This window comes from Dreissena polymorpha, chromosome 11 (genome assembly GCF_020536995.1).
Source record: "Dreissena polymorpha isolate Duluth1 chromosome 11, UMN_Dpol_1.0, whole genome shotgun sequence".
NCBI lineage: Eukaryota > Metazoa > Mollusca > Bivalvia > Myida > Dreissenidae > Dreissena > Dreissena polymorpha.
In genome coordinates, this window is record NC_068365.1 from 83,554,182 (window position 1) to 83,626,270 (window position 72,089).

Here is a 72,089-nt window from a genome sequence, read left to right on the forward strand (position 1 = left end):
AACATCGATCACATTGCACCAACAAGACCTTTATATAATGAAATGACAACACAACACTTTTTACTCATCATCATCATCATCATCATTTATTGGCGAATCGGCATATTTGCCTTTGGCCATTTACAATCTTTTTGAGTTAAATTATGGCCAAGACATAAAGGAATACAACATTTAAGCGTACAATACAATACAATACAATAATAACAACTATAGCATTGGATTATAACAGCGCAAGTGAAATCAGTTGTAGAGCATATTTGCCAGATAAAACGGAAAAAATAGAGTAATTGTAATAGGAAGCAGCATACACAATCGAAGGAATAGGTACTTCCTAGAAGTCAATGCATATCATATTCACTAATGGGTTATGTTTCCTCTGGAATTAGCGCCTAATGCGAAAACGAAAATTAGGAGCTAACAAAGGACAATAGAAGCGAAACTTGACTGGAAAAAAATAGAGAAGAGAAAAAATAATAATAACAAAATAAATAAATTAAGTAAAGAAAAAAAAAATAGAATTGAACGTAATCAATTTACAAAGAACATCCTAGAAGTCAAAGCATACAATATTATCAAATGAGTTATGTTTCCCCTGTAATTAGCGCCTAGTGCGAAAACGAAAATTAGGAGCTAACAAAGGACAGTTGAAGCAAAACTAAACGGGAAAAATTAAAGAATAAAAACATAAAATAAACAAGATAATTGAATAAAAATAAATAAAATGGAACATATACAATGAGCACAGAACTCAACAAATGAACCTTTCGAGTAACGTCAACATATATTGAAGGTAGAACGGATAATCATTTTAATATGAGCAATACAGTACGTAGATGTATACGCGAGGCGAGTACGTATGCAATAAAAAGATAAATTACACAACATATGATATAATTTCTTAATAAGATAAAAAAAAACATTAAGATTCTAATTTGTTTTTTCTTAGTTTCATAGCATTGTATATGTATTTTGCTGTATTTCGTACTTTACTTTCTTTCTTTTCAGACATAATGTATTTGAATTTCGTAATATTTGGCCAGTTCGATGAAATGTTATAATCTTTTCTCAGATCTGAATAGGCTGTACAACATAATAAAAAGTGGTATTCCGATTCAACAACATTTTGCGTACAAAGTTTACATATTCTGTTTGACCTTTCTATATTGTTATATCTACCAGTTTCAATCTCAAGGGAATGTGATGAAAGCCTGAAACGGGTTAGTTCCTTACGATGTTTTTCATTTTTTATATTTACTAGATAATGTTCAAACTCGAAATCTTCTTTAAATTTACAATAGTATTCCATTTTAGGTTGTACTGATAGTGTTTCGTGCCACGACTGAATGTATTGGTCTTTTAGTCTTTGGGAAAACATAGGAAGTAAATAATCGCTCATAGTAAAATCTATAAGATTACCAAAACCAAGCTTGTTAAGCAAAGTTGATAGGGAAGAAAACCACAAACTATTCAAATCATTAATACGATTATCATGAGCAAACTGAATTTGTTTCATCAAAGTTTCATGCATTAAAGAGTTTGGTGAGTTGATAATCTTTAGCCAGTATTTAATTGATTTTTCTTTACAAACGGTTGTTAACGGAAATCTTCCAAGCTCACCAAATACAGCAGCATTTGAGGTTTGTTGTTTTACGCCTAGAACATGTTTACAGAATTTGATATGCAGTTTGTCCAAGTCAGTAAAAGTGTATATTCCCCAAACTTCAGCTCCATATAACAAGATAGGGACTACAAGTGCATCAAAAAGTGAAAGTTTTGTTTTAATATCTAAGGAAACTTTACTAAAAATCGACAGCAAGTGGTTGTACGCCTTCAATGCCTGATCATTCAACATTTTTACTGCATGATTAAATTTACCATTTGACGAGAAATTAATGCCTAGATAGCAGAAGTTATCGACCACTTCAAGAATCTCATTGTTAATAGTCCATCGAAAGTTACAAATGCTTTTCCTTTTTTCGAAGATGCATATTTTTGTTTTGCTTGAATTAATCTTTAAACCCCATTTACATGAATATTGATATAGAGAATTGAGTTGATTTTGTAGACTGCCAGGATCAGTGGTAAATAAGGCAATGTCGTCCGCAAATAATAACATAAAAACCGATAAGATATCTAAGTCATTCTGCGTTAGGTTATTATATTCAATTATCTCTGTGACGTCATTAATGAACAGAATAAACAGAAGAGGAGATAATGGCTCTCCTTGTTTGACACCGAGTGAGATTTAAAAAAAATTTGAATACGACATATCAGAAGAGTTTTTAATACACGCTTTTACATTACTATAAATAGATTTGATCATATTAATCATCTTAGAACTTATTCCTGATTGTATTAACTTTACCCATAATGCATCATGGATTACTGTATCGAAAGCCTTTTCATAGTCAACAAATGCACAGAATAACTTATGTTTTTTTAAAAGTGTAATTTGTATGAGTGAATGAAGTATATAAATACAGTCAGCCGTGCTGCGATTTGTTCTAAATCCATACTGAGCTGTGTTAAATGTCTGATTATTTTCGCACCATTTATCAATCCTGTTTCTAAGAGCAAGAGAGAAAATTTTTGCAACTATATTTATAAGAGTGATTCCCCTATAATTTGCTGGGTTAGTAATATCTCCTTTTTTAAAAATCGGTAATTGCCCCCTTGCACCAAGATTCTGGATATACACCTTTTCCAAATATAAAATTAAAAATGTGAGTAAGATAAGGAGCAATAAACGTATTTGAATCGATAAAAAAATCGGCAACAATATGTGGTAAATCACTACTTTTATTACGTTTGAGACTTGAAATGACTTTACTTATCTCGTCCACTGAAAAATCGCGATCGAGTTCATCGATCCTTATATTGGCGTCGCCAAGTGAGAAATCATTTGCATCAAAATTGCTAAGATTTTGTGTATTAGATAAATTTTTGAAATGGCGAATGAACTCGTCGACATCAATATTGTTAGGTTTTGCTGTTGTGTTATTTTTAAATTTGTTGATGTATTTCCAGAATTTACGGGTATCTGTTTTACTTATCCTAGATAATGTTTGTTTTTCTTTTGCAAAATAATCTCGCTTTGCTTTATTTTTAATATTTGAATAATCGTTTCTGGCTTTCAAAAATAGAGCCCTATTTTCATTTGTATTGTTATTGATTAAACGCCGTTTACAACAATAGAATTCGTTTTTGTAATATTTGCATGTATTATCGAACCATGGTATTTGTTTTCTCGCGTTGGGAGGTTTTGGGCATTTATTACCAGACACGGTGATATGTTTACCGTTTACCTCGAAAGAAATATCATAAATTAATGAGGATAGTCTTTCAATGCATGAGTTAATATCTGTTGTATCATTAAGCAAATCGTCTACAATTATGTCAAAGTTAGTTTTGTTTACATTTAATGTTGATAAAAATAGCTCATTTTTTGTACTGTCCCAAATAATTTTGTCGAATGAGTAATCAGTTTTAGTGTTTTTCATCGATTTGAATTCCAATGAAAACTTTACTGGGCAATGATCAGAAAATTCGTTAATATCGAGTATTTCGAAATAACTGATTTATTCAAAGATATTGAAATTCACGATAACGTAGTCAACTACGCTAGCAGCTATTTTACTACTTGTATTATTGAAACAAGTGAATTTACCCTGCTCATTGCGACCGTTAACAATAAAAACGCCGTTTTCTTTACATAACGTTAATAGTCTATTACCAAAAGCATTACAGTGACTGTCATATGAGGATCTTATTGGCAAATTATCCACGGGAACCTCGCACAACGGCATATCAATATAACGGTCTAGATTAATATTTTGAATAATATCAAGTTTATTGGCTGTTCTTGAGTTTAAATCACCGGTAATAAGGACCTCGCCAAATTGACTATAGTATCGTGTATCGGACGATAGTTGTTCAAAAAAGTCATAATCAAATAAAGGGGAATTCGGTTGTTTATATACTGTCGAGTCCTCGGGCGGAATGTAACAGCTACATATAAATATATATCATTTTCGTACCCCAAAAAAGACTTGTTTAGTTTAATCCAAATAATGCCTTTATCATTTAATTTCTCAAGCGTTATATTCCCAAAAAACTTTTCTTTATAATATACACAGACACCCCCACTATTTCTCTTAGCCTTTTTATTACATTTCGGGCGAGGACACGTAAAACAATTAAAGCCTTCTAGCCTTAAAGCCTTTACTGATACTTTTTTCTTCCAACATGTCAGAATTAATAAAACCAAATATAACATTGCATAATGTCGAACATGCAACCTAATTCTGGAATTATACAAAAATGCATAACAATAGAGCTATCTGTCTAAGAATGAATAATCAGATCTTATTATGAACTAGATTGTTGACAATGCTATTTTCCAACATCTGTGTGTACACATGCGATTATGAGAGAAAGCATTTGTTTAAGGAAAGGATTTAATTGTATGCAATGGTATTTCAGTATTCATATGCCTTAACATTAAAAAATACTTAACTAGTTTTACTAAGAAGTTGGCTTTTAAATTTCGCATCTGTTTAAATGTTGAAGTGGTATTGAATGTGTGAACATTTGTGTTACCAAATTCATTGTTTTATACTAATTTATTTATATAAATTGAACTTAAATATCCGACGACAAAAATAAAAGCTTTCAGGCACTTCGACTTTATGCTGATTTAAGGGCATACCCATAGTGCAGGCCCCTTTTTGTTGGACAAATACTTGTATGCTATGCTGAAATCCATCATGGTACATAATTTAACATTCACAAAGACGTTAATTAAATAAAGTATATATTTCAAAAGTTTTGGGATTTTGTTAACGTACATGATAAGAAATTGCATGCCCTTTAAAACAAATAATTTCTATCCTAAATAAACGCTGGGGCAACTATAGTTTTTCTCTTATATAATGAACGTATATTGAGGAAACGTAATAAACATGCTGAACATAAAGCATAGTCCTGAATGGATTACAGGGTATAGACGTGTAAACAAAAATTATGCAACCCCAGGATGTGTTTAAAAAAGCGCTTTGGTTTAAAATTCTCCTTAATGCTGGAAAGACACACAGATAGAAAGAATCAGTTTGTACATGCAAGCCAAATAGTTATACTATTATGCTAAAATGTATATATTCCTACATGCGTGTTAATTTCACTACCTTATATGTGTATTCAGGCGTACGCTGTATGTATACTACATATGAATAAGGCGATATCAGAATCAGTATTTCGGACAAATGAAAGTTACAAAGTTATGAGGTTTACATTTATCAAGAACACATAAGTAGTGAATCAAGTCAGTTTACAATATGCGTACATTTGCTGATGTTTTTTTTTCTGTTTTTATACAAATTACATCATAACATCTACATTTATTATAGATCGTTAAATGTTATATCAAGATATTTTAATTTGACACCATAACGCGAATGCGTTCATATTCTTCGACATAATACTGCTTTCGTAGAAAACCAAATAAATGCATCATAGAAATAAGCAGCAGCTAAAACGTTGATCACATTGCTGCAACAAGCCCTTTATATAATAAAATGACAACACAAAACTTTACATTCATACTTTTATTTTCTTCCAAGCAAGTCTGAATGAATTAAACCAAACATAACATTGCACACTTTGGAAAATGCAACCTAATTCTGGAAATGTATATAAAAATACATAATAATAAAGCTATCTGTCTAAGAATGAATAATCAGATAGTATAATGAACTAGATTGTTGACAATGCTATTTTCCAAACATCTGTGTTTACACATGTGATAATGAGAGAAGGCATTTGTTTAAGAAAACGATTCAATTGTATGCAATGTTATTTCAGCATTAATATGACTAAACATTAAAAAATAATAAACTAGTTATACTTTGCAGTTGGCTTTTAAATTTCATATCTGTTTAAATAATGATGTGCTATTGAATGTGTGAACATTTATGTTGCCTTATTCATTGTTATAAACTAATTTATTAATATAAATTGAACTAAAATTATCCGACGACAAAAATAAAAGCTTTCTTGCACTTCGCCTTAATGCTGATTTAAGGGCATACCCATTGTGCAGGCTCCTCTTTGTTGGACAAATACTTGTATGCTATGCTGAAATCCATCATGGTACATAATTTTACATTCACGAAAACGTTAATAAAATATAGTAGATATATCACAATTTTTGGATTTTTGTTAACGTACATAATCAAAAATTGCATGTACTTTAAAGCGGGTATATACGATTTTGTCAAATATTTATGAATTTATATAAACTGTGTAAAAAACTTATTATATATATATTTCAATATAAATTAAAATAAAAGTTAAGAAGAACATGTGTCGAAAAATGCAAAATAGGCCAGATATTTAATTCTGAAATTGAAAACGGCTGTACAGCCGAATTCGCCAGCATGTATACCATACATGTACGATGTGCATTTAAACTTACGAGGGGTGTTCCAGAAGTTCGTGGATTTTCGCTATAACTTTCATTTGGTAACATAAATGGACAAACAAATAGCATGTTAAGAATATTTCGTCCTTTCCAAATATACTCTCCAAATATCATGGAAATACATAAAACAATAAATATATATCAGAGATTTAAACATGTGCACAATGCGCACACCGACGCACGTGTAACGTTTCTGTTCAACGTCAATGACGTTATGAAGTTAACAACTGTCAAATCTTTTCCACATAATCACCTCCAACGCGAATGCACTTTATGTGTCGGGAAATCCACTTGTCAAAAGTGTCTCTATACCAGTCAGTGTCAAAAGACGACACGATTCGCTTTGCTGCAACTGTAAGTTCCTGTTTACTTGCAAAGCGAATACCGCGCAACTGTGATTTAACTTCCGGGAAGACGCGGAACTCCATAGGGGCCAAATCCGGGCTGTAAGGATGACTTAGGCGCTGTAACGTGAAATTTGCCGTAAATTCTGTGTATCAACGACATTTAAACCAAATTTAAATTCGCGTAACGCTCATACTTATAATAAAATACACGCGTGCGCCGCATGTCGTTACTGAGGTCTCTATGGCAACGCGTTTCAAACGCGCTTTATGGAATTCATGCATTTTTAGCTTATATATAAAGTCCGTGATAATTGGTTTGTATAATATGTAAATTTCATTGACTTTTACCAGCAAACTAATAAGTTATAGCGAAAATCCACGAACTTCTGGAACACCCCTCGTAGTTTAACGGTTTATAATACAAAGGCGAATGCTTCGATTATTGTAGGAAAATATGTACGTCACTATCGGCTCGGGGCGCTAATTTGTCTTTGCTGCATTTTTATGAAATTCGGCTTTAATGTATAATTTTTCTTGCCTATTTTGTGTTTTTGTAACATATTTTATCAATATATTACAATTAAACAAATATAAAAAATCGTATATACCCGCTTTAAAAACTTAACATTTCTATCCTAAATAAACGATGGAGCAACTAGAGTATTTCTCTTATATAATAAACGCATATTGAGGAAACGTAATAGACATGCTGAACATAAAGCATTGACCTTAGTGGATTACAGGGTATAGACGTGTAAACAAAAATTATGCGACCCCAGGAATATGTTTTAAAAAGCGTTTTGTTTAAAATTCTCCTTAATGCTGGAAATACACACACATAGAAATAATCAGTTTGTACACGCAAGCCAAATAGTTATACTATTATGGTACAATTTATATTCCTACATGCGTGTTAATTTGACTAACATTTATGTGTATTCAGGCGTACACTGTATATATATTACAAATGAATAAGGCGATATCAGAATCAGTATTTCGTACAAAAGAGCGTTTAAATGTTATGAGGTTAATATTTATCAAGAACACACACGAAGTGAATCAAGTAAATTTACAATATGCATACATATGTTGATGTTTGTTTTCTGTTTTTATACAAAATACATCATAACATCTACATTTATTATATATCGTTAAATATTATATCAAGATATTTTAATTTGACACCATCAAGCGAATGCATTCATATTCTTCGACATAATACTGCTTTCGTAGAAAACCAAATAAATGCATCATAGAAATAAGCAGCAGCTAAAACGTTGATCACATTGCTGCAACAAGCCCTTTATATAATAAAACGACAACACATATCTTTATATTCATACCTTTTTTCTTCCAGCAAGTCCGAATGAATTAAACCAAACATAACATTGCACACTGTGGAAAATGCAACTTATTCTGGAAATGTATAAAACAACACATAATAATAAAGCTATCTGCCAAAGAATGAATAATCATATCTAATAATGAACTAGATTGTTGACAATGCTATTTTCCCAACATCTATGTTTACACATGTGATTATGAGAGAAAGCATTGGTTTAAAAAAGGATTTTATTTTATGCAATGTTATTTCAGTATTAATATGACTAAACATTAAAAATTAATAAACTAGTTTTACTTAGCAGTTGGCTTTTAAATTGCACATCTCTTTAAATGGTGATGTGCTATTGAATGTGTGAACAATTTTGTTGCCATATTCATTATTATAGATTAATGTATTTATATAAATTGAACTTTAATTATCCGACGACAAAAATAAAAGCTTTCTGGTACTTCGACTAAATGCTGATTTAAGGGCAAACCCATAGTACAGGTTCCTTTTCATTGGACAAATACCTGTATGCTATTCTGAAATCCGTCATGGTACATAATTTTACATTCACGAACATGTTAATAAAATATAGTAGATATATCACAAGTTTTGGAAGTTTGTTAACGTACTTGATGAGAAATTGCATGTACTTTAAAACATTACATTTCTGTCCTAAATAAACGCCGGAGCAACTAGAGTTTTTCTCTTATATAATGAACGCATATTGAGGAAACGTAATAGACATGCTGAACATAAAGCATGGTCCTGAATGGATAACAAGGTATAGACATGTAAACAAAATGTATGTTACCCCAGGAATATGTTTTTAAAAACGCTTTGTTTAAAATTCTCCTTAATGCTGGAAATACACACACATAGAAATAATCAGTTTGTACATGCAAGCCAAATATTTATACTATTATGGTAAAATGTATATATTCCTACATGCGTGTTAATTTGACTACCATATATGTGTATTCAGGCGTACACTGTACATATATTACATATGAATAAGGCGATATCAGAATCAGTATTTCGTACAAAGGAGAGTTACAATGTTATGAGGTTAATATTTATCAAGAACACATAAATAGTGAATCAAGTCAATTTACAATATGCGTACATATGCTGATGTCTTTTCTGTTTTTTACAAAATACACCATAACATCTACATTTATTATATATCGTTAAATATTATATCAAGATATTTTAATTTGACACCATAACGCGAATGCGTTCATATTCTTCGACATAATACTGCATTAGTAGAAAACAAGCAAATAAATGCATCATAGAAAAAAACAGCAGCAGAAACGGTGATCACATTGCTGCAACAAGCCCTTTATATAATAAAATGACAACACAATACTTTATATTCATACTTTTTTTTTCTTCCAGCAAGTTCCAATTAATAAAACCAAACATAACATTGCACACTGTGGAAAATGCAACCTAATTCTGTAAATGTGTATAAAAAAACAAAATAATAAGGCTACATGTCTAAGAATAAATAATCAGATCTACTAATGAACTAGATTTTTGACAATGCTATTTTCCAAACATCTGTGTTTACACATGTGATTATGAAAGAAAGCATTTGTTCAAGAAAAGGATTTAATTTATTCTATGTTATTTCAGTATTAATATGACTAAACATTAAAAAATTATAAACTAGTTTTACTTAGCAGTTGGCTAATTTCACATCTGTTTAAATGGTGATGTGCTATTGAATGTGTGAACATTTGTGTTGCCATATTCATTGTTATAGACTAATTTATTTACATAAATTGAACTTAAATCATCCGAGGACAAAAATAATAGCTTTAAGGTACTTCGACTCAATGCTGATTTAAGGGCATACCCATAGTACAGGTTCCTTTTCATTAGACAAATACTTTTATGCTATTCTGAAATCCGTCATGGTAAATAATTTTACATTCACAAACACGTTAATAAAATATAGTAGATATATCACAAGTTTTGGAATTTTGTTAACGTACTTGATGAGTAATTGCATGTACTTTAAAACATTACATTTCTATACTAAATGAACGCAGTTTTTCTTTTATATAATGAACGCATATTGAGGAAACGTAATAGACATGCTGAACAAAAAGCATGGTCCTGAATGGATTACAGGGTATAGACGTGTAACCAAAATTAATGTAACCCCAGGAAGATGTTTAAAAAAGCGAATTGTTTAAAATTCTCCTTATTGCTGGAAATACACACACATAAAAAGAATCAGTTTGTACATGCAAGCTAAATAGTAATACTATTATGGTACAATGTATATATTCCTACATGCGTTTTAATTTGACTAACAAATATGTGTATTCAGGCGTACACTGTATATATATTACAAATGAATAAGGCAATATCAGAATCAGTATTTCATACAAATGAGCGTTACAATGTTATGAGGATTATTTTTATCAAGAACAGTCACAAGAAGTGAATCAAGTCAATTTACAATATGCATACATATATTGATGTTTGTTTCTGTTTTTATACAAAAAACATTATAACATGTAAATTTATTATGTATCGTTAAATGTTATGTCAAGATATTTTAATTTGACACTATAACGCGAATGCATTAATATTCTTCGACATAATTCTGATTTGGTAGAAAACCATATAAATGCATCATAGTAATAAGCAGCAGCTAAAACGTTGATCACATTGATGCAAAAAAGCCCTTTATATAACAAGAGCACCGCATAACGGGTACCAACGCTCGGCTGCCGGTGCAGTTTTAAATAAATGAAAGCTTGTGCGATTTTTTTAGTGGTCACGGTGACCTTGACCTTTGACATAGTGACCCCAAAATGGGTGTGGCGTGTAGAACTCATCAAGGTGCATCTACATATGAAGTTTCAAAGTTGTAGTCGGAAGTACTTTTATTTTAGAGCCAATGTAAAGGTTGTAGCACGACGCCGGCGGACGTCGGACGGCGGACGACGAGCTGGCTATGACAATACCTCGGGTTTTCTCCGAAAACAGCTGAGCTAATAAAATAACCACACAAATCTTTATATTCATACTTTTTTCTGTAGAGAGTGCGAATGAATTAAACCAAAAATAACATCGCACACTGTGGAAAATGCAACCTAATTCTGGAAATGTATATACAAATACATAATAATAAAGCTATCTGCCAAAGAATGAATAATCAGATCTAATTATGAACTAGATTGTTGACAATGCTGTTTACCCAACATCTATGTTTACACATGTGATTATGAAAGAAAGCATTTGTTTAAAAAAAAGGATTTAATTTTATGCAATGTTATTTCAGTATTAATATGACTTAACATTAAAAAATAATAAACTAGTTTTACTTAGCAGTTGGCTTTTAAATTTCACATCTCTTTAAATGGTAATGTGCTATTGAATGTGTGAACATTTGTGTTGCCATATTCATTGTTATAGATTAATTTATTTATATGATTTGAACTTAAATTATCCGACGACAAAAATAAAATCTTTCAGGTACTTCGACTAAATGCCGATTTAAGGGCATACCCATAGTACAGGTTCCTTTTCATTGTACAAATACTTGTATGCTATTCTAAAATCCGTCATGGTACATAATTTTACATTCACGAACACGTTAATAAAATATAGTAGAAATATAACAAGTTTTGGAAGTTTGTTAACGTAATTGATGAGAAATTGCATGTACATTACAAGAGGACCTGAAAGGCGCAAAGTCGCTCACCTGAGATAACAAGATATTATTGGAACAAATCATCTTACCAAGTTTCATGAAGATCGGAAAATAAATGTGGCCTCTAGAGTGTTAACAAGGTTTTACTATAGCCATATAAGGAAAAAAGCCCCGCCCCCTGGCAGCCATGTTTTTCAACCAACCGGCATCATTTTTGACCGCCTTTAAGATATAATCAGGATGAATCTTCTGACCAAGTTTCATGATGATCGGACTGTTAATGTGGCCTCTAGAGTGTTAACAAGATTTGACTATAGCCATATAAGGAAAAATGCCCCGCCCCTTGGAAGCAATTTTTTCAAGCAAACATAATTACTTTCGATCTCATCCAAGATATCATTGAGACCAATCTTCTGACCAAATTTCATGAAGATTGGACAATAAAAGTTGCCTCTAGAGTGTGAACAAGGTTTTACTATAGCCATATATAGCCATATAAGTAAAAATGCAGCGCCCCTGGTGGCCATGTTTTTAAAGCAACCAAAACCATTTTCGAACTCATCCAATATATCATTGGGACAAATCTTCTGACCAAGTTTCGTGATGATCGGAAAATAAATGTGACCTCTAGAGTGTTAACAAGGTTTTACAATAGTCCTATAGGGAAAATAGCTCCGCCCCCGTGGTGGCCATGTTTTTCAACCAAAAGGCATCATTTTTGAACTCGTCCAAGATATTATTGAGATGTATCTTCTGACCGAGTTCCATGAAGATCGGACTATAAATGTGGCCTCTACAGTGTTAACAAGATTTTACTACAGCCTTATATAGCCATATAAGGAAAAATGCCCCTCCCCTTGGCGGCCATGTTTTTCAAGCAAACGTAACCATTTTCGAACTCATCAAAGATATCATTAAGACAAATCTTCTGACCATACTTCATCAAGATTGGACAATAAATGTGGCCTTTAGAGTGTTAACAAGGTTTTACAATAGCCATATAAGGAAAAATGCCCCGCCCATTTGAGGCCATGTTTTTCAACCAACCGGCATCATTTTCGAACTCGCCCAAGATATTATTGGGATGAATCTTCTGACAAAGTTTCATACAGATTGGACAATAAAAGTGGCCTCTAGAGTGTTAACAAGATTTTACTATAGCCATATAAGGAAAATTGCCCCGCCATTTGGCAGCCATGTTTTTCAAGCAAAACTTACCATTTTTAAACTCACCCAAGATATCAGTGGGACAAATCTTCTGAGCAAGTTTCATGAAGATCGGAAAATAAATGTGGCCTTAAGAGTGTTAACAAGATTTTACTATAACCATATATAGCCATATAAGGAAAAATGCCCCGCCCCTTGGAAGCCATGTTTTTTCAAGCAAACGTAACCATTTTCCAACTCATCCAAGATATAATTGAGACCAATCTTCTGACCAAATTTCATGAAGATTGGACAATAAATGTGGCCTCTAGAGAGTTAACAAGGCATATATTGACGCCGCACAACGCACAGCGGACAAAAAGCGATCACAAAATCTCACCATGAGAACAACCCATGAGCACGTTGTGCTCAGGTGAGCTAAAAATATTACATTTCTATCCTAAATAAACGCTGGAGCAACTAGAGTTTTTCTCTTGTATAATGAACGCATATTGAGGAAACGTAATAGACATGCTGAACATAAAGCATGGTCCTGAATGAATTACAGGGTATAGACGTGTAAAATTTATGTAATCCCAGGAATATGTTTTAACAAGGGACAAAATTGTCACAAAACCAGGTTTTCATTGTGAAAAAAAAATCTGATAAAGGGAGAAAACTCAAACTGAACTTTTGAAATGAACAAACAAAATTTACCCCCTTTGTAAGTTTGTTTTTTAAAAAAATCTATTTTTAGTCGTGGCGACCTTGACATTAGAGATATTGACGTGATTCTTTCGTGCGACACACCGTCCCATGATGGTAAACAAATGTGCCAAATGATTTTAAAATCTCACAATGAATGACATAGTTATGGCCAGGACAAGGTCATTTATGGCCATTTTTGACCTTTGAACTCAAAGTGTGACCTTGACCTTGGAGATATCGACGTAATTATTTCGCGCGACACACCGTCCAATGATGGTGAACAAATGTGCCAAATGATTTTAAAATCTGACTATGAACGACATAGTTATGGCCCGGACAAGCTTGTTCCGCCCGCCCGCCAGCCCGCCAGCCAGCCTGCCCGCATTCGCCAATCTAATAACCAGTTTTTTCCTTCGGAAAACCTGGTTAAAAAGCGCTTTGTTTAAAATTCTCCTTAATGCTGGAAATACACACACATATAAAGAATCAGTTTGTACACGCAAGCCAAATAGTTATACTTTTATGGTACAATGTATATATTCCTAGATGCGTGTGAATTTGACTAACATATTTGTGTATTCAGGCGTACACTGTATATATATTACAAATGAATAAGGCGATATCAGAATCAGTTTTTCGTACAAATGAGCGTTACAATGTTATGAGGTTTATATTTATCAAGAACACGCAAGAAGTGAATCAAGTCAATTTACAATATGCATACATATGTTGATGTTTGTTTTCTATTTCTATACAAAATACATCATCACATCTACATTTATTATATATCGTTAAACGTTATATCAAGATATTTTAATTTGACACCATAACGCGAATGCATTCATATTATTCGACATAATACTGCTTTAGTAGAAAACCAAATAAATGCATCATAGAAATAAGCAGCAGCTTAAACGTTGATCACATTGCTGCAACAAGCCCTTTATATAATAAAATGACCACACAAACCTTTATATTCATACTTTTTTCTTCAAGCAAGTCCGAACGATTTAAACCAAACATAACATTGCACACTGTGGAAAATGCAACCTAATTCTGGAAATGTATATAAAAATACATAATAACAAGGCTATAGTCAAGCAATATGGTCCTCTACCGGCTCCACTATTGTCAGAATTTCCACCATTTTCAGATTATTTTTTCTGGTTGCCATAACAACCACAATTTTTGACGTAGGAACAAAATGTAATGACGTGCATAATGTCCATATTGCCATCTATCCATGTTGCAAGTTTCATGAAAAAATATAAAGAACTTTAAAGTTATCGCAGGATTCAGAAAACCACCATTTTCAGCAGTATTTCTAGTCTATTTGTTGCCATAGCAATCAGAATTTTTGACGTAGTAACAAAATGAAATGACGTGCATAATGTCCATATTGCCATCTATCCATGTTTCAAGTTTCATGAAAAAATATGAAGAACTTTTAAAGTTATCGCAGGATCCAGAAAAGTGTGACAGACAGACTAACAGACGCACAGAGCGCAAACCATAGGTCCCCTCCAGTGAAACCGGTAGGGGACAATATAGCTATCTGCTTAAGAATGAATAATCAGATCTAATTATGAACTAGATTGTTGACAATGCTATTTTCCCAACATCTATGTTGACATATGTGATTATGAGAGAAAGCATTGGTTTAAAAAAAGGATTTAATTTTATGCAATGTTATTTCAGTATTAATATGACTAAACATTAAACAATTATAAACTAGTTTTACTTAGCAGTTGGCTTTTTAATTTCACATCTGTTTAAATGGTGATGTGCTATTGAATGTGTGAACATTTGTGTTGCCATATTCATTGTTATAGACTAATTTATTTATATAAATTGAACTTAAGTTATCCGATGACAAAAATAAAAGCTTTCAGGTACTTGGACTTTATGCTGATTTAAGGGCATACCCATAGTACAGGTTCCTTTTCGTTGGACAAATACTTTTATGCTATTCTGAAATCCGTCATGGTATATAATTTTACATTCGCAAACACGTTAATAAAATATAGTAGATATATCACAAGTTTTGAAATTTTGTTTACTTACTTGATGAGAAATTGCATGTACTTTAAAACATTGCACATTTCTATCCTCAATAAACGCTGGAGCAACTAGAGTTTTTCTCTTATAAAATGGACGCATATTGAGGAAACGTAATAGACATGCTGAACATAAAGCATTGTCACGAATGGATTACAGGGTATAGACGTGTAAAAATTTTTTATGCAACCCCAGGAATATGTTTCAAAAAGCGCTTTGTTTAAAACTCTCCTTTATGCTGGAAATACACACATATAGAAAAAATCAGTTTGTACATGCTAGCCAAATAGTTATACTATTATGGTACAATGTATATATTCCTAATTGCGTGTTAATTTGACTAACATATATGTGTACTCAGGCGTACACTGTATACCCTTCTCAAAAAAGTGTGTGAAATGTACGTTTTAAGTACGTTTTGCGTGTGTTAAACGTGGCGGTATTGGCACTGCGTTTTTTGTGCGCTGTTTCTTACCGAGTGAGTTTTTAACAAAAACAAACAAACAAGAAAATGTGCGCTTTTTGTGGATAAATGTGCGCTTTATGTGCGTTAAACGTGCGCTTTTTATAAGTGTGTTCAATGTGCGCTTTTATGTGCGTTAAATGTGCGTTAAACGTGCGCTTTTTATATAAGTGCGTTTTTGACTACCATTTATGTGTGTAAAATGTGCGCTTTTAAGTGCGTTAAATGTGCGCTTTTTGTGAGTTAAATGTGCGCTTTTTTTATTTAAAAAGCGCACATTTAACTCACAAAAAGCGCAGTTATAACCCACATAAAAGCGCACATGTGTGTTAAATGTGCGCTTTTATGTGCGTTAAATGTGCGTTAAACGTGTGCTTTTTATAAGTGCGTTTTTGACTGCCATTTATGTGTGTAAAATGTGCGCTTTTAAGTGCGTTAAATGTGCGCTTTTTTATTTAAAAAGCGCACATTTAACTCACGAAAAGCGCAGTTATAACCCACATAAAAGCGCACATGTGTGTTAAATGTGCGCTTTTATGTGCGTTAAATGTGCGCTTTTTAAATAAAAAAGCGCACATTTAACTCACAAAAGCGCACATTTAACGCATGTTAAGCGCAGTTATAACCCACACAAAACGCACAATTTACGCACATGAATGGCAGCAAAAAACGCACTCACAAAAAGCACACATGTGCGTTAAAGGTGCATCTTTTGCCTTAACAGTTGATTCAATTATATGCTGTTAAAAGTTTTTTTTAATTCAGATATGCAATAAAAACCAATATTAAATTATATAAACATATATATTTGTGTATTTTAATAATTACAAGATAATTCAATTTTATACTTTAATGTACACCAACATTTTTTAACATACATGAGTAATTAAATATCAATGGCAATTTGATGAAATAAATATGAACATAATTTGATTATAAATAAACAAAAAATAATAGCATACTATAATAACATGTACAGTATATACACACGAACAGCTATATACATAAGAAAGATGCATATCAATCAAGGCCTGTCAGCATTTCTTTGAGGCGGCGGAGTGCAGCTCTCATCTTTCTCTCCAAGTCTGCCACCAGCCGGTCAAACTTCTTTGCAACTATTATACTGTCATGGCCTTTGCGCGATGCGTCTTGTGCATGATCTCATTTGATCAGGTCCTGAAAGATATTTAAAAATGTAAGTGTTGAATATTGCTGTTATGGTAATCTTGTTGCTATAAAAATTATAAATTTAAATCAAAACTAGTTTGTTTGCTTGTTGTTTTGGGTTGTTTATTTTGCAATTTTAATCCCCTGATCACATGTGACTTTACGCTTTTCATAAATAAATACGTTTGATAGAAAATACTGCTCGAAAATGTACCAAGATACGTGGTCTCATTTTGCTGTGTGGACTGGTCTGAAGTGTGACACCTTAAAAATGCAATAACCAGTACCCTGTATAGTTTTACCTCTAAACAAATCCAGCTTTTCTTGGTCGAGGAGAGGGCGCGGTTTCCCACTCCTGTTCTCCTCATGTCGGCCAGCTTGTGCAGGGTAAAACCTGGTATTCAAGTCTATACATCAGGTAGTCTCTCTTTTGCTACCTTTTTTGGCAGGCGATGCGATGATGCACACTTCTTTCCAAAGGATCTTCTGATCAATGTAAATTTCACGGTCACCATGGGGTTTAACCTTTAAATTTATAAGTTCTCATTTAATATGGGGGAAAAATCTGTTCATTAATGACCAAAAATAGGTATAAATAACTTTAAGATGACAATAACCATAAAATACAGCCATAATAATTCAAATGCAGCGGTGTTGTTTTTCTTTAAAATTGCATTACATTTACTCATCCATTTACATTTCCCAGTGACAATACATAAATATGATAATGATCATAATTAATTCAATAAACTTAATAAAAAAGGGATGCAGAATTGAAAATACGAACCTGTTACAACAGACTGTTCTTCAGTATTCCAAAAATACAGGCAGTTGTTGAACTAGACCATATCACTTGATATGTCTTTAACCACCCACTTTTAATCTCCTTTGCAACAAACTTATTGTTGATTTACACATTGTAGTAAATACACATTTTTTCATCACACAATACTTCATGCTGAAAGTATTTCAAGACATTTTACACTAGAATAATAAGTCTTAATTCTAGCTTAAAGTCAGTTGCTGATGCTGCTTGTTTTCAAAAAATAACTTCCTATCTGTGGTTCTCAAATAGATGGTGCCTGAACAAATCAAAAGTATATCAACACCCCTTAGTTAGGCTTAGATGGAGGACTGATAGGGACTGGCTATTCTCTTATCTGATTCCATGCTGTGTCTAAGCCAAAAATTGCATAATTTGAGAAATACTGATAAGGCAGTCATTTCAACACCAAAATATTTATTGAATAATACACAGCACCCTTAACACATTATATTTAATTGTAAATATTTAAATATAACATGCTAAATGGTTTTAGCAAATAATATTAATAGTTTAAATATTGTTTTAATTGCCTTTTAAAATGTATGTTTATGGTCAATGTGGTAGACATTAATTGTATTAGGGTATAAATATCAGTATAAGAAAGTTCAAATACTTATTTATGTTGAGGAAATATAATTGATACTATCAAGCCCACATAATACTTTTGACTTTTTCAATATTTTTAATTAGTTACACACAGTCTGATTTAGGTGGAAATGTTTAGACATGTTTGAGATTAAAACGTAAGCAATAGGGTATGAATTGAAATTGTATGATAAAGTATGTAAACATTAAACAGGTTAATATGGACAACCAGTAATTATTCAAACTGCCCCTTATATTATTACAGGTTACTGAGATATATGTCTATGTTTATTCATTTGATGTACATAAATTGTTAGAGCTTGCAACAATTGTGTTTCTTGTTCAATTTCTGTACAACATTTGCTAAACGTTTAAGACGCACTTTTTAAGAAGTGTGTTAAACATGTGTCTTTTTAGATACATCCGTTTAAAACAGTTCATATGATAAAAACGCACTTATGAAATAAAAGACTAACTTATGCTTAAAAAAGACGCACATCAAAATAGAAAAACGCACTTTTGTGAGAAAAAACCCACATCTGTAAACCTAAAAATACACTTCTTAGATAAAAGACGCACTTCCTAAATAAAAGACGCACTTCTTAGATAAAAAACACACATTTTGCTCACATCTACACTCAAAAGCGCACTTACAGATGAAGAAAACACACAAAAAACGCACTTCCTAAATAAAAGACGCACTTCTTAGATAAAAAACACACATTTTGCTCACATCTACACTCAAAAGCGCACTTACAGATGAAGAAAACACACAAAAAACGCACTTTTTCACTAAAATAACGCACTTGAAAAGTAAAAACGCACAAAAAACGCACTTAAATGCACTTTTGAACACTGAAAACGCACATATTAACAAAAAACACACAATTAACGCACTTTTAAGTGCGCTAAATGTGTGTTTTGGTAAAAAGTGTGTTTTTATTTGACAAGGGTATATTCTATGTATGAATCAAGCGATATCAAAATAAGTATTTCGTACAAATGAGAGTTACAATGTTATGAGTTTCATATTTATCAAGATTACATTAGTAGTGAATCAAGTCAATTTACAATATGCGTACATATTTTGATGGTTTTTTCTGTTTTTAAACAAAATACATCATAACATCTACGTTTATTATATATCGTTAAATGTTATATCAAGATATTTTAATTTGACACCATAACGCAAATGCATTCATATTCTTTGACATGATACTTCATTAGCAGAAAACCAAATAAATGCATTACAGAAATAAGCAGCAGCTAAATAGTTGATCACATTGCTGCAACAAGCGCTTAGTATAATAAAATGACAAACTGACAACAGAAAACTTTATATTTATACTTTTTTTTCTTCCAGCAAGTCCGAATGAATTAAACAAAACATAACATTGAACACTGTGGAAAATGCAACCTAATTCTGGACATGTATATACAAATACATAATAATAAAGCTATCTGTCTAAGAATGAATAATAAGATCTAATTATAAAATAGATTGTTGACAATTTTTTTTCCCAACATCTGTAATTACAAATGTGATTATGAGAGAAAGCATTTGTTTAAGAAAATGATTTTATTTTATGCAATGTTATTTCAGTATTAATATGACTAAACATTAAAAGATATTAAACTAGTTTTACTTGGCAGATGGCTTTTAAATTTCACATCTGTTTAAATGGGGATGTGCTTATAGTTATTTATATTAATTAAACTTAAATTATCCGACGAAAAAAATAAAAGCTTTCAGGTACTTGGACTTAATGCTGATTTAAGGGCATACCCATGGTACAGGCTCCTTTTCATGTGACAAATACTTGTATTCTAAGCTGAAATCATGGTTCATAATTTTACATTCACGAAAACGTTAATAAAATATAGTAGATACATCACAAGTTTTGGAACTTTGTTAACGTATATGATTAGAAATTGCATGTACTTTAAAAGTTACATTTCTGTCCTAAATAAACGCTGGAGCAACTAGAGTTTTTTTTCTTATATAATAGGAAAATACATTGAGGAAAAGTAATATACATACTGAACATAAAGCATGGTCCTGCCTGAATAACAGGGTATAGACATGTAAAAAACAAGAGGACCATGGGCCCTAAGGCGCTCACCTGAGACCCAAAGGAACTAAACTATTCTGGGAAGGTGTAGTTCAAATAATAAAAGTACTTCATACAAACAAGCGTACATACTTAACTTGCGCTTTATAGTTCGATTATTAGGTGTAAAATCTTTAAAAGAGGACGAGTGCTGAGCAGACAGGCGGTAGAACAGACTTAGTGTACTCTATTATTAAAATACGTTTTCACTGTTTTTCCATTCAAAGTTATTAAGAACAATGATACTCTGATTTTCAAGTAATACTGCATGACATATCATACATGACCTACGTCTGTATTTAGAATAATGGTATTTCTGACTTTCACATAATACTGTATTTCACATATCATCCATGTAGGCCTACATGACTTTTGTATACAATCTGTATTTATGATTTAAAATGAAATTTCATACTTCCTTTAAGAGTTAATTTTTGTTAATTATTCACATTTGTAAGTGTTGTTTTTATCTGAGATATTAACTATATGATTCTATATTCTCAAATCTTTTCTATAAAGAAGGAATGTAGTTGACAATTGTTAATAGTTTTATTTGATCGTTCGTCAAAAAGTTGTAATTCTGTTACTCTTGTATCTTCAATGCAATTGAGTAATTAAATAGTAATTAAATTGAATGCGTTTTAATTCCCTTTTATTATTGTTTAATTTGAGTTACAATGCTATGACGTTAAATTTTATTTACACTTAAATGTATTATGAATATTGCTGGGCCAAGTGTGAGGTTGAGCGCTCTATAACCAGGTTTAAACCCCCAATGCTTTGCATTGACCGTTCCAAGGCGGTGACCCCAGCTTTATTCATATTTTGTGTTTATGTTGGTTTGTATTGTGCTGTATTGTGCTGTTTTGTACTGTTTGGGCAATCGGTCACTTGCCTTAAATAAAGGACCAACTAATTGTTTTAATGAAAATTCAATACTGCTCCAGCAGCTGGAGTTTCACTTCTTTATATTGTAAACAATTCCTCTACGCGTCTACTCTTTATTTACAACCAATGCAAAACTAAAATGCATTTTAATTGTGAAATTTATTCTCAAATACAAGCTGCATTTAATATCATAAGTATCGCAAATAGTTGGTTTTAAGTACATTTTCTCTATCTCTTTAATTCTTGAACAAAGTATATCTGTGATATGATATGTGTACATGTAGACACGATAGTTTTTTGTCAATAACTGTTCAACAGTAAAATTGGAGAATATTTCAATCTATTTTTTTATTGATCAATATAATTGAAAAAAATGATTGATATAAAAAAAAATTGAAAAAAAAGTCTGATAAAGAGAGAAAACTCAAAATCAAAATGTGCATTGTTACATAGTTGTTTCAAAATCAATCTATTTTTAGTTGTGGCGACCTTGACCTTGGAGATATTGACGTTATTCTTTCGCATGACACACCGTCCAATAATGGTGAACAAATGTGCAAAATGATTTTAAAATCTCACAACGAATGACATAGTAATGGCCCAGACAAGCTCATTTATGGCCATTTTTGACCTTCAAACTCAAATTGTGACCTTGATCTTGGAGATATCGACGTTATTCTTTCGCGCTACACACCGTCTAATGATGGTGAACAAATGTGCCAAACGATTTTTAAATCCGACAATGAACGACAAAGTTATGGCCCGGATAAGCTCATTTATGGCCATTTTGACCTTCAAACTCAAATTGTGACCTTGACCTTGGAGATATCAACGTAATTCTTTCGCGCGACACACCGTCTTATGATGGTGAACACATGTTCCAAATGGTTTTAAAATCTGACAATGAACGACAAATTTATGGCCCGGACAAGCTTGTTCCGCCCACCAGCCTGCCCGCCCGCCGACATCGCCAATCTAATAACCAGTTGTTTCCTTCGGAAAACCTGGTTAACAAAATAAATGCATAAAAGAAATTATCAAAAGCTAAAACTTCGATCATCTTGCTGCAACAAGTCCTTATTATAATTAAATGAAAACACAAAACTTTTTATTGATACTTTTTTTCTTTCAGCAAGTCCGAATGAATAAAACTAAACATAACATTGCACATTTAGGTAAATGCAACCTTATTCTGGAAATTTTTATGAAAATACATTATAGTTAAGCTATCTGTCTAAATATTAATTATCAGATCTAATTATGAACTAGATTGTTGACAATGCCATTTTCTCAACATATGTGTTTGCACATGTGATTTTAAAAGAAAGCATTTGTTTAAGATAAGGATTTATTTTTATGCCAAGTTATTTCAGTATAAATATGACGAAACATTAATAAACTATTTCAACAAAGCAGTTGGATTTTTAAGTTTACAACAGTTTTAACAACAGTTGGTGATGTGCTTTTGCGGTATGAACGTTTATGTTAACTAAATCATTGTTATAGACTAATTTCTTTATATGAATTGAACTTAAATTATCCGACGACAAAAAAATAAGCTTCCAGGTACTTAGACTTAATGCTGTTTTAAGTTAAAGCCTTGTTTACGTTCGAAAAATACGTGTATTTTATGCTCAAACCAACCAATTTACATAATTATTTAGGAAAACGGAAACATAAGATATCACAACGTTTTGGAATATTTTTAACAAACGTGTTCAAAAATTATTTTAAAACAAAATGTTCAGAAATTATTTTAAAACATTACATTTCTATCCTAAAATACTTAAACGCATTACTAACAAGATGTGTTTGAGAAACACAATGTCCCCCTATATGCTGTTTGACCTTGTAGGATGACCTTGAGCTTGACCCTTCACCACTCAAAATGTGCAGCTCCATGAGATACACATGCATGCCAAATATAAAATTGCTAGCTTCAATATTGCAGAAGTGACATTACATGCGCAATTTTTACCCATATACTTGACCTTAAAGGATGACCTTGACCTTGACCTTTCACCACTCAAAATGTGCAGCTCCATGAGATACACATGCATGCCAAATATCAAGTTGCTATCTTCAATATTGCAAAAGTATTCATAAAATAAGCGATTTGGGCCACATATATTTGACCTCTGACCTTGAAGGATGACATTGACCTTGACCTGTCACCTCTCAAAATGTGCAGCTCCATGAGATACACATGCATGCCAAATATCAAGTTGCTATCTTCCATATTGCAAAAGTATTCATAAAATAAGCGATTTGGGCCACATATATTTGACCTCTGACCTTGAAGGATGACCTTGACCTTTCACCACTCAAAATATGCAGCTCCATGAGATACTCATGCATGCCAAATATCAAGTTGCTATCTTCAATATTGCAAAAGTATTCATAAAATGAGCGATTTTGGCCACCTATATTTGACCTCTGACCTTGAAGGATGACCTTGACCTTCACCTTTCAGCACTCAAAATGTGCAGCTTCATGAGATACACATGCATGCCAAATATGAAGTTGCTATCTTCAATATAGCAAAAGTTATTGCAAAATGTTAAAGTTGGCGCAAACAGACAGACAGAACAACCCGGGTGTACATTGTCCAGGGTAATCATGGAACTTAGGCTGGAAATCCATGGTATAACATGGAATTCCATGGAAATCCCTGGAATTTGAAACAGTTTCCAGGGTTTTCCAGGGTTTTGTTCTAGAAATGTCCATGAAACGTGGACTTTTTTTCCAAGCATTTTCCAGCCTTGGATGGAAAAGCATGGAAAAGGAATGGAAAACGCTGGATTTAGGCTGGATAACCATGGAAAATATTTCCAGATAGCATGGAAAGTGGAACATAGAATTTTTTAAGCATGGAAAAGACTTTAACATTTTCAGCTGACCCTGGAAAAAACTTAGACTTTATAAGAGGAGAAAATAACTTATAAAAATGCAACACATTTTTTCAAAGTAAATCAGAGTTCAACAATTTACACAACATATGAATAAAACATAAAACAATGTGCATAGTTTGGGCAGAAATAGTAGTAGCTATAGTAGTAGTAGTAGTAGTAGTAGTAGAAGTAGTAATGCTGGTGCTGGCAGTAGAATATGTTGTAGGAGTAGAAGTAAAAGTGGTTGTTGTATAAGTTGTACAAGCAGTTAAACTACCGATAATTATACTATTGGTGCAAATTTAAGTGACAGTAGCAGTAGTAGCAGTTATTATTGTGTTGTTGTTTTAGCATTTACAGGAATAGTAGCTGTAATGGTAGCAATAGTAGTATAAATAATAATAAGAATACTAGTAGCAGCAGTAGTAGTAGTAGTTAAGGAAGTAGCATTAGCAGCAGCAGCAGTAGTAGTAGTAGAAGTAGTAGTAGTAGAAGTAGTAGTAGTAGAAGTAGCAGCAGCAGCAGTAGTAGCAGTAGCAGCATCAGCAGCATCAGTAGCAGTAGTAGTAGCAGTAGTAGTAGCAGTAGTAGTTGAAGTACTAGTAGTAGTAGTAGTAGTAGTAGTGGTAGTAGTAGTAGTAGTAGTAGTAACAGCAGCAGCAGTAGTAGTAGTAGTCACTGCAGCAGGAGTTGTAGTAGTAGCAGCAGCAGTAGCAGTAGTAGCAGCAGCAGCAGCAGTAGTAGCAGCAGCAGCAGTAGCAGCAGCAGTAGCAGTAGAAGTAGTAGTAGTTGAAGCATTAGTAGTAGTTGAAGCAGTAGTAGTAGTAGTAGCAGTAGTAGCAGCAGCAGTAGTAGTAGTAGTAGTAGTAGTAGTAGTAGTAGTAGTAGTAGTAGTAGTAGTAGTAGTAGTAGTAGTAGAAGTAGAAGTAGCAGTAGTAGTAGTAGTAGTAGTTGTTGTTGTTGATGTTGTGGCTGTTGTAATAGTAGTAGTAGTTTTGCAGAAGTAGTAGTAGTAGTAGTAGTACTAGTAGTAGAAGTAATAGTAGAAACTTTCAAAGCAATGTCTACAAGTTTAAATTCCTTAACCCTGTTCAAGGTGTATACTCACTCAATATTTAACTACAGTCCAGGTTTGCAATTAACAAACTATCTGCGAAGCCTGTGTGTGAGTCAGATATGTCTGCGGCTAATCTATTAGTTATAAAATATCACAGCCTTTTCTGATTGGCTGAGTTCAAATACAGAAAGTTTACCTGTTAGATTGAAATTCTGGAGTAGGCGTTTTGTAGAAAATATGCAGGTTAAACTTGTTGTTAAAATGAAGTTAATGTAATTTCACAAACAGTAGAGTTAATGAGTTTTTCCATTAACAAGAATTTCTTAAAATAATAATGTATGGGTATCATTTGGAAAGTGACATGAAATGTTGTTAAAAAGTGATGCATACAAGTGTTTCAGAAGTCTGTCTAGGAATAGAACAACAACTGAAGGTTTGTGCTTTTCATTATTTCTAAATATTCCTTTAAATTTATTCATCTTATGTCATCATTGTAGACCTTTTTATGTGACATTTTAGGTAAAAGTATGGCAAATATAGAAGTTTAAAAGCAGCTGTCACACACAATTTCCCTAAGTGCAGTTTGCAGCTTGATAAAGGAAGTCCTATGTGGAGATATTAATAAGCTTGAATGTAGTATCGGAAGTTTATAATGCATGGCTAGGCAACTGAGGCTAAGGGAGTTATGTGCTGTGCATGATGAGAAGAACTCAATGCTCATTTATGCTGTTAATGTTTATAAATAAATTTATTAAACCAATAGCATTGTTTTTTAGGTTTCACTGTGCATTTTCATACCAATAGAATTACACATCATTCAAATTATAGCAATAATAAATTTGTACTAATCATACCAACAAATTTTGTTATGCTATGCTTTGTGATGTATTAACTTCATTGTAAGTTATTATTTAAAGACCATTTTACTAAATACTTAAAAAATACTTGAATTATTTTCTATATACATTTTCATTATGTGCTTTAACTGTAGCTGACCAGTTGATGGAAGATACTGCAGAGTTTGGCAGGGAAATAACCCAAGACAGCAAAGCGGCTCTTTTGGCACATTTACCAAGAGGACTAACATGGCCACAAATTCATGGTAAATATTGTTATGCCCCGGGCTCATATAAGTAATTTTATTGTTAACCACCTGAAAGTATTTTGTCTTTTTGGTATCCAATATTTTGGTCTAGTTTCAATTACAGGTTATTTTTATATGAATTAGCAAATTAGCATAACTTTCATATAGCAATATCTGAATATAAAATTCCTATATATGTTTGAGTTTCCAGATACATGCTAGTGTACCCCGTTTTGGGGCATTTAAGAAAACAACAATATAAATTTCAAAATAAAAGAGAGTCATATAAAAACATAAGTTAAATCACCAATTTATTCACTTTAAAGTCTCAGTTTTCCTGTGCGGTTGCCTGTTTGCAAGTAGATTAAAGCCCGCTTGCAAACTTTAAGAGAATAAATGTTAATGGAAAAGAAATAATTGCTAACTACTTAGGATCGTAAATGTTCGCTCAAATACAAAAAAGCCAGATGTACCGAATTGAGCAGTGATATGAAATATCTAAAATAGATTAAAATATGAATGAGCATTGAAGTATAGATATTCAATCATATGATTGCTGCACATTTACTTTTACAGGTGAATGTAAAAAACTTATGACTTTCTTGTAATATTGTTTGCTTTGTTTTTCTTTCAGAGATCATGCAGGAGCCGTACAGTATAACAGCAGTACAAGTTCTATAAAAGATCCACGACCTACTGAAGCCCAGCTAATTAACAAAAAAGTTTTTAAAAACTGTAATTTTATTCCACCTGGGTACTTATAATTTACTAAGCTGCCTACACAAGTTTTAGACTTGCAATTATATTTTAAATTGTCACTTGGAAAGTAATACATGTACATGCATTGTTCTGAATTTCTTTGAACAATAAAATTATATAAAAGTATTTTAATGAAATTAAGCACCTAAATTGCATTAAAGTGAAAGTAGCTGAGAACAAGATGTGTTTGTGAAACACAATGTCCCCCTATATGACGTTTGACCTTGAAGGATGACCTTGACCCTTCATAACTCAAAATGTGCAGCTCCATGAGATACACATGCATGTCAAATATAAAATTGCTAGCTTCAATATTGCAGAAGTTACATTACATGAGCAATTTTGACCCATATATTTGACCTAGAAGGATGACCTTGACCTTGACCTTTCACCACTTAAAATGTGCAGCTCCATAAGTTACACATGCATGCCAAATATCAAGTTGCTATCTTCAATATTGCAAAAGTTTTTATAAAATAAGCGATTTGGGCCAAATATATTTGACCTCTGACCTTGAAGGATGACCTTGACCTTCACCTTTCACCACTCAAAATATGCAGCTCCATAAGTTACACATGCATGCCAAATATCAAGTTGCTATCTTCCATATTGCAAAAGTATTCATAAAATAAGCGATTTGGGCCACATATATTTGACCTCTGACCTTGAAGGATGACCTTGACCTTGACCTTTCACCACTCAAAATGTGCAGCTCCATGAAATACACATGCATGCCAAATATCAAGTTGCTATCTTCAATATTGCAAAAGAATTCATAAAATGGGCGATTTTGGCCACATATATTTGACCTCTGACCTTGAATGATGACCTTGACCTTTACCTTTCACCACTCAAAATGTGCAGTTCCATGAGATACACATGCATGCCAAATATCAAGTTGCTATATTCAATATAGCAAAAGTTATTGCAAAATGTTAAAGTTGGCGCAAACCAACCAACCAACCAACAGACCAACCAACCAACAGACCAACCAACAGACAGGGCAAAAACAATATGTCCCCCACTACTATAGTGGGGGACATAAAAATAGTATCCTTGTGCTCATGGGCAGCTACATATATTGTGACATACATGAAGCAGCTAAAACAACATAAATTTTTCATTTTGTTTCTTGTATATCGTTTGTACAGGGTTCGTGAATTGTTACTGTATATTACTTGACTAATGCTTGTATTTTGTTACTTTGAATACATGTTGTGAAGGTTGCATTATACTTTTTAACTTTTAAAGTAGCGCCTGTTCTATTATGTAAGGGCCTGATTTATGATAATGGACCTAGAGGCTTTGTAAGCATGTATTAAACAACGCTTGTTTGATCTGAATAATTTGTTAAATAAATGTAACACAATTTGTAATCTGATGTTATATTTTGATGAATTGTGAACAAAATAATACATCGAAGAAACTTAGGCATTATGTTGATTTTTTGTTTTGTTTAAATCTAACCTTAAATTATGATTTTCTTAAGCTGTGAGTATTGTATTCATTTAATACATGAATATTGTTTTTAGACCAGAATTTTTTTTTCTTTTCAGTGACCATAGTAAACGCTGGACAATTTTCCATGTTATACCAGGCATCCATGGAATATTAAACATGGAAAAACCCTGGAACATTTTCCAGGGTTTTCCAGCCAGCATGCAAAAAATACCGTCCGAATACTCCATGTAATCTGGAAAACCCTGGAAATAAATCCATGGTTTTCCATGGTTTTCCAGATTACATGGAGTATTCGGACGGTATTTATTCCATGCTGGCTGGAAAACCCTGGAAATTGTTCCATGGTAATTATTCCAGGGAGCCTGGAAAACCATGGAAACTATTCCAGGCTATTTCCACATACCATGGACAATTTTCCACCCTTTTTTTTAAATATTGACGCTGGGAAAGGCTGGAAACTTAGTCCGAATACTCCAGCCTCATATTTTCCATGGATTTCCATGGAAAACCCTGGACAAAGTACACCCGGGAACCAACCAACCAACCAACAGACAGGGCAAAAACAATATGTCCCCCACTACTATAGTGGGGGACATAAAAATTCGATGATAAACATAACTTAAATACTATTTAAGAAAGCCTTAGAAAGCCTTAGTGGTTTAAAGCGATTATTTAGTAGGCATGCTAAACCTTCAACTTGGTCCAGACTGGATTACAGGGTATACAAGTGAAAACAAATATGCCTGCCTAGAAATATTTTTAGCAATCCTTACAAATGTTTAACTAGTTTTTGTGAGGGTAGAGATAAAAATTGCCTGATTAGAAAGCTTCCATGCAAAACATAACAAAGTACAAGATAAAACTGGAATAAAAATTAGGTCCGCGCTGTGTTTAAAATTCCCTCCAGATGCTGGAAATGCATAGAAATAGAAAGAAGCAGTGCGTCCATGCAAGCAATTTTATAAAACTTGTTTGGCAAAATATATGTATATTACAAAATGCGTGTTTATCAGCTTGCTGTCTATGAATATTTAGGCATATTTTTTATGCATATTGCATAAGAATACGGCAATATCAAAACCAATAAATTGTAGAAATTAGAACAAATAACTGTGTCTATTTTAAAAAGGGAATATCCATGAATCCCAATTTATAGGGGTGTTTTACAGGGTTTTTCTACTAAAAAAATCCAGTTTTTGTGATAATTTCGATATGCTTATTTATTGAAGATGAAAAAAAAAAGTTACGCCAGCTTAACAAAATTCATAACATTTCAACTTAAAAGTGAATCGCTTGCATACCGAATGATAACTTATTTACAGAACTAAACTGTTAATGTTATGCCAGCGTAACAAAATTCCAAATACTTTTATTCCAAAGTGATTCAGTTGCATTTCGAATCATTTCTCATTTACAGACCAAAAGTGCAATGTTATGCCAGCAACAAAAAATTCCAAACACTTTGACTCCAAAATGAATCAATTGCATTTCGAATAATTTCTTATTTACCAACCCAAACTGTTAATGTTATACAAACAATTTAGCTACAAAGTGAATCATTTCTTATTTACCAACCAAAACTCAAAAAAAATGTTATGCAGGCGTAACAAAATTCATCGCATTTCAACTCCAAAGTGAATTCCTCGCATATCGAATGAATTCTTATTTACAGACCAAAACTAAAAATGTTATGCCAGCGTTACAAAATTCCGAACATTTCAACCTCAAAGTGCATTGCTTGCATATGTAATGATTTCTTATTTACAGACCAAAACTTAAAAATGTTATGCCAGCATAACAAAACTTCAAACATTTCAACTCAAATTGAATTGCTTGCATTTAGAATCATTTCTTATTTAAAGGCCTAACTTAAAATGTTATGCCAGTGTAACAAATTCCAAAGTTTCGAATCATTTCTTATTTACAGACCAAAACTCAAAATATGCCAGCGTAACAAAATTCCAAAATTTTCAACTCCAAAGTGAAATGCTTGCGTTTCAAATGATTTTTTATTTAATGACCAAAACTTAAAATGTAATGGAAGCGTAACAAAGTTCATAACATTTCAACTCCAAAGTGAAATGCTTGCGTTTCAAATGATTTCTTATTTACTGACAAAAACTTGAAAAATGATATGCCAGCGTAACAAAATTCCAAACACTTAGACGCCAATGTGAATCAATTGCATTTGGAATCATTTCTTGTTCACCAACCAAAACTTAAAATGTTCTGCCAGCGTAACAAAATTACAAACATTTCAGCTCCAAAGTGAATCACTTGCATTTCGAATCAATTCTTATTTACAGGCCAAACTTAAAATGTTATGCCAGCGTAACAAAATTGCAAAATTGTCAACTCAAAGTGAATCGCTTGCATATCGAATGATTTTTTATTTACAAACCAAAACTGTAAATGTTTTCCAGAGTAACAAGATTCAAACAATTCAGCTCCAAAGTGAATCAATTGCATTTCCAATAATTTCTTATTTATGAACAAAAACTTAAATGTTATGCCATCATAACAAAATGCAATCAAGAGCACCGCCTTGCGGGTGCAGACCGCTCATCTTTTTTCTTTTTAAAGGTGACGGGACTCTCAATTTAAATCACAAAGGAGGGAGAGGTGGAGTGAATAGGGGTGTATAGTGTGGGGGTGTGGACATTTATTACATTATTTTCCAAAAATGCGAAAAAAAAGGCAAAAAAAAAAAAATCGGGGGAAGGGGAAGGGTATTCTTGGGTGCGATGGTTGGACGGTATTTCAAAAATAAAATAATAAAAATAAATATTTGTGTTTTTTAACCGTTTCAAATAAAAAAATTTGGGTGGGTGGGGTGGGGGGGGGGGTATAATAGTGTGAGGGTGTGGTGGTCATTTGTGAGATGATCTTAAAAAAAAAATATATATAGGGGGGGTGGGGGGAGTTGGGGGGGGGGAGGGGATTCTTGGGTGCGATGGTTGGACGGTATTTCAAAAATAAAATAATAAAAATAAATATTTGTGTTTTTTAACCGTTTAAAAAAAAAATTGGGGGGGGGGTGGGGTATAACGTGAGGGTGTGGTGGTCATTTGTGAGATGATCTTAAAAAAAAAAAAAATAGGGGGGGGATTTGGGGGAGTTAGGGGGGGGATGGGGGGGGAGGGCACGGGGAATGGTTTGGGTGGAGTCTATTGTGGTATGTCAGGTAAGAGTAGTTTTGTCAAAGTATCAATCAAATCTAATCATAAATAAAGAAGTTATGGCAATTTTAGCAAAATTTAATAATTTTACCTTGAGAGTCAAGGTCATTCAAAGGTCAAGGTAAAATTCAACTTGCCAGGTACAGTAACCTCATGATAGCATGAAAGTATTTGAAGTTTGAAAGCAATAGCCTTGATAGTTTAGAAGTAAAGTGGATTGAAACACAACATTTAACAATGTATTCAAAGTTACTAAGTCAAAAAAGGGCCATAATTCCCTAAAAATGACAACCAGAGTTATGCAACTTGTCCTTTTACTGTCCCCCTATGATAGTCTGAGAGTGTTCCAAGTATGAACGTAATAGCTATGATACTTTAGGGGTAAAACGGACCAAAACACAAAACTTAACCAAATTTTCAATTTTCTAAGTATAAAGGGCCCATAATTCCTTCCAAATGCCAGTCAGAGTTACATAACTTTGCCTGCACAGTCCCCTTATGATAGTTAGTAAGTGTTGCAAGTATGAAAGCAATAGCTTTGATACTGTAGGAATAAAGTGGACCTAAACACAAAACTTAACCAAATTTTCAATTTTCTAAGTATAAAAAGGGCACATAATTCTGTCAAAATGCTAGTCAGAGTTACATAACTTTGCCTGCACAGTCCCCATATGATAGTTAGAAAGTGTTGCAAGTATGAAAGCAATAGCTTTGAAACTTAAGGAATAAAATGGACCTAAACACAAAACTTAACCAAATTTTTCAATTTTCTAAGTATAAAAAGGGCACATAATTCTGTCAAAATGCACGCCAGAGTTATCTAACTTTGCCTGCCCAGTCCCCTCATGATAGTAAGTAAGTGTACCAAGTTTGAATGCAATAGCAAAACTTAACCGGACGCCGACGCTGACGCCGAAGCCAAGGTGATGACATTTATAGCTCTTTTTTTTTTTTCAAAAATTAGATGAGCTAAAAATGTTAATATCAACATGAAACAATATCAGTTGGTCACAGGATGATCAAAGTATTAACATTTCAAAACAAATATTTCTGTACAGCTAAATAAAATCTTGATCTGCAAAACTAGAAAATGATAAACCTCGCAGTAGTAGTAATATATACAAAACAAGGCTATTGTCAAGCATTATGGTCCCCTACCTGCTCCAAAATTTGTCAGAAATTCCACCATTTTCAGAATATTTTATTTTGGTTGCCATAGCAACCACAATTTTTGACGTAGGAACAAAATGAAATGACGTGCATAATGCCCATATTGCCGTCTATCCATGTTTCAAGTTTCATGAAAAAAATATTAAGAACTTTTAAAGTTATCGCAGGATCCAGAAGTGTGACTGACAGACTCACAGACAGACAGACAGACAGACAGACAGACAGACAGACAGACACACAGAGCGCAAACCATAAGTCCCCTCCGGTGAAACCGGTAGGGGACAATTAATACCTATGATACCAGTACTTAAATAAATACGAATGTGGTTAGTACAAAATAACTCATTATAAATTAATAATGTATACAAATGAGTTTGTACTAAATGTAACATATTTCAAACAATGCGAAAGGATTAATATAATGATTTAACCATGATTAATAACAATCATTTCGTTTCCAATTAGGACGATATTTTATGTTGAATTCACTTAACACAAACATATGATCACAACTTGCGAATCTAAATCCAAAACAAAATATTTAGAATCAACTGTGATATGTACCATTTAAAATTACGAAGATTAATAATATGTACACAATGAATGCAATACTACAGCTTTTTAGTAAAAGTAGTAAAGAGCCGTTTATTTTTATCATTTCAAATCCATATTAGGCATTTAAATTAAAGAACACACATGAACATTGAAATGGAAAAACTCACTTGTACATAGTGTAGCTTTCAGTAAAGGCTTTGAATAATATGATGGGGGGAAAGAACGCCAGTTCTACAAATGTATACAACCAACTCTATTTTACAAAGAGTCTTGTTCTTCAAGAATATAATTTGACAAGAATCATGCATGTTCACAACCTGACAAAGCCAAAAAGATAATAATTATCAATAACAAGAGCTGTATTAGTGAAACACAATGCCCCTATTGGGCTGTGAAGTCCTACTGCTGCTATTTAGAGAAATCGAATCCCATAAGTAAGCCAAACTTTTAATGGACCTAAACAAAGCCCACACTTCAACTGCAAGTCATGTAGGTAGACTCAAATGCTAATAACCATCTCAATATCTGAAACTTTGCGTAAATTAACTCCGGAACAAGAGTTCAAAACTGTCACAAGATACGCCTATTTTAAGGCTTTGGACAACTTGATAACTTTACCATGACCCATATTTGAACTTGACCTACATATTATCTAGACACAACTTCTGACCAAAGTTGGTGAAGATCTGATGAAAACTACTTCAATTAGAGAGTGGACACCATGCGCAATCCTTGAAATGCACTAAGTGACCTTGTGACCTAGTTTTTAACCTAGCATGACCCATATTTGAACTTGACCTACATGTAGATATTGTCTAGACACAACTTCTAATTAAATTTGGTGAAGATCGGATGAAAACTACTTTAATTAGAAAGCGGAAACCATCCTAAATGTTTGAAATGGTTTAAGTGACCCTGTGACCTAGTTTTTAAACCGGCATGACCCATATTTGAACTTGACCTAAATATTGTCTAGAAACAACTTCTGACTAAGTTTGGTGAAGATCGGATGAAAACTACTTCAATTAGAGAACGGACACCATGCGCAATGCTTGAAATGCACTAAGTGACCCTGTGACCTTGTTTTTGACCCAGCATGACCCATATTCGAACTTGACCTACATATTGTCTAGAAACAACTTCTGACCAAGTTTGGTGAAGATCGGATAAAAACTATTTGAATTAGAGAGCGGAAACTGCTGTGGACGCTGCCCGCCCGCCCGCGCCAAGGGGAAACTTTAATACATCCCATTTTTTTAAAAATGAGCGTATAAAAAGGTCATAATACAGGTACTTTTTAGGTCCTAGGTCCATAACATTTCCAAAAATAAATGAACAGGAACGCAATTCACACTTCATATGTAAGTCATATGGGTAGACTCCCATACCAATAATCAGCACAATACATGAAAGCTTTGCGTAAAAAAACACATTTCTAAATCCAAGACCCAATACGTTGCCTTAAAAGCAATATCATTGAATTTTCATAGAAACATCCAGAAAATGGAAAGATAACTTTCCTTGTAAAATATAACCTGTACCTGTCAAATGACATATAAAAATTATCACCCTTTAAAGCGTATTACATCCCTTAATATAAGTCACAGGCCAGTATCTTCCTAAAAATCATCAGTTTGGAACAATTGTACAGTTCATCCGAAGATCATTCTGGTGGACTCACCAAAATCAACTTAATATCTTAAAGTGCTGCCTAAAAATTCCTCTTGAAAACAATATGATAGAGAGACAGATGGAAAGAAGGTCAGACAATGCAACTGCTTTATGCCACCCTACCAGGGGGCATAAAAATAGTTATTGTTATAAGTACACCAATATATACATATGCTTAGATCACATGTGATTTTGTTTTAAAGTAAAATAATCTATAACCATATATCATAACACACCCAAGAGTTTTTTTTTATTGTACATAAAAAATTATCAGTTTCCAAAAACTTTCATAAAAAAATGTCTTTAAACAAGACTATGTCCAACAAAAATAAAATCTTCAGTACACCAAAAGAACCCGTGGTTATGTCAACCCCATGTGTTCTTCTAAGAACAATCTTAACAGCGATTTCAAAAACATCAATAGCAGTTCTAAAAACCCTTCAAGCAGACAAAAAAACATACAATACAAAAGCAATAATATTAACAAAACAGTTGAACATATCCATCCAAATTTTAAACCAAATGTGCTTTTTGCTGCCATCATGCACCAGCACTACGATTGTCTTTTGAACAGTCACATCTAAAACAAAAATATATATATGTACTCTTTCATTAACTTGTGCCCTTATAGGTCTTATTTGTAGTATGTTTAAAGTGTCCTTTGGGTTATGCATATACCGTAATTTATTTTAAAAATGTTTTTTCCTTATGAACAAACAATATAACTATTAGCAGAAAAGTATGGTCATTTGCATTTAATTAATTTAGTACTTTTGGATTTGGTAAAGATAATAGAGACATATATATAAAGTTTTTCCAATAGGTTTCAATAATTAAGTTGCAATATGTATACATGTATATAGATTGTCGCCATATTTAATAGAAGCAAGAGGGCCAAGATGGCCCTAGTTCGCTCACCTGAGAGGAGTCGGTTCATTCAATCTTTACACAATGTCAAACTTGACCTAGATATTGTCCAGACAAACATCCTGGTAAAGTTTCATCATAATTTCATCTGCGAGTCATGATCAATGTACCAATGAAGTTTCATGATCCTAGGCGTAAGCATTCTTGAGTTATCATCCAGAAACCATTTTTCTAAGTTGAGTCACCATGACCTTAACAGCCATTGTTTGAATATGTTTATTGGCACTGTGACTTCGACCTTTGACCTAGTGACCTGATAATCAATACGGGTCATCTGCAAGTCATGATCAATATACCTTTAAAGTTTCATGAACCTAGGCATAAGCGTTTTTGGGTTATCATCCAGAAACCATTTTACTATTTCAGGTCACCGTGACCTTGACTTTTGACCTAGTGACCTGAAAATCAATAGGGGTCATCTGCGAGTCATGATCAATGTATCTATGAAGTTTCATGATCCTAGGCATAAGCGTTCTTGAGTTATCGTCCGGAAACCATTTAACTGCTTTGGGTCACCGTGACCTTGACCTTTGACCTAGTGACCTGAAAATAAATAGGGGTCATCTGCGAGTCATGATCAATGTATCTATGAAGTTTCATGATCCTAGGCATAAGCGTTCTTGAGTTATCATCAGGCAACCATTTTACTTTTTCGGGTCATCATGACCTTGACCTTTGATCTAGTGACCTGAAAATCAATAGGGCTCATCTGCGAGTCATGATCAATGTACCTATGAAATTTCATGATCCTTGGCATAAGCGCTCTTGAGTTATCATCCGGAAACCATCTGGTGGACAGACGGACCGACATGAGCAAAACAATATACCCCCTCTTCTTCTTCGAAAGTGGGGGGGGGGGCATAATGAGAAAACTGCCGCCCTCCCAGCAGCCATGTTATTCAACTGAACGGAACCATTTTTGAACTCAACTCTCGTATCAAGAAAACAAATGTTCTGAGCAAATTTCATGAAAATTTTGACTCCTACTGTGTTCACATGTTTTCACTATATACATATAGAGAAAAATGCCCCGCCCACTGGCGGCCATGTTTTTTCACCGATCCCGACCATTTTCAAACTCGTCCGAGATATCAATAAAACCAATGTTTTGACCAACTTTCATGATGATTGGGCAAAAATTGTTCCTTCAGAGTGTTTACAGGGTTTCTCTATAGCCAAATAGGGAAAACTGCCACTATATACATAAAGAGAACAAGATGTGTTTGTGAAACACAATGTCCCCCTATATGATGTTTGATCTTGAAGGATGACCTTGACCTTGTGAAGGATGACCTTGACCTTTCACCACTCAAAATGTGCAGCTCCATGAGATACACATGCATGCCAAATACCAAGTTGCTATCTTCAATATTGCAAAAGTATTCATAAAATAAGCGATTTGGGCCACATATATTTGACCTCTGACCTTGAAGGATGACCTTGACCTTGACCTTTCACCACTCAAAATGTGCAGCTCCATGAGATGCACATGCATGCCAAATATCAAGTTGCTATCTTCAATATTGCAAAAGTATTTATAAAATAAGCGATTTGGGCCACATATATTTGACCTCTGACCTTGAAGGATGACCTTGACCTTGACCTTTCACCACTCAAAATGTGCAGCTCCATGAGATACACATGCATGCCAAATATCAAGTTGCTATCTTCAATATTGCAAAAGTATTCATAAAATGAGCGATTTTTGCCACATATATTTGACCTCTGACCTTGAAGGATGACCTTGACCTTTCACCACTCAAAATGTGCAGCTTCATGAGATACACATGCATGCCAAATATGAAGTTGCTATCTTCAATATAGCAAAAGTTATTGCAAAATGTTAAAGTTGGCGCAAACAGACAGACCAACAGACAGACCAACGTACAGACCAACGTACAGACCAACATACAGACCAACAGACAGGGCAAAAACAATATGCCCCCAACTACTATAGTGGGGGAGATAAAAATGCCCCGCCCACTGGCGGCCATGTTTTTTCACAGATCTCGACCATTTTCAAACTTGTCCGAGACATCAATTGAACAAATGTTTTGACCAACTTTCATGAGGATTGGGCAAAAATTGTGACTTCTAGAGTGTTTACAAGGTTTCTCTATAGCCAAATTAGGAAAACTGCCCCGCCCACTGGCGGCCATGTTTTTCAACAGATCGGAACCACTTTTGATCTCAACCAAGATATCATTTAGGCAAACATTTTGACAAAGTTACATGAAGATTGGGCATGAAATGTGACTTCTACAGTGTTTACAAGGTTTTTCTTTTTTTTGACCTAGTGACCTTGTTTTTGACCCGGCACAACCCAGTTTTGAACTCGGCCGAGATTTCACTGGGACAAAGCTTCTGACCAAGTTTCATGAAATTGGAACAAGAAATGTGGCCTCTAGAGTGTTTACGAGAAAATGTTAACGGATGGACGGATGGACATACGACAGACAAAGACCGGTCATAAAAACAATTAAGATCAACACACATTTCTAAATTGAAAGCCATACACTTTGAATAATTAAGTCTCTGACCTTGAAATAAAACACATGTTAATCAATACAGATAGAGGCAATTTGAAAGTGTGCAAAATTGTCATTAAATCTAAAGCCTAGTTAGCAAGTAATTTATAATTTTTCAAATGGTTCCGCTTTTAAAACCAAAAGTAGGATTTCTGTACGTATACGTCCATTTCCACAAACGTGATTTTTTTTTTTAGTTTAAAAGCTCAAAAAAGAAGGATTTCTACAGTGTTACCACCAGATATATTCTAATTGGCATACATAAAATATGTTTTTTATTTATACTTAAATTTATATATATGTCAAACAAGTTGTGTGGCTTTAAATGTGGTAAATAAGTCGTTTTCTTTTTCTTCAAGGTAAATAAAAGTAATTATTGTTGTTGATTTTATGTTTGAACAAGATTTTCTAATTAAAACAGCACTTATAATTTAAAGACAAACCTGAATGTCGTCGCCTTGAATGAGATGTCTTTTTCTTGCCCTGGTCCTGTCTTCCTGCATTTGTATCAACTGAAGGTAAGGTAAGCATATCATGAGAGCCATAATCCTCTTAAATCAAACAGCTGCTGATGACCCCTTCACTATGATAGGCTTGATAGCCAATTATTTGCTAAACAAACAATATAGACCAAAACATGTTTTATGTTTCACAATGAGGACACTGAAGTTGACAATTAATCCTTACAATGAAAGTTATTGAATAATTTTACAACTTTGTCCACATGTATGTTGTCATTTTTTTCAAAACAGTATGTATACAGATATACCTTTTTGTTTCTTAGATATCCTTGGTCCCAAACCTTCTTCTGCTGCATGGCGACTTTTTATCTGCACCTTAAAATAAATAGTGCATAGTTTAATAAATTGTGTCCTTAAATAAAAATGCTATCATAAGCAAAACTCATGACTAAGACGGTCTGTGCTAAAAAGATTGAGCTAGAAACAGGACTATAGATACTTGATCTGGTCAATTTCTGAAATTGCCACTTATGTACCAGTATTGATGTACTTTAATTTTTAAATCCTTGTAACGGCAATGCCTAAAACTTGTTCAGTCTTTGAAAAAACATGAACTTTTAAATTATGTTAAACAACAGCTGTCTCCATCGGAAGATATATGCCGCCGAAAAATGCTTTTTCAAAACCTAAACGCAGATTTTAAAACCTAAACGCGAACCCTACGTTGAAGGTCAAGGTCAAAGGGGTCATAATTTGTGTGCTTCTGGAAAAGCCTTGAAAATATACACATGCATACCAAATATGAATGTTACATCTGAAGGTACATAGAAGTTATGAGCATTTTTGAAACCTAAACACAAAAGAGTGACAGACATACAGACGGACAGACAGAGGGAAAGACAGACGGGCAACTGACAGTGAGACTGCTATATATGCCACCATACCGCGGCATAAAAACAAGTCACAAACTTTTTGATATTGTAAAAAAGTTTGTGGCCAAGTCACGCAATTCCAAAATTTTGCAACAATTAAGTCGCAGAGTTCTCAAAATTGTAAATAACTGCCATTCTTGAATAAGGAAAATATCCAAGCTGTACAAAAACTGTATTCTAAAAAATTCTGGAGCATTCTGCTTAAGGCTTAAAAAGATGTTCCATTTAAAAGTATGACAAGGTTGGACAGAGGTTGATAAACATACTTGAAGGCAATACAGAAAGGCAATTTACTCATAAAAACAATAATTTTCTCAATTTTACCATTGGATTCATTTAAGGAAAATATAGTATTATACCATTATAATAACTTTTACAATTTTATTGTCAAACTAATAATAGACAAAAATGAGATAACCATCTAAATAAAAAATGACCCTAAAAACTTTCTTTTTGTAAAGGACAGGCCTGTTTAACACAGTGTCACCATCTTTAATGAACCCAGAACAACATGTATACATTAAGAAAAGTTTCATAAGGCAATAACTCTTTCTATTGGGACACTTGTTCTATTGCGTATCGAGACATCAGTTCCTCAGGACATTTATTATTATTAAACCTCACTTTTATTCACAATGCTAAACTCCCATAGGTCATTGTGACATAGAAATACTGTCAGACCCAGCGGGAAAAATATTACTGTCCAAAAAGTACTGTATCCCGCTGCCTTGGCAATCACGTGCCACCAGCGGGAAAAATTGACTGTACAAAAAATACTGTATCCCGCTGCCTTAGCAACCACGTGCGGAATGTTCGAAAATTTCACTGTCCCATTTGCGCATGCGCAGTACGCAGTTTTGCCTTTCCGCTGTAAACAGACGACAAAATGGCAAGCAAACGTTTTTCAACGATAAGCGAGGAGGATTTGAAGTCATTGGATCATGACAAGAACTCTAAAAACACTAAACGTGTAGTTAAGCATGGTATGAACTTGTTCAACAAATTTCTTTGTTCCAATCACATGGATCTTGGTGATCTCGTCGAAAATCCAGCGGAACTGAACAACCAGTTACGCGTTTTCTATGCATCTGTACGTCAGAAAAACGGCGAGGAACTAAAGAAAAAATCGCTGGACAGTCTGAAGTATGGAATTTCCAAGCATCTCTTAAGCATGTATAACATTAATTTGAAAGACCAGCAATTTTCATCAAGTAATGAAACCTGCTAGTCAAAAATTAAGCAGCTTAAGTGAAGTGGACATGGGAGTGTCGATCACAAACCTGTTATATCTGACAGCGATCTGGAAAAATTAAATGACAACAGTGTACCGTTTAATATTAACACTCCGTGTGGTCTTCAAAACAGGGTGTGATTTTTTTTAATGTACAACCTTCTGAGGAGTGGTCAAGAGAATTTACGGTCCATGACGAAGTCAACATTTGCTATAGCAACTGATTCAACCGGGAGAGAGTTCATACACCAGGTCATCGCAGAATCAACAAAAAATCACGGGTGAGTTAAATTAAAAAAATATACATATATAATGTCAACCTTTCAAATGGTTGTAATTTTACTAACAGCTGGCAGTTGCTGCAAAAAATTCAACGATAAAAGGTGGCTTTTAATTTGTTTGACAGAGGAAAAAACCCATAAATTACATGGAATTTTAGTGGTGAAACGCATAATCTTTTAGCAAATATATGTTTTCGGTTTCAGGCAATTTTAACCCTTTGCATGCTAGGAAATTTGTCATCTGCTAAAATGTTTTCTGCTTAAATGTCGTCTGCTGGTGTTCAAAAATTTTCTTCGATTTTTTCAAAGAATACTATCAGAATAGCAAACAGTTTGGATCCTGATGAGACGCCACTTTCTGTTATGGTCCAGACAAACTTTTGGTTTAAAACACACTAAGTGACCCCATGACCTAGTTTTTGACCTTGCATGATCCATATTAAAACTTGACATAGACATCATCTAGATACAACTTGTGACCAAGTTTGGTGAAGATCCGATGAAATTTCGGGACAGACCGACAGACAGACCGACAAAGTGACTCCTATATAAGAAATGGGGGTATAATCATCAATCATCAAATTCATGTACAGAGTTTTTTTATCAAAACTATATTTCAATATACTCACGAATGGCAGACGATTTTCTTTTTCCAGAAGTTCTCTTACTTCTGGTACTAAGCCAGCACCTTTTGGAATTGTGGTCTCAATCGGCTGCTTAGGTAGAAGCGGAAGGGGAAATTCACTAGCATCTTCGTTTACCTTTACTGTTTCATAAAAATCTTTGCATTTTTTGTAGTTTTCTTGCTTGAGAAGCAGCCTAATGGCATCAATATTTTGAAGAAAAAAATCTATTTCGATCTTCGAAGAATCAGGAGCCACAATTTCTGGTACTCCTTCAGGAACTTTTTGTAGGAAATGTCCATCATGTAGAGTCCAGGGCTTATGTTGGAGTCCCTTATAAAAAAAAATAACGATGCCGTCAACATTAACAAATCTATAATGGAGTGGCCGAGTTACGTGTTGAGCTACATTGAGATTTGGTTCTAACCATTTTTTTACATCAAATATTTTCATCACTCTTTCAGCACTTTGAAAATTTTTCAGTAAGTCTTCAAAGCTTCCGCATCTTTGGAACCTACCGTCATTGAAATCATGCTAAATTGTGAATCGATGTCTTAATGAGTTTGGCCAACAATCAAAAAGGACATGTGAACCTTAACAATATAATTATATATTGTAGAGTAAGAGACATAAGATATTTAGCCATGAATTTGAGAATGTACATTGCCTACATGTTGCTCTTTTATTGGTTTAAAAAATGTCTCATAATAAGATCTTGTGTCCATTTATCAAAGCCGTGTTCATTTTTAGTCTGTTAACAATTACCAGACAATTACGTTTTGAGAAGTAGTTTCATCAAATTTTGTGGACATTCAGACTGACAGACTGATGCACAAGCTGACATGAATAACAGAGGATTTACAGATTATTTACCTCCAATCAACAGTAGAAGACCACACACTTGTAATTCAAAATGATTTTAATAAACTGTATGATCGATAGTGAAAGACATAATTCATGTACCTCATTGAAAATCCTTTCTGCAACCAGCGATTGTAGAAATGAAAACACATATCTGTTTTTGTTTTCTCGCCAACAGTTGTCTGCTTGAATGTACAGTATTGGTGGGAGAAAATTGTTCTGAAAAACAACAGCAGATATCATGATTTTTATTCATATTGACAATCTTTTTCAATATAATTGATGAAAAAAATTCTTTTATCCTTTTATGGTGAAAATTGCTATTAAAAATATAGTGACATTTATATTGCCGTTAGTACCTATTAGCAGGGGTGTGATTTTAGAACCATCAGACTCTTGAAAGGAAAAAGCCCTTTTCCCCTTACATGGTTAAACAAAATGCTTCATTTATATAGATCCAAAAAAGTAAATTATATTTGTTTTTAATAATGAGTGTGACATTGAAAGGGGGGAACTCAGATGAAAGGGGGCAAAAAAAACACTCTGGATTAGATAAAATAACAAAATTCAATTGTTTGAGGCATAACAGGATTTTTTTAACATTCTAAATAACTATTAGTTTAAAATACTTCGTTAATTATATCATCTCGCCTACCATCAAATTATGAGTAACTGCAGGTGTATCACACCTGACATTTTATATTTTCATCAACAACAAGGCTGTTTAATTATCACTTAAAACATGTTTACCTAATTTTTCTATTATGTCTTATGTTCTTATTGAGTTATGTCATTTGTATCGGACAGAGAGATGAATTGAGGGATGAACAGAAAGATTTTACAGGCAGTCAATCAGCTAATATATAGCCAAGTTGAAGATATTTTTATCTCGTTTATTCAGCATTTGTTGAGTAATTACACAGCAAGTTTTGTTTGATCAGGGTTGCCACCAACCAGATGAAATAAAATTCCCTGACTTTTTACTGACTTTTCCCTGACCACATCTTGGTTGTCACTGACTAATTTCGCAACATATTCAGCCTCCTCCATCCCATACAGCTGACCAAATCCACACATTTTATGTTTATTTTATTCTTTAACATAAAATATTTAAGAAATAACAAAGCAGTACTACTTGTACACTTCATATATCAAAAAGTTATACATGTAAAACCACCACATAACATGATTAATCAATTACATGCATATTCTAAGTAGAAAAAGGGCCATAATTTAAACAAAATGCTTGATACAGTTGTATGCTCTTGTTTATAGATTGGGGTCATGTTGGTAAAGAAGTATGCAAAATATGAAAGCAATATGTCAAGGGAAATAGAAATATTTGAGGTGGTGCACAAACTTTAACATACATTTATCAATAATATGCATATTGAAAGTCAAAAAAGGGCCATAATTCTTATAAAATGCTTAATATACAGCTGTTTGCTCGTGTTTATACATTGGGGTCATAATGGTTAAGATGTATGCAAAATAAAAGCAAAATGTCAAGGGACATAGAAAATATTTGAGGTGGTATGCAAATTTTAACATAGATTTATAAATAATATGCATATTCTAAGTAGAAAAAGGGCCATTTTTGTTACAAAATGCTTGATACAGTTGTCTGCTCTTGTTTATAGATTGGGGTCATGTTGGTTAAGAAGTATGCAAAATATAAAAGCAATATCTCAAGGGACATAGAAAATATTTGAAGTGGTACGCAAACTTAACATAATTATATTTATCAATAATATGCATATTATATGTGAAAAAAGGGCCATAATTTGTACAAAATGCTTGATACAGTTGTCTGCTCTTGTTTATAGATTGGGGTCATGTTGATAAAGAAATATGCAAAATATGAAAGCAATATGTCAAGGGACATAGAAAATATTTGAGGTGGTACGCAAACTTTAACATAGATTTATCAATAATATGCATATTCTAAGTAGACAAAGGGCCATAATTCTTAAAAAAATCTTGAATACAGTTGTCTGCCCTTGTTTATAGATTGGGGTCATGTTGGTAAAAAAGTATGCAAAATATAAAAGCAATATGTTAAGGGACATAAAAAAAATTTAAGGTGGTATGCAAACTTTAACGTAGATTTATCAATATAATGCATATTCTAAATAGAAAAAGGGCCATAATTCTAACAAAATCGTTGATACAGTTGTCTGCTGTTGTTTAAAGATTGGGGTCATGTTGGTAAGAAAGTATGCAAAATATAAAAGCAAAATGTCAAGGGACATAGAAAGTATTTGAGGTGGTACGCACACTTTAACATAGATTTATCAATTAAATGCATATTCTGAGTGAAAAAAGGGCCATTATTCTTATAAAATGCTTGATACAGTTGTCTGCTCTTGTTTATAGATTTGGTTCATGTTGATTGAGAAATATGCAAATATAAAAGCAAAATGTCAAGGGACATAAAAAATATTTGAGGTGGTATGAAAACTTCAACATAGATTTATCAATAATATGCATATTCCAAGTCAAAAAAGGGCCATAATTCTTACAAAATCCTTGAAACAGTTGTATGCTCTTGTTTATATATTGGGGTTCTGTTGGTAAAGAAGTATGCAAAATATAACAGCAATATGTCAAGGGACATAGAAAATATTTGAGCTGGTACAAAAATTTAACACATATTTCTCAATAATATGCATATTGTGTGTGAAAAAAGGGTCATAATTCAAATAAAAAGCTTGATACAGTTGGCTGCTCTTGTTTATAGAATGGGGTCATGTTGGTAAACAAGTATGCAAAATACAAAAGCAAAATGTCAAGGGACATATAAATTATTTGAGGTGGTATGCACAGTTTAACATAGATTTATCAATAATATGCATATTCTAAGTAGACAAAGGGCCATAATTCTTACAAAATGATTGATACAGTTGTATGCTCTTGTTTATAGATTGGGGTCATGTTGGTTAAGAAGTATGCAAAATATAACAGCAATATGTCAAAGGACATAGAAAATATTTGAGGTGGTATGCAAACTTTAACATAGATTTATCAATTATATGCGTATTCTAAGTGAAAAAAGGGCCATAATTCTTACAAAATGCTTGATACAGTTGTCTGCTCTTGTTTATAGCTTGAGGTCATGTTGGTAAAAAAATATGCAAAATATAACAGCAATATGTCAAGGGACATAGAAAAAATTTGAGGTGGTATGCAAACTTTAACGTAGATGTATCAATATAATGCATATTCTAAATAGAAAAAGGGCCATAATTCTAACAAAATCGTTGATACAGTTGTCTGCTCTTGTTTAAAGATTGGGGTCATGTTGGTAAAGAAGTATGCAAAATATGAAAGCAATATGTCAAGGGACATAAAAAATATTTGAGCTGGTATGCAAACTTTAACATAGATTTATCAATTATATGCATATTTGAAGTGAAAAAAGGGCCATAATTCTTACAAAACCCTTGAAACAGTTTTCTGCTCTTGTTTATAGATTGGGGTCATGTTGGTTAAGAAGTATGCAAAATATGAAAAGAATATCTCAAGGGACAAAGAAAACATTTGAAGTGGTACTCAAACTTTAACATAGATTTATCAATAATATGCATAGTCTAAGTGAAAAAAGGGCCATAATTCTTACAAATGCTTGATACAGTTTTTGCTCTTGTTTAAAGATTGGGGTCATGTGTGTAAACAAGTATGCAAAATATTAAAGCAAAATGTAAAGGGACATAGAAAATATTTGAGGTGGTATGCAAACTTTAATATAGATTTATCAATAATATGCATATTCTAAGTGGGAAAAGGGCCATAATTCTTACAAAATGCTTGATGCAGTTGGCTGCTCTTGTTTAAAGATTGGGGTCATGTTGGTTAAGAAGTATGCAAAATATAAAGGCAATATGTCAAGGGACATAGAAAATATTTGAGGTGGTATGCAGATGTTAACATAGATTTATCAATAATATGCATATTCTAAGAAGAAAAAGGGCCATATTCTTACAAAATCCTTGATACAGTTGTCTGCTCTTGTTTATATATTGGGGTCATGTTGGTAAAGAAGTATTCAAAATATAAAAGCAATATGTCAAGGGACATAGAAAATATTTGAGGTGGCACGCAAACTTTAACATAGATTTATCAATTATATGCATATTCTAAGAAGAAAAAGGGCCATAATTCTTACAAAATCCTTGATACAGTTGTCTGCTCTTGTTTAAAGATTGGGGTCATGTTGGCAAAGAAGTATGCAAAATATAAAAGCAAAATGTCAAGGGACATAGAAAATATTTGAGGTGGTACGCAAACTTTAACATAGATTTATCAATAATATGCATATTCTAAGTAGAAAAAGAGCCATAATTCTTACAAAATGCTTGATACAGTTGTCTGCTCTTGTTTAAAGATTGGGGTCATGTGTGTAAACGAGTATTCACAATTTAAAAGCAAGATGTAAAGAAACATAGAAAATATTTGAGATGGTGCGCAAACTTTAACATAGATTTATCAATAATATGCATATACTAAGTGGAAAAAGGGCCACAATTCTTACAAAATGCTTGATAAAGTTGTCTGCTCTTGTTTATAGATTGGGGTCATGTTGGTAAAGAAGTATGCAAAATAAAAAAGCAATATGTCAAGGGACATAAAAAATATTTGATGTGGTATGCAGACTTTAACAAAGAGTTATCAATAATATGCATATTTTAAGAAGAAAAAGGGCCATAATTCCTACAAAATCCTTGATACAGTTGTCTGCTCTTGTTTATAGATTGGGGTCATGTTGGTTAAAAAGGATGCAAAATATAAAAGCAAAATGTCAAGGGAAATAGAAAATATTTGAGGTGGTACGCAAACTTTAACATAGATTTATCAATAATATGCATATTCTAAGTAGAAAAAGGGCCATAATTCTTACAAAATCATTGATACAGTTGTCTGCTCTTGTTTATAGATTGGGGTCATGTTGGTTAAGAAGTATGCAAAATATTAAAGCAATATGTTGAGGGACATAGAAAATATTTGAGGTGGTACGCAAAGTTAAACATAGAGTTATCAATAATACGCATATTCTAAGTAGAAAAAAGGCCATTATTTTTACCAAATCCTTGATACAGCTGTCTGCTCTTGTTTATAGATTGGGGTTATGTTGGCATAGAAGTATGCAAAATATAAAAGCAATATGTCCAGGGACATAAACAAAATATGAGGTGGTATGCAAACTTTAACATAGATTTATAAATAATATGCATATTCTAAGTAGAAAAAGGGCCATAATTCTTACAAAATCCTTGATAAAATGGTCTGATCTTGTTTATAGATTTGGGTCATGTTGGGGAAGTTGTTCATATTCAATAAGGTCAAGGTAATATAGTCATATAGTCATATTCTAATTGAAAGAGAACCATATTTGAAACATATTGATCGCTAATGTTTTAAAAAGGTTGTACTTTATAGTCTGAGTTGAGATATATTTTCCACTATCTCTTGAACATTTGTAAAGACATAAAACAAACTAATTAGATTTTATTTCATGTTTGATAGCAATAGCTTGGGTTGGATGGTTGGGCTATCCTTCAAAAATAAAGGAAATCAATATTTGTGGAATTTTTTTTTCCGTGTTTCAAAGAAAAAAACAATAGATGTACATTATGTATTTGTCAGAAACACAATGCCGCCTATTTCACCACTTTGAAGCCATATATTTGACCTTTGATCTTGAAAGATGACCTTAATCTTTCTTGTGCAGCTCCATGAGATACACATGCATGCCAAATATCAAGTTGCTATCTTCAATATTGCAAAAGTTATGACCAAGATTAAAGTTTTGTGACAGACACACACACACAGGCAGAATGACAGACAGCCAAAAACAATTGACCCCAAGCATTCAATCCAGGAACATACTAATTCTTTGACCTTTAAATGTTATCAGAAAGCAAACATGATACCAAATACCACAAAACAAAAAAACATTTCTAATGGTTCTTTTATCCAAAAACGTTTTAAAATTCTTGGTTCCATACCAAGAGGCACAGCGTGGTATGCAAACTCTCAATAAATCTGGGAAGAAACTGAGACACCATCAGCAAAGAATGACATCTTGCATAGACAGGAGACTAATTCAGCCCATCAATCACGTGTCTCTACTACAAAACATTGAATTGTCTAAAATTGCACTTAAATTAAATTAAGACCTCATTGTTTGTCTCATAAGATGAGTAAGGTTTAACACTGCTTCATGAGAATGCTGGATAGATTGACCATGTTTTCAAGTGCAGGCTAGTGGTCTATAAACTAAACCATTTCAAATTGTATACAAATAAAGCATTTTAAGAAACGTAAGCATCAGATTGATAACAAGTACAGTTAAAATACTTCTGTTTTTTTTAAATCCACATATGGTGCCCAGATCTTATACACATTATTATAGATTAGTTTAGATCATAAACTAATAATTACGCGCCTTAACATATAAAAAAAATGTTTGAATGTATGTGTTCACAGTTGAGAAATCATCTTAGGTATAAACCCTTTACCATTATCACTTAGAAACACACTAGGATGCATTAGAAAATCAAATTGAATTAAAGAACGTTATTTACTAGAAAATAGTTTTAAAGGCTTTATTTCCAACCATAAGATAATGATGAGGAGCAGCAAACAGCATAAAACCTGACCAGTCGACTGCGAGTTACTTGTGGGCTGCTTTGGTTTGATCCTGTTTGCACATAGCCATTTTCACTTTGGTTCTCAGTGGGAAAGGATTAAATTAATAAGAAATTAACACATCATGCAAGAATATCACCAAGTTTGCATACTGAAGCTGCCCATGTATCAAGTACATTTGCACGCTTAAATGTATTTAAGCACCCATATCAAACATTATTGTAACAAATACATGTATGTTGTCCATACCACAGCCACAACAATTAAGAAATATGAACCAAAACAAAAATAATGGGTGATTAATTTGAGACAATAATTTTGTAGTAACGAAAATACCTGCAATCAGATTAAACAATTGGTAAATAAGCATTTATATATTGCCCAGTAATGAAAGTACCATCATTACATGCTCACATCAGAAAATAATCACAGTTCTCAGGTGTAACAGTAACAGCAATCCCTTTCACCTAGCAACAGAAACAATGCCCAGGTAATCAGATACATTCACCAAATAAAGAAAAGCCTTGTTTAAACTTTTTTTTAGTGTTTAAGGTAGGCTGCCTCACATACAATTTGCACCAGCTTCATTTTCTGTGGTTTCTAGATGAGACTGGGCGTAAGGGCATATAATGCTCAAGCTCATTGTCTTTCTGTGGAAATGACTGCCTAACAAGAGTTATTACATTACATTCCCCATAAAAAAAATTGCTTTTATATTCTGTATTTTTTGTATCCCTTCATTAATACATGCAGCACAGACACTCTGAAAATTAAATGGCATAATTATCCTAATGGTATAGTATTAACCTAGAACTTGGGAGGCCTAATTTTCCAAGGAACATAATTATTTGCACAGACACCTGTCTGTTATATAGGACTTCGATTAATTTCTGTCACAAAAAACTAGAAGCAATCATGCCATACTTATGAAACATTGTCAATGGCATTAGTTAGATATGCAGAATGTTGTCCACAGGTTGATAACTAAACTGAAGAGCTTGCACAAGGTCTCCACAATAGCAAAAGGACAATCTCAATTTAGGTCCGGACAATTCATATAGAATAGTGTTTATGGCAATTCAAAGTAACAGTCAATATCTAATTCAGTAGTTCTGCCTAAGGCCAAACAAAAAAATAGTCTTGGTTCAGGGAACCCGACCGACCCTATTTTTTGCCCCCGACCCTAACGATTTTTTTAGTCCGCGGAAAAAAAATCCGTCAGCGATGTTTTTCTTCAGTACGGTACGGAACGAGTTTTACGTATAGCGCATTGTAGCCGATAACGACAGATCCATTCGTTTACGCTTTATAAACATGGCGGCGTCCACATCGCTAATGTTGGCAATAAACATCGAAAAATTTGACCACCAAAAAGGCTGTCAGCTGATGAGAGTTACTCCAACCTCATCAACAGCAGCTGACATTTTTAAAGAGCTTCATGGGCCGGTGGATCCACAACGATATGGGGTTAAATTCGTTGTGGGAACTTCGCTGGAAGGGACATCTTTCTGGGAGGTACTCGTCTCGTACGTTTATTAAACCGGACGTTTTTGTTACATTTTGAGAGATAACTTTTTATAATATGTCGAAGGGTTGATTTTCCTGAAATTTCATCGCAACACAATTCGGTTCACAAGTAATAGATTCAAACCAAAATATTTGCAAAATTCGATGTTAACATAGATAACACCGGAATTGAAGTACAGTCAAGTTTATACCATTACCGGATTAGTAGTGTAATAAAGTTGTTCTGGGGAAAAACAATTAATGTTTTGAGACTTCTTTTACACCAGTTTGATTAAATATTTTATTTCGCAGTTTTTATACATACTTGTATAAAAAATAGCAGTTCTATGTTTTTATTTGACAAAATTATTATTGTGTAAACGGTAGCAAACAGACAAACTTAATCTGCATGTATAAGTTTCAATAAAAAAAAATTCAGATTGACGGTTGCATCCCATTGTTTGAGGTTTCGGCGTTTGGTGTGAAGGTCCTCAAAATGACATGTACTACCTTACCAGAGGGAATATTGGCATCTTCCCTGGAGAAAATTTCGAACGAAGCAACAAAGAAAACCGTTGATGCCTTCCAGGTGTTAATGATGAAGGGGAAAGCATTGCCCACAAAAAAAGTGGCAAGGTATATTAAGATATTAAATTGCAAATGTAAAAAAATAAACATTTAATAATTTTCAAATCAATTAATACTTCATTTGTCTGTAGTTTAACTTTGTTGTCTGCTGTCTGAATTTTTTAAACCCATGTGTTTCCGCCTATTTTTCATCTTTTAATTAATAAAATAAATTTTAATGAACATACCGGGTACACATCTTTGGTGGGTTTTAAAATGACTCTGTGTACTTTATTTTCCTGTTCCCTTCAGCTCTGGAGTACTGACGGGACTTAACCGGAAAGATGAGTTGTACAATGCCATAATAGACCTGTGAAATAGAATGGATACCAAGTTTCCAAGAGACAATGCAGTGACTGATGGTGGTTACTTTGTGCAGGTGAGTTTGATTGATGCAGTTTGTGCTATTAAAGAGCATATAGCAAAATGTAAAAACAATATTTTAATAATATTTCAAACACATTTTGATAAAAAATTATATATAAACAATTTGATTAATAATTAAAAAATAATCTTTAAATAGTTTGTTTGAATCTGCAAAAATCTCAAGTTGATATTGTATATTAATGCAAAAAAAAACTATAAAAAAATAATGAAAACAAGAGCGCCGCATGACGGAGCAATATACGCCCGATTCGTGTGCCATTGGAGATGATACACTGATGATTGATGTATTTGTTTTGGAAATAAGCAAAAAAAACAACAACAACTTATATAACTGATATATTCATATATATGCATTGATATCAACTTGAACTAGAGCTTTGTCACTGAATGTGACTTATACCCCCATACCACTTTGACGCAGGATAAAAAGTTGTTTAAAAGTTTCGGATGAATACAATTTGAATTAGAGTCCGGACAAAGTGGCGCCGTTGAAAATGCACTAATTGACCCTATGACCTAGTTCTTGACCCGACATGACCCATATTCAAACTTGACCTAGATATCAACTAGATGCAACTACTGACCAAGTTTGGTAAAGATCGGATGAATACAATTTGAATAAGAGTCCGGACAAAGTGGCGCTGTTGAAAATGGACTAATTGGCCCTATGACCTAGTTTTTTACCTGGCATGACCCATATTCGAACTTGGCCTAGATATCAACTAGATGCAACTACTGACCAAGTTTGGTGAAGATAAGATTTATACAATTTGAATTAGAGTCCGGACAAAGTAAAATGCACTAATTGACCCTTTGACCTAGTTTTTGACCCAGCATGACCCATATTCGGACTTGACCTAGATATCAACTAGATGCAACTACTGACCAAGTTTGGTGAAGATCGGATGAATACAATTTGAATTAGAGTCCGGACAAAGTGGCGCCGTTGAAAATGCACTAATTGACCCTATGACCTAGTTTTTGACCCGGCATGACCCATATTCGAACTTGGCCTATATATCAACTAGATGCAACTGCTGACCAAGTTTGGTGAAGATCGGATGAATACAATTTGAAATAGAGTCCGGACAAAGTGGCCCCTTTGAAAATGCACTTATGGACCCTATGACCTAGTTTTTGACCCGGCATGACCCATATTCGAACTTGGCCTAGATATCAACTAGATGCAACTGCTGACCAAGTTTGGTGAAGATCGGATGAATACAATTTGAATTAGAGTCCGGACAAAGTGATGCCTTCCGCCCGCCGCCCGCCCGCCGCCCGCCCGCCCGCCAAGGGGTTTCACATAATACGTCCCGTATTTTATACGGGCGTATAAAAAGCAGAAAGTATTAAAACAATTATTGTTATTCTTTTTACAGATGGTGTGATTTGGTATTAAACTAAACTTTCATGATTTAAACTGAAGTGCAACCCTCTTTAGCTTCTTTATTTTAGGAAAGCTCTTTTAATATGTGTATCAGACTATGAGTAGCATCAAACAAATACTTGTTAATTTTTGGGATATTATTTAATAAAATATGTTGGAGTTTGCAGACCCGAAACAAGTATAAATCTGACATGCTTGAAGCTACTCATTCCCATGTATACTCTTCTTTTACTCTTCTGTGCTTCCTTAATATATATAGTATTAATCATACTTATAGTTGGTGGCAGTGTTATACTAAATTGTGTACATGTGTTTTGTATTGTGCTGTGTATTAATATTAAACATTGAAAGAAGTCAAAGTATTAAATCTGTCGCTTTGATACAAAATTTAATAGAAGCAAGTCCATCACCTACCGGTACTTATAAAACTGCAAATTTAATACCGCCTTAATATCGCTTTTATTCTTGATTTTTAAAAGAATGGTGCTTGTATTACTAAAAATACTAACAATATGGCATGGGAAACCTATTTGACTTCTATATTAAACTGGGATTTATTTTTTTTTTATTTAGTATTCGTTTATTTAACCCTTTTATGCCCCCTAAGGGAGGCATTTAGTTTTTGAACCGTGGGCATTTGTCATCTTACAGTGACGGCTCTTGTTTAAATAAAATTTCATCATTTTTAAATTGAGAAAGTTACACATTTAAAACATCTTATTAAAAGTATTTGGAAAATATATAATATTAAATTATATTAGGAAATCATGTTTGTACTATTAACCCTTTGAGCCCTGGAACCGGATTTTGAAGGCCTTTGCAAACAGTTTGGATCCAGATGAGACGCCACAGAACGTGGCGTCTCATCAGGATCCAAACTGTTTGCTATTCTGATAGTATTCTTGGAAAAAAAAATCGAAGAAAATGCTTATTTTAGTAATTCAGCAGACGACATTTTAGCAGACGACAAATTTCCCAGCATGCAAAGGGTTAAAAAGGAAATACAATATTTCTTTCGTATTGTTGCAATTTCAGACTGTCTGCAATGCATTGTGGTACAAAACAAACCAGATGGACACGATTAACATCACCTCCAAAAAGCAGAAAGATGTACAGCCTGTCCCAGACCTGAGTTACAACCCGTTTTGCAATAAACCCGTTTTGCAATAAAATTATTGCAAAACGGGTTGGAGTGTCTTATTGCAATTTTTTTTTTAAACAACCCGTTTTGCAATAAACCCGTTTTGCAATAAAATTATTGCAAAACGGGTTGGAGTGTTTTATTGCATTTTTTTTTAACAACCCGTTTTGCAATAAACCCGTTTTGCAATAAAATCACCACACATTTATTTGCAATAATTTCATTGCCAAACGGGTTGGAGTGTCTTATTGCAATGAGAATTTTGTATAACAACCCGTTTTGCAATAAACCCGTTTTGCAATAAAATCATCACTCTTGTATTTATTCAAATGGATTGGAATAGTTAAAAGTGATGTTCAAATTTTGTATTTAAATAATATTGTTTTAAAATAGACAAAACTGTGAGTTAAAACTTAAAATTAAAAAGCATGGAAGGTGGTGAATTTCGAGATTTAATACGATAAAACAAAACAGAATGTGTGTCGAAACGTGTTGAAGTGTCTTCATGCAACGTCAGTTGTGAGTTACAAACCGTTTCGCAATACAATCATCACATATATACTATTTGTTTCAAATTGATTTGAAACGGCATAAAGGAAGTTTAAAATGTCGCCTGCAAGGTAAATATGATACAACTCAACTGAATGTATATATGAAGTGATTTTCACCAATTGGGAAATTAAGTGAAAACAACCCAGAAGTGCAATAACTTTATTGCAAAACGGGTTGGAGTGTTTTATTGCAATTTGTAATTTTTATAACAACCTGTTTAGCAATTAACCCGTTTTTCAAAAATTTTATTGCAAAACAGGTTGGAGCGTCTTATTGCAATTTGAAATTTTTATAACAACCCATTTTGCAATAATAACATGACACATGCATTAACTAATTCAAATGGAATGGAAAGATTTAAAAGGAAATTTAAAATATCGTATTGAAATAATATTATTTCCAAATATAGACAAAACTGTTAGTTTCCACTAAAAAGTAAAAAGCATTGAAGGCGATGCATTTCGAGATTGAATGCGATAAAACAATACAAAATGTAAATAGAAAGTGTTTCAACCTATTAAGTACTGAAGTGAAGATAACGCCGAAATGCAATAATTTACTTAAAAAACGTGTTGAAGTGTTTTCATGCAATGTGAGTTGTGTGTAACAAACCGTTTCGCAATAAAATCATCACATATATACTATTTTTTTCAAATTTCTTTGAAACGGAATAAAGTAAGTTTAAAATGTCGCCTTCAAGGTAAATATGATAAAACTAGAGTGAATGTATATATTTATGAAGTGATTTTCACCAATTGGGGAATTAAATGAAGACAACCCAGAAGTGCAATAATTTTATTGCAAAACGGGTTGGAGTGTTTTATTGCAATTTGTAATTTGTATAACAACCCGTTTTGCAATAAACCCGTTTTGCAATAATTTTATTGCAAAACGGGTTGGAGCGTTTTATTGCAATTTGATTTTTTTTATAACAACCCGTTTTGCAATAAACCCGTTTTGCAATAATACAATGACACGTGTATTAATTAATTCAAATTGATTGTAAACATTAAAAAGGATATTTAAAATATCGTTTTTTTTATATTTCCAAATATGGACAAAACTGTTAGTTTCCACTAAAAAGTAAAAAGCATTGAAGGCGATGCATTTCGAGATTTAATGCGATAAAACAATACAAAATGTATATAGAAAGTGTTTCAACCTATTTAGTACTGAAGTGAAGATAACGCCGAAATGCAATAATTTACTGAAAAAACGTGTTGAAGTGTCCATGCAATGTGAGTTGTGTGTAACAAACCGTTTCGCAATAAAATCATCACATATATACTATTTTTTTCAAATTTCTTTGAAACGGCATAAAGTAAGTTTAAAATGTCGCCTGCAAGGTAAATATGATTAAACTAGGCTGAATGTATATATTTATGAAGTGATTTTCACCAATTGGGGAATTAAATTAAGACAACCCAGAAGTGCAATAATTTTATTGCAAAACGGGTTGGAGTGTTTTATTGCAATTTGTAATTTGTATAACAACCCGTTTTGCAATAAACCCGTTTTGCAATAATTTTATTGCAAAACGGGTTGGGGCATCTTATTGCAATTTGAATTTTTTTATAAAAACCCGTTTTGCAATAAACCCGTTTTGCAATAAAATTATTGCAAAACGGGTTGGAGTGTCTTATTGCAATTTTTTTTTACAACCCGTTTTGCAAAAAAATTATTGCAAAACGGGTTGGAGTGTTTTATTGCATTTTTTTTTTAACAACCCGTTTTGCAATAAACCCGTTTTGCAATAAAATCACCACACATTTATTTGCAAAAATTTATTGCAAAACGGGCTGGAGTGTCTTATTGCAATTTGTAATTTGTATAACAACCCGTTTTGCTATAAAATCATCACACATGTATTATTTAATTCAAATTGATTTGAAACTCTGAAATGAACATTTCAAATGTCGTATGTACGGATTTAAGTTAAACACATATTAAGACCAGGTTGTAAGATTTGCCCAAATAATAAAATACATGGCAAGATATTAAATGCAGCAGAAAATTTGATAAAACAACACAATATTTTTATAGAAAATGATTTCCAAAAAAATGGGAATTATGCGAAGAAAACCCATAATTCAATTTGTTTATTGTAGTGTGTTTTTGCAATGTGATTTTTTTTTATAACAACGCGGTTTTCAGGAATATCATTACATATATACTAATTGATTCAAATTGATCAGAAAATGTATTCAGGAAGTTCCAAATGTATACGGACACTGTGAATGAACAAAAACTGTAACGAGGCCCCAAAAGTCAACGTCAGTAGGCGTTTTACGAAGGATAACAGCCACACCAGGTAGGTTTTTGTCAATATCTCTGCTGATTGTCCTCTGGTTTTCATACGACCTGGTGCAGGCAATAAAGCATGCATAAAGCTCGCGATCGGTATATCACGTGTGGTGTGTGTTGCTTTGGTTTTCGAGAACACTTCGACACAAATTTTCATTGTAGAAGCAAACGTATTTAAACACACAAAGAGTCGGTGTTTACAAAAATAAACGATCACATAACTATCTATTTGTTACCGGACGAACATATATTACCAAGTTTTTCGAAAATATGTTTCGGATAATAAATATACGTTTAAAGAGTAGAATCTAATATGGCAAACGTCAGTAGTACATTTTAGAATGGCAAACGTCAGTAGCCAAACAATGCAAACGGCAGTAGACGAATATATATGCAGGCGGTCCTTCCACCTTTTAGACACACCCATAAATATGTTAACTAATATAATGACATTTACTCTAACAAGTATTATATTTCTGTTCAAAACAGTAAGATTTAGAAGCTTGATAGTATTTATTACCACGCACACATAAGAACTGCAACTGTGCTGTATAAATAAATACGTACGAAAAGTGAAACAGTTCCTTTGGAATTGGACGTTTATGAACGAATATGGTAAATGATATGGTGCGAGCGCGACACGCGTGTGTGTGTTGTTCATGTTAATTTCCCAAGAGCAATCGTCAGCTGTTATGAATAGTAAATGTATGTATACATTACATTTTACTTGCGACTTTTTGAAGTTTAAAATCTTATTATTCATTTCGAATTGCTAATTGTAACACGAAATAATTACCCCGTAAAAGTTATATTCTTAAAAGCTATTTAAGGTCTATATCTTCGAATACTGTGTTTACATTATACATTAGCTGTGTAAAAATTCCTAACATGATGCATACCGTTAGTGTTTAATCGGTATATTTAACATGTAATTCAGTTATGTCACATGTGTGTCGTTTTTGTGGGGATGCCCTCAAAACCAAGTGGGGGTTAAAACTGCACGAGGACAGGCACCTCGGCTTGTCAAAATATTCATGATGTGAGAAGCAATTTAGAAGAAAAGAGGATCTCACCAGACACATGTGAGTATTTGTTAAAGCCCCATTACTGCTCAAAATCAACGAACATTTCGTACAATATTTCGGAAAATAAAGTTAAACAATTTAAAATCAGTGTTCCTTCTAGCAATTGCCGAAATTTCCACGCCCGATGTGGTCTGGTAACATAGATTTCTGTAGATACAAAATGCCCGTTTTTATGTTTTTGTGGCACAATTAATTCCATTTTAATTTCCCGCAAATATATCTATTCATGCGACACACGAACACTTAAATGGTACCACGTTAGTGTTCATGTGTCGTTTGAATAGATACCGTAAAATGGAAATAATTATGCAAAAAAAAACAACAACAACGAGCATTTTGTATCTACAAACATCTAAGTTACCTACAGAATCCGGATAATGCCATCTACAATCTCGCCCTTCTTTCATCAAGGGCGACACACGACACACGAAGCGATACACGATATTTTGCACGACACACGATATTTTGCGCGATACTCAAAGCGACACACGGTATTTTGCGCCACACACGATATTTTGCGCGATACACGAAGCGACACGCGATATTTACCACGATATATCGCCTTTTGGGCAACCTACACAAGGGTGATATTTAGTGGTACATTCTCGCGCGTCGCTTCGTGTATCAAAGTATCAAGGCATTTTAAGATGAAATAGTTAACACTATTATTCTGTTGGTAAAGTTATACTGTTTTATATTATGTATACGATTAACAGTAGCGCAGAAATCGGTATTTGATATTTCTTCATTTGAGCTCGAATTCGTGAGCTTGATCCCCGCTTTGGGTTTAAATTAACATATCGGCTGGAAGACGATCACTCCGTCCACTTTATCACGTGATATTGCGGTCAGAAAACAGACAAGCTAACACCGAAGTGACGTATATTCTCAGAGATTACGCGACATTCTGGATGATTGTAATAAAAATGTTATCCCTTATAACAGTGGTTTAATTGTTTTGTATCATTTATTGCTTTGAAAATGCACATTTTTTTTTTTTTTTTTTAATAACATTAGCTATATATAATGGGTATTTCAGTAAGTTAAACACGCTCACAGACGCTTGCGCTGGTACCGAAATCCCCCCATGTTACTAGGTTTAATGGTGGTATTATTAATAAATAACACCTATGCAATTGTATTTACCGATGTTATTTACGAAAAATATAAACAGAACATTGTATGCACATGCATCTGACACGAACAAGCGTTTTATAACTGGGATTTCGGCCGCGTTTTTTTTTGCTGTGAGTGAAAAATAATTTATTTATTGGATATTAATTGGATATTAATTTTATGTTTTGGATTTTCATTTATAAATATACACTTTTTGTATACTTTTTGCCATTAGGAATATAACCCAATTACCAATCTACAATAATGAAAATGCCCACGAAATCCCTGTCTATGATTATCACATGGGTTGAAACATTGTACTCAGACCAAGGCACAGTAGAAGTGCTCTCACTATAGTTTGACAACTGAAAGCCGTCAGTTTTTATTTACAAACATAAAATTATACATGTGAAGATTTCCCTGACCTTCTAGCCCATGTGCGTCTCTCCTGTTTCAGCCTTCCATCACCAGATATATATCATGCATGTTCAATGTGAATCTAAATTTAGTTTTAGTGCAGATTCGTTCATACGACACAAAGACACATTTTTTTTTTACGGATCATTTTAATTTCCTCCAACGATATCTATCATACGACACACGAACACTAACTCCGATCCTAATAAAAACACAGTTCCGCTCGGCTAAGAGGACTGGGACAGCCATGTAAAATATCGAATATAATATAATTTTTTTATAAACAACTGTAAGCAAGATGAGTTGCAGATAATTGGTCAGTTACCACATTTTAACTAACTCTGTTGACCTGTTAATTCTTTTCAGCTCAATTCAACAGTGAAAAATGCGTCTAATATCACTTTAAACTGAGAATTTATATAAAATGTGTAAAAAACATGTTATACATATATTTCAATATAAATTAAAATAAAAGTTAAGAAGAACATGTGTCGAAAAATGCGAAATAAGCCAGATAATTAATTCTGAAATCGAAAAAGGCTTCCAGACCGTTTTGCAATAAAATTATTGCAGAACGGGTTTATTGCAAAACGGGTTGTTATAAAAATTCAAATTGCAATAAGACAATCCAACCCGTTTTGCAATAAAATCATTGCAAAACGGGTTTACAATTGTATTCCAAAACGGGTTGTTATAAAATATCAAATTGCAATAAAACACTCCAGCCCGTTTTGCAATAAAATAATTGCACTTCTGGGTTGTCTTCATTTAATTCCCCAATTGGTGAAAATCACTTCATATATACATTCGGCTTAGTTTTATCATATTAACCTTGCAGACGACATTTTAAACTTCCTTCATACCGTTTCAAATCAATTTGAAACAAATAGTATAAATGTGATTATTTTATAGCGAAACGGTTTGTTACACACGATTCACATTGCATGAAGACACTTCAACACGTTTTTTTCAGTAAATTATTGCATTTCTGCGTTATCTTCACTTTAGTTCTAAATAGGTTGAAACACTTTCTATATACATTTTGTGTTGTTTTATCGTATTAAATCTCGAAATGCATCGCCTTCAATGCTTTTTACTTCTTAGTGAAAACTAACAGTTTTGTCCATATTTGGAAATAAAAAAAACGATATTTTAAATTTCCTTTTTAATGTTTACAATCAATTTGAATTAATTAATACACGTGTCATTGTATTATTGCAAAACGGGTTTATTGCAAAACGGGTTGTTATAAAAAAATCAAATTGCAATAAGACGCTCCAACCCGTTTTGCAATAAAATTATTGCAAAACGGGTTTACTGCAAAACGGGTTGTTATACAAATTACAAATTGCAATAAAACACTCCAACCCGTTTTGCAATAAAATTATTGCACTTCTGGGTTGTCTTAATTTAATTCCCCAATTGGTGAAAATCACTTCATAAATATATACATTCAGCCTAGTTTTATCATATTTACCTTGCAGGCGACATTTTAAACTTACTTTATGCCGTTTCAAAGAAATTTGAAAAAAATAGTATATATGTGATGATTTTATTGCGAAACGGTTTGTTACACACAACTCACATTGCATGAAGACACTTCAACACGTTTTTTCAGTAAATTATTGCATTTCGGTGTTATCTTCACTTCAGTACTAAATAGGTTGAAACACTTTCTATATACATTTTGTATTGTTTTATCGCATTAAATCTCGAAATGCATCGCCTTCAATGCTTTTTACTTTTTAGTGGAAACTAACAGTTTTGTCCATATTTGGAAATATAAAAAAAACGATATTTTAAATTTACTTTTTAATGTTTACAATCAATTTGAATTAATTAATACACGTGTCATTGTATTATTGCAAAACGGGTTTATTGCAAAACGGGTTGTTATAAAAAATCAAATTGCAATAAGACGCTCCAACCCGTTTTGCAATAAAATTATTGCAAAACGGGTTTATTGCAAAACGGGTTGTTATACAAATTACAAATTGCGATAAAACAATCCAACCCGCTTTGCAATAAAATTATTGCACTTCTGGGTTGTCTTAATTTAATTCCCCAATTGGTGAAAATCACTTCATAAATATATACATTCAGCCTAGTTTAATCATATTTACCTTGCAGGCGACATTTTAAACTTACTTTATGCCGTTTCAAAGAAATTTGAAAAAAATAGTATATATGTGATGATTTTATTGCGAAACGGTTTGTTACACACAACTCACATTGCATGAAGACACTTCAACACGTTTTTTCAGTAAATTATTGCATTTCGGCGTTATCTTCACTTCAGTACTAAATAGGTTGAAACACTTTCTATATACATTTTGTATTGTTTTATCGCATTAAATCTCGAAATGCATCGCCTTCAATGCTTTTTACTTTTTAGTGGAAACTAACAGTTTTGTCCATATTTGGAAATAAAAAAAAAAAGATATTTTAAATATCCTTTTTAATGTTTACAATCAATTTGAATTAATTAATACACGTGTCATTGTATTATTGCAAAACGGGTTTATTGCAAAACGGGTTGTTATAAAAAAAATCAAATTGCAATAAAACGCTCCAACCCGTTTTGCAATAAAATTATTGCAAAACGGGTTTATTGCAAAACGGGTTGTTATACAAATTACAAATTGCAATAAAACACTCCAACCCGTTTTGCAATAAAATTATTGCACTTCTGGGTTGTCTTCATTTAATTCCCCAATTGGTGAAAATCACTTCATAAATATATACATTCACTCTAGTTTTATCATATTTACCTTGAAGGCGACATTTTAAACTTACTTTATTCCGTTTCAAAGAAATTTGAAAAAAATAGTATATATGTGATGATTTTATTGCGAAACGGTTTGTTACACACAACTCACATTGCATGAAGACACTTCAACACGTTTTTTAAGTAAATTATTGCATTTCGGCGTTATCTTCACTTCAGTACTTAATAGGTTGAAACACTTTCTATTTACATTTTGTATTGTTTTATCGCATTCAATCTCGAAATGCATCGCCTTCAATGCTTTTTACTTTTTAGTGGAAACTAACAGTTTTGTCTATATTTGGAAATAATATTATTTCAATACGATATTTTAAATTTCCTTTTTAATCTTTCCATTCCATTTGAATTAGTTAATGCATGTGTCATGTTATTATTGCAAAATGGGTTGTTATAAAAATTTCAAATTGCAATAAGACGCTCCAACCCGTTTTGCAATAAAATTTTTGAAAAACGGGTTAATTGCTAAACAGGTTGTTATAAAAATTACAAATTGCAATAAAACACTCCAACCCGTTTTGCAATAAAGTTATTGCACTTCTGGGTTGTTTTCACTTAATTTCCCAATTGGTGAAAATCACTTCATATATACATTCAGTTTAGTTGTATCATATTTACCTTGCAGGCGACATTTTAAACTTCCTTTATGCCGTTTCAAATCAATTTGAAACAAATAGTATATATGTGATGATTGTATTGCGAAACGGTTTGTAACTCACAACTGACGTTGCATGAAGACACTTCAACACGTTTCGACACACATTCTGTTTTGTTTTATCGTATTAAATCTCGAAATTCACCACCTTCCATGCTTTTTAATTTTAAGTTTTAACTCACAGTTTTGTCTATTTTAAAACAATATTATTTAAATACAAAATTTGAACATCACTTTTAACTATTCCAATCCATTTGAATAAATACAAGAGTGATGATTTTATTGCAAAACGGGTTTATTGCAAAACGGGTTGTTATACAAAATTCTCATTGCAATAAGACACTCCAACCCGTTTTGCAATGAAATTATTGCAAATAAATGTGTGGTGATTTTATTGCAAAACGGGTTTATTGCAAAACGGGTTGTTAAAAAAAAATGCAATAAAACACTCCAACCCGTTTTGCAATAATTTTATTGCAAAATGGGTTTATTGCAAAACGGGTTGTTTAAAAAAAAAAATTGCAATAAGACACTCCAACCCGTTTTGCAATAATTTTATTGCAAAACGGGTTTATTGCAAAACGGGTTGTAACAGACCTGTTTGAACAGTTTGACGGGTACAATGACACAAAAAGGAAGAAGCAGATATCCGAGCCGATGACCAGTAGCGGACTTCAGAGTCATGCGGAATGTTTATTCAGTTTATTAGAGAAACCTTACGTAAACTCTACAACAGGAAAATGGCCAGAGCTTCGTGCAAGTGTAGAAGCTTTAGCATCATGTCTGTCATCTTATGAACAATATTTAAACAAACAAGCAACTACAACTGCTACAAATAAGGAGCTGTCTTTTCCATGTAGGACTGTTGATCAGAATGCATCAGTCTTTCATTGTAGAAATCAGTTTTATCTGTTGTTAAAGACAAATACACATTGCTTGACAAAGCTGTTGTAAGTTCTGACACTGAAAATCCTGTTTTATTTGATGAAAATCTGCATGTTGAAAAACCATTTGAGAATAGTATGCAAAAATTTCGTTTCTTTGACAGTTTGCAATTGAGTGTTCCTGTAGATGTTATTAGATTTTGTCCTGGGGGAGGGATTGGTACTACATATATTCTTTCCCAGGTACCTGAGAACAGGTCTGATTCTGAAATGATGACAGATGCAGCTCGGCTAGTGCAGAGAATGAGACCGTTTTTGAAAGAGTTTCATACAAGAGCCCAAAAAAAAGATTGTAAAAGGAAAATTTCCAATATAGCTAAAATTAAACCAGCCATTATTGATTACATGTACTCAGAATTAGCATTAGATGCTGCAGCCATGAGTCATCCAGATACACAACAGCGGTTGCATTTGATGTCTTTAGGTGAATGTGGGCTTGTGAATGATTTGCGTCACCTAAACCCTGGGTGCCCTAACAACAAGTATGATGTGTTTTTTGAGAAACTTTGTGAACATGTACAACATATTGAAGCAGCAGATGAAAGACGCCATGGATCTGGAGTTGCTCACATGTCTCGTTGGATTTCACTGTCCGATATGATCGCGGAAACAGCAACTTCATGTCCAGAGGGAACTCCGATACCATCCAAAAGTCTAGTTCGCCTGCAGTTTACCCCTCGTATCCAATACAAAATCCAGCGAAGGCAACTTAGAGCACAGCATCCTGATGATCATTACTGTGCTGCTCTCTTCAAATATTTGAAGTGTAGATCGATTGAACTGAAAGATGATTGTCTGTTTTTTTGCGTGGATGACAAGGCTAAGGTACCTGTTGGTGAACCTCACAGGCCTATCTCTACAGGTGTAAGAGGTCGACAAAGCATTGCACCTATTGATGATGAATTGTCAAGTCTAGACCATGATATGAAGGCTACCTCTTTGACCCCAAGTGTTGCATTGCTGTGTTCCATACCTGACTCTGTCCAGCAGTCCTTTGTAAGGGTACAGGTGACGGCGTTTGTTAATGATTCTGTCACCCAGTCCGCATCACCAATCAGACATGCCATGAACATCAGGAAGATAGTGCAAAGAAACCAGGCAAACCCAAAGGTTCTCTTAAAGTACACTGACGGCGGCACAGATCAAAGAAATACATTAGAGCAAGTGAAATCCGCCAACATATGTCTTTTTTGAGAACTTGATCTGGATATGCTCATAACAGTAAGATGCGCTCCAGGACAAAGCTATGTGAACCCTGCGGAGAGAATAATGTCTATACTCAATTATGGTCTCCAGAACGTAGCCACTGAAAGAGAAAGGCAAGATAATGAGACAGAATTAAAGCTAAAAAGATGTAACAGTGTAGCCTCAATAAGAGAGTTGCTAAGAAAACACCCAGAATTGCTTCCTAAGTGGAAAGACTCTATTGAACCTGTTCAGGCGTTGATTGAGAATAGGTTAAGAAAACTTAAACTGAAGGAGGAACCAATTCAATGCATGACCCCACCTACAGATGATGACCTCGACCTTCTTAAAAGGCATTTAAGAGAGCTTTTCCCAGAATTAGACCTGGAAAGACTGCAGAAGGCAAACACAAACAAATGCGCTGCGTATCTAGAGTGGAAGGAAAAACATTGTAGGGAAACCAATTACACATTCCAGATAAAGAAATGCAATGACACATCTTGTTGTGCACCAAAGCAAATGGAAGAAGAGAAACTAAAGTGGCTTCCAGAGCCGGAACTGGATGACACACGTGAACACTTTCTCCCTTACAAACAGGCAACAAATCAAGAAACAACAGAAAAAGACAGACCATCATTGACAGATAAGAAAGTTTGCAAGAAAAACACAGTCAAGCCTAGACCTGGAAGTAGGTTGAAATTCATGGAGAAATTGAAGAGGATGAAGAACGAGAAACTTCTGGTCAGCCTCAGGTGAATGATACAAGCATTGAATCAGTGGCTTATGTGCCACTGTCCAGTCAAAACGCACGTGCAGTTGCCATTTGTGTTGAATGTAGGAAGCCACGTGTCGTTTACTCAAAGACTAAGTTGAACCAAAGAAAAGAGGTTGCATTAGCCATGTTCCTGAGAGAATACGAATTTTCATGTGGGGCCCACTTGTTCCCCCCATCTGCAGCTCTGTCTGAAATGAAAAAAACTGTTGTTACACGACCGTTTGTCCAATGTGCTACTCCAGTAGAATTGTGTTATTATGGTGCAGAACTTGGCGTCAAAGACCTGTGTGCTCATTGTGAGACCCTGGGGCCGAGACAGATGCGGAGTTGAAGACATTATATAAAACTGTTCTACCCATCTGCCAGAAATGCCAAGATATGAGAAAAGAACCAATTGTTCAGAGAAAATTTGGAAAGTCCAAGAAGTAACTCTTTAAAATAGGACAAACATTAAAGTAAACTTTAAGGGAAATGTCAAAGTACCTCCTCCCCCCCCATTACATCATGCATCAAACTTTTCAAGCAGTATTGTAGATTTAACTATTAAAACAGCTATCTTTAATATGTTGACCAATTTTTGTGTCTTGTACTATTATAAAACATGTATTTGAAAGCCAGTTTTCAGTATCCTTACGATCTGTTGTATGTCAATAAATTTGAAATAGAAACGTGGTTTTTCCAAGCTGTCTAGGCTCTAGAATGATGAATGTTTAGAGTTTTTAAGGTTACTAAATGGTGTATATTTATATACTTCAAATTTTTATGCCCCCACTTAAGGTGAGCATTTAGATTTGCCCCTGTCTGTCCGTCCCACAATGTTGAATCCAAAAGTGTTTGAGATATAGTCATGAAACTTTATATGGATGTTGGTCTTAAAGAACAATCTTTTACATGCTCTTCTAACCTGAACCCCCAGGACCTGAGTGCACTGTTATGAAGTACACCAAGTACTAGCTAAGGCCTTACATGGGTCTCTGTGAATCCACTCACCATGTCACCATGTACACATGTTACTACGCGGGTTAGCATTAGAACAGAGGGTGATTAAAAGGCAAAAGGTGCATAAAGAGCTAGGAATGTTGAAATGATGAATAATATACAACAACTTAACACCACATGCGCAATGTTAATCATTTGGTCAGTGTTTAAACAATCATGGGTGCATTAACTGACCCTTTTTTTTCCTTAAATTAGTCGATTGGTAAAAAAAATAAAAAAAATAAAATAAAAAAAAATACCTACCCCCCTTCATTTTTCTGGCCATGTTCCCTGAACCAAGACTATTTTTTTGTTTGGCCTAATAAACAAATCCTGTTAACAATTTCAGTTTTCCATTTGTTTTTATACCTTCAAAGAAACTTACATTTCTTTGAAAATGGACAAATGGTCATAATGTTCTTGCCTCAAACCAGTTACATTTCAAACTCAACGCCAATGACAATGCTTGCATTAATTGTGGATAATGCCAAAAATGCAGCAAGTTCAAGACCAAGAGTGCTGTATGAATGAGATTACACAAAATCCAAGGAAATTGGATGTGACATTTTGTAATCATGCATTGATTGACATTTTAGAATCATGCATCACAATTTGCTTTCTTCCTTATCAAAGTTCCATTTTGTTCAGCACTGTTTCTTTGTAAACAACCCCATAATGTTATGAATGTTACACTTTTTTTACCCTTCTTCAAATAACATTCACGCATATTTCAATCTTGTTTAATCTTCAACGTAACACTTTCACTTTCTTTAGCAAATCTTAAACTATAAATCTTGCATTTTTTTCATTTTTACAATAATAAACTTATTTTTTTGTTACTAATCTTATACCCTTATTTATATGAATTTTGCATCAAATAAACAGTGTATGCAAATATGCCAATGTTTATAGGGAAGACATTAATATGTTTACATCTGTACAAAACAACTTTTAACATAGTCATGATAGCATTGTATAATGTTTCTGCAGAAAAGGATGCAAATATTGTGGTAATTAATGACAGCATGTCAAAGTGGAAATTCCGTTAATTCCATTGAGTCTAGAGTACAGGCTAATCAGGGACACAACTTTGGCTTATGGAATTTTCGATTCAAAGAAGTCTCTTCAATACAAAAATGCAGTCTAGCCAGAATGTGACGGCAAAGATAAGCCTGTGCATACTGCACAGGATGACACTTTAAGCCCATGCAATTAATCCATATTTACCCTGAGAGGAAATCCATCCTTGCTGGCTGTGGTGCTGATTTACTCTGCATACTGGGAATAGGGTGAGGCCAGCATGTCCATAAACATGTCCTTACTTCTCTCTGTCTCCTGCAAGTATATAATGGAAAGTCCCAATATTAATGTCTTTGTCATATGCAGAGCTCCAGATAAGGTTATGTGAAATTCTTAAATTACTACCAGATTTCCCAAAATAATTCTTAACTCTGAAATTTTATTCTTAACTTTACTACTAAGTTTTGGAAAATAATTCTTATTTATTATAAATGACCTAAAAATAAATAATAATGGTTATTTTTATGCAAAAAAATCAAAATAAACATACTAGCAACTTTATTTATACGAGTTCAACAGTGTCTTTTCAGTATTATACAATTATATTTTTCAAATACCTTCATATGCCCAAACTGTGCTTAGATTGCATGCCTTAGATGAATTTTTACATATTTAACAATTAAAACGGTTCTCCCCTTCAATCTTTTCAACGATTAGCCACGGGCATTGTCCTTTCTTCTCGTTCAATGTTTTTTTGTTGTTTAAATTTGGACCCGTCGTGTCGCGTTTTTGTTTAGCTTTTCCGACTGTGTCGGAAACTGAACAATTACAACATCGTATAAGATCATTTCTATAATGTCTTTCTAAACATTTAACTTCGGCTCACTTTGCGTACAATATGTTAAAAGCGTGTTTTTGGACGCTTTGCAGTTTTTTAGGACGCTCTCTGGGCGCCGCCATTTTTTTTTGACAGATAGACTGAATACGCCGCTTTTATTGAAAAAAATGCGCTTTGTTAAACAAACCCGATAACCATTCTATATAAGCACCGCAAAGATCTTTAATACGCGAAAATAACTCAATAAAAATCTATACGAACCGATGTCAAAATAAAATTCGTAACTTGATTTTGTAATTCTTAATGGTACGACAAGATTTTAAAATAAATACGTATCGGACTTGAAAATAATTCGTTATTACGAAAATACGACCCTTATCTGGAGCTCTGATATGTCATTCAAAAAGCTTTGCACAGTTGGCAGCAGTCTCTATAAGTTAGTATCCCTAAGGAAGATTTATTTCTGTCTCCAGCAAGCATACAATCAATAGTCCCATTATTATTAATTTGCGCCTTGATCTGAGAAAATGGGGCTTAATGCATATTCCTTAAGCGTCGTCCCTGCTCAGCCAGTGCAGACTACACAGGCTAATCAGGTACAACACTTTCTGCTTTTATTGTATTTTTTGTTTATAGAAAGTCTCTTCTAATTTCTTTGTCATCCAAAAAGCGTTGCTATAATGGGAGCAGCAATGTAAGTATCCCTAGGAACAGGTTTTTTCTTCTTACAGCTGAATTCAGATTGTTGTGTTTATAGACATTGGACAAAACTTTTGTGAAACAAGTAATTGACATAAACATGTCTTCTTCATTGTTTCTAAATAGTGCTGACATATTTGTCTCGTGAATCTTAAAATATAGAGGCACCATCTTCCAAAGGATCTTTTTCTTTCCACAGAATCTTTATTTTTTACCATGAGCATTCTGGTATCATCTCGATTTATGGCAATAGTTATTCTCATGATAGATATAAAGCCTGAGGCAGCAGTCTGGCAAAAATGAACCATTAAAGGCATTCGGAAAACCAGGGCTTTTGCTGGGTACACGTTTTGTTTGCCAACCATTTCTGCCATATTACAAATTCTGCCGTTCACCAAAAAACACAATGCAAATAAAAGTAAAGTTATGTCATTTATAAGAGCCACACTCTGTGAAAATGTTGTTTAATGCATGAGGGTAAAGTGTTGTCCCATATTAGCCTGTGCAGTCAGGGACAAGACTTTCCACTTTTATCCTGTATGAAAAAGTCCTGGAAGACTGCAACCAGATTATGTACAGACTAAACTACACACAAGAGATGTGTTTGTCAGAAACACAATGCCCCCTATTGCACCGCTTTGAAGCCATATATTTGACCTTTGACCTTGAAGAATGACCTTGACCTTTCCCCACTCAAAATGTGCAGCTCCATGAGATACACATACATGCAAAATATCAAGTTGCTTTCTCCAATATTGAAAAAGTTATGGAATGATTTTATTACAATGTTGAATTTTATCTCTAAGTTTTTTCAATTTACCAGGAATACTGCTCCTGTAGATTTTAATGACTGTGTTTAATAAGGTCAAGTACCTAACTTTGTTGTGTTATTCTTCGTCCTCGTCTTTATAAAAGAAGATCCTCAAGTCATACAATGTTTATGAAAACATTAAACTGGGAATAAAATAATATTGTTCTGTTATTATCATATTTCCATTGTTTGTCCTTTTAAAATATTTCTCAGCTTGTCTTTTAACAGTTCCATATTTATATTTGTACCTGTTCATGAACAAATGCATCAAGTTAATGAATCTTTTTTGTTTCAGAGTTCATGAATTTGTTAATGAATAGGTTCATGAAATAAAAAGTTCATGAAACATACATGTTGTTATTCATGAATATTGTCACAAATTTCATGAACTTTCTGTTTCAGAGTTCATTAATTTGTTCATGAATAAGTTCATGAATTCTAAAAGTTCATGAAAAACAAATTTTGCTTTTCACAAATATCTTGTTCATGAACTAGTTTCCCCAGGAAAATGTCGACTATTAAATAAAGTTTGCAATTTACGTACCTGTATAATTAAATTAAACAAAAAAGTTCAACTATTGTGTTTTTTTCACTTTTTAGTCGCATATTCTCCACATGAAATGTGTTTTATCATTGTTAAACCACACATAAGTGTAAGTAGATAAAAATTATACTACGGGAGTGCACATCATAAATTATATGTGTCCTCACATGCCTTATAACTATGAGTGTATTTCTTTACCATCGAAACATATCTTATGTTAATATTTGA

General features: G+C 33.4%; 1 protein-coding gene and 2 long non-coding RNA genes across 13 annotated transcripts; 1 reads left to right on the forward strand and 2 right to left on the reverse strand.

The window, feature by feature from the left end:
- Positions 1-20,114: 20,114 nt before the first annotated feature.
- Positions 20,115-39,389, reverse strand: LOC127850046 (uncharacterized). 11 transcript variants are annotated; one of them, XR_008035018.1, is made up of 4 exons: positions 38,281-39,389; positions 37,831-37,982; positions 28,112-28,257; positions 20,115-27,959 (listed from the first exon to the last, which is right to left on the reverse strand). It is a non-coding gene; the product is annotated as an uncharacterized LOC127850046 (long non-coding RNA). The 11 variants fall into 11 exon arrangements; XR_008035015.1 differs by having other exon boundaries at positions 37,831-38,134; XR_008035020.1 differs by lacking the exon at positions 37,831-37,982.
- Positions 39,390-51,416: 12,027 nt separating this feature from the next.
- Positions 51,417-52,551, forward strand: LOC127849989 (uncharacterized). Its single transcript, XM_052382724.1, has 3 exons — positions 51,417-51,617; positions 52,048-52,244; positions 52,488-52,551. The coding sequence occupies exons 1-3, from the start codon at positions 51,417-51,419 to the stop codon at positions 52,549-52,551; spliced, it is 462 nt and encodes a 153-aa protein (XP_052238684.1).
- A 394-nt stretch (positions 52,552-52,945) lies between these two features.
- On the reverse strand, positions 52,946-53,891 carry LOC127850048 (uncharacterized). Its single transcript, XR_008035025.1, has 2 exons — positions 53,753-53,891; positions 52,946-53,596 (listed from the first exon to the last, which is right to left on the reverse strand). It is a non-coding gene; the product is annotated as an uncharacterized LOC127850048 (long non-coding RNA).
- Between the last annotated feature and the right edge of the window lie 18,198 nt (positions 53,892-72,089).

Excerpts from the sequence above, each read along its gene's own strand:
- LOC127849989 (XM_052382724.1), top strand. The coding sequence starts at position 51,417 with ATGGCGGCGTCCACATCGCTAATGTTGGCAATAAACATCGAAAAATTT. Across the intron at positions 51,618-52,047 it reads AAGGGACATCTTTCTGGGAG|ATTGACGGTTGCATCCCATT; the intron begins GTACTCGTCTCG and ends AAAAAAATTCAG. Across the intron at positions 52,245-52,487 it reads CCCACAAAAAAAGTGGCAAG|CTCTGGAGTACTGACGGGAC; the intron begins GTATATTAAGAT and ends TGTTCCCTTCAG.